Here is a 68193-nt window from a genome sequence, read left to right on the forward strand (position 1 = left end):
CTATATCTATATAATAGATCTATTGTATCATCTAATATTGAATAACAATAAATATTATATCAACCTATATCTATATAATAGATCTATTGTATCATCTAATATTGTATAACAATAAATATTATATCAACCTATATCTATATAATAGATCTATTGTATCATCTAATATTGTATAACAATAAATATTATATCAACCTATATCTATATAATAGACCTATTGTATCATCTAATATTGAATAACAATAAATATTATATCAACCTATATCTATATAATAGATCTATTGTATCATCTAATATTGTATAACAATAAATATTATATCAACCTATATCTATATAATAGATCTATTGTATCATCTAATATTGAATAACAATAAATATTATATCAACCTATATCTATATAATAGATCTATTGTATCATCTAATATTGTATAACAATAAATATTATATCAACCTATATCTATATAATAGATCTATTGTATCATCTAATATTGTATAACAATAAATATTATATCAACCTATATCTATATAATAGATCTATTGTATCATCTAATATTGTATAACAATAAATATTATATCAACCTATATCTATATAATAGACCTATTGTATCATCTAATATTGAATAACAATAAATATTATATCAACCTATATCTATATAATAGATCTATTGTATCATCTAATATTGAATAACAATAAATATTATATCAACCTATATCTATATATAGATCTATTGTATCATCTAATATTGTATAACAATAAATATTATATCAACCTATATCTATATAATAGATCTATTGTATCATCTAATATTGTATAACAATAAATATTATATCAACCTATATCTATATAATAGATCTATTGTATCATCTAATATTGTATAACTATCAATTTTATTACTTTACTTTAACACAGTCCTTTATCTCTGAAAACATACTGATTTTAATAGTTTCTTAAGTTATGTTAAAATATGTTAGATTGACCCCTCCACTAGACTGATATCAGATAGTGTTCATCCAATATATGCCTAACTTTTCTAAATTTTCTGTATGCGTTGTCACTTGAGATCAAGATTTGGTTTGTGAATGAGAAACCATCATTAAAAAGAAACCACTGTTTATAAACTTTCTGACCTTATTCAGTCATGATTGAATGTATCTGTGGTTGATAAAAAAACAACACCAAACATGGAATGTGTTGATGATGATGTTATTAAAAATCAATTTGTGGTTTAAGATATTTAGTCAGCTTCTCTGGATTATATTGATGTAAAAACAAGTTTTTTATAAGGATTATTTAATCTATTATGGTAGGTGTCTGTTTTATAGTCTTCCAAAACACCAGACATCACTTTGATTAGCTTACACTGTAGTCTTGCATTGTTATTTGGTGCTAGATAAATCAGACATCACTTTAATTAGCTTACACTGTAGTCTTGCATTGTTATTTGGTGCTAGATAAATCAGACATCACTTTAATTAGCTTACACTGTAGTCTTGCATTGTTATTTGGTGCTAGATAAATCAGACATCACTTTAATTAGCTTACACTGTAGTCTTGCATTGTTGTTTGGTGCTAGATAAATCAGACATCACTTTAATTAGCTTACACTGTAGTCTTGCATTGTTATTTGGTGCTAGATAAATCAGACATCACTTTATTTAGCTTACACTGTAGTCTTGCATTGTTGTTTGGTGCTAGATAAATCAGACATCACTTTAATTAGCTTACACTGTAGTCTTGCATTGTTATTTGGTGCTAGATAAACCAGGCATCACTTTAATTAGCTTACATTGTAGTCTTGCATTGTTGTTTGGTGCTAGATAAATCAGACATCACTTTAATTAGCTTACACTGTAGTCTTGCATTGTTGTTTGGTGCTAGATAAATCAGACATCACTTTAATTAGCTTACATTGTAGTCTTGCATTGTTGTTTGGTGCTAGATAAATCAGACATCACTTTAATTAGCTTACACTGTAGTCTTGCATTGTTGTTTGGTGCTAGATAAATCAGACATCACTTTAATTAGCTTACATTGCGGTCTTGTATTATTGTTTGGTGCTAGATAAACCAGATATCTTACTTAGCTTACCTTGGCAGCCTAGTACATATAGCTCTTTGTTTCGAGTTGATTAAGGGCAAGGTCAGTTGAGCTCAAATCAAAACTGGTTGTCTACTAGCAAGTTGATGGTTGTATATTTCAACTGGTTTGGTAAATAAAAGGTAGAGTATGAACGACAGCAACTGATTGCAAGCAGAGAATCTCTAATGATTTATCAGATTTATCTAGAGGCTGGCAGTCGTTGAAATCCAGTTACTTTTGCCTTAAGCAAGAACCAACCTTTAATGACAACTATCTTATAATGTGCATTTTTCTATGCTGTTGTGAAATATTGGATCTCTGTTATGAATATGATTTACATTTTACATGTGTGGTGAATACTATTACTTGACCTGTGTTGTGAGATATTTGACATGGGTTGTGAGATATGAATGCTAATTTACCTGCAACTTGTGCATGCTATGTTACCCATGTTGTGAGATTTAACCTGTGTAGCTGTGTAGTGAATGCTATTTTACCCATGTTTTTAATGCTACTTATGTTGTGAATGCTATTTGACCTATGTTGTGAATGCTATTTGACCTATGTTGTGAGATATTTGACCTATGTTGTGAGATATTTAACCTATGTTGTGAATTCTATTTGACCTATGTTGTGAATGCTATTTGACCTATGTTGTGAATGATATTTGACCTATGTTGTGAATGCTATTTAACCTATGTTGTGAATGCTATTTAACCTATGTTGTGAATTCTATTTGACCTATGTTGTGAGATATTTGACCTATGTTGTGAATGCTATTTGACCTATGTTGTGAATGCTATTTAACCTATGTTGTGAATTCTATTTGACCTATGTTGTGAATGCTATTTGACCTATGTTGTGAATGCTATTTGACCTATGTTGTGAATGCTATTTGACCTATGTTGTGAATGCTATTTGACCTATGTTGTGATACATTTGACCTATGTTGTGATACATTTGACCTATGTTGTGAGATATTTGACCTATGTTGTGAGATATTTGACCTATGTTGTGATACATTTGACCTATGTTGTGAATTCTATTTAACCTATGTTGTGAATTCTATTTGACCTATGTTGTGAATGCTATTTGACCTATGTTGTGAATGCTATTTGACCTATGTTGTGAATGCTATTTAACCTATGTTGTGAATGCTATTTGACCTATGTTGTGAATGCTATTTAACCTATGTTGTGAATGCTATTTAACCTATGTTGTGAGATATTTGACCTATGTTGTGATACATTTGACCTATGTTGTGATACATTTGACCTATGTTGTGATACATTTGACCTATGTTGTGAGATATTTAACCTATGTTGTGATACATTTGACCTATGTTGTGAATGCTATTTAACCTATGTTGTGAGATATTTAACCTATGTTGTGATACATTTGACCTATGTTGTGAATGCTATTTAACCTATGTTGTGAGATATTTGACCTATGTTGTGATACATTTGACCTATGTTGTGATACATTTGACCTATGTTGTGATACATTTGACCTATGTTGTGATACATTTGACCTATGTTGTGAATTCTATTTGACCTATGTTGTGAATTCTATTTGACCTATGTTGTGAATTCTATTTGACCTATGTTGTGAATTCTATTTAACCTATGTTGTGAATTCTATTTGACCTATGTTGTGAATTCTATTTGACCTATGTTGTGAATTCTATTTGACCTATGTTGTGAGATATTTGACCTATGTTGTGAATGATATTTGACTTATGTTGTGAATGCTATTTAACCTATGTTGTGAATTCTATTTGACCTATGTTGTGAGATATTTAACCTATGTTGTGAATTCTATTTGACCTATGTTGTGAATGCTATTTGACCTATGTTGTGAATTCTATTTGACCTATGTTGTGAGATATTTGACCTATGTTGTGAATGCTATTTAACCTATGTTGTGAATTCTATTTGACCTATGTTGTGAGATATTTGACCTATGTTGTGAGATATTTGACCTATGTTGTGAATTCTATTTGACCTATGTTGTGAGATATTTGACCTATGTTGTGAGATATTTAACCTATGTTGTGAATTCTATTTGACCTATGTTGTGAGATATTTGACCTATGTTGTGAATGCTATTTTAAGTGATAGATATAGTGTGATATATTAAGAGACAAGGTAATTAAGATAAGACATGATATACCATGATAAGGATATCAGTGGGGGTTATATTGACATTAGACAGAGATGTATCAATATTACTAATATCTACCACACCCTCTTTAAATACTTTCAATTTTATACTGTACACTCACACATTTGTGTAAGCTATAGATATCATTTGGGTATTTGTAAAATATGTATGTATGGGCTTGGTGTTTTCTATTAAAGGTTAAATTTTCAATGTAATGTTAACTACACCTCTTGTGATTTAAGAAGTAACATAAAACACTTAAAAATATTTAAAAAAAAATATCAATACAAATATCAAAGAAAGGATATGGTAAATATGTTCTTATAGCTAAAAATGCAGACCAGATATGTTAAACTTTTTTAGCTGGTTATCCACGTTAACCACTCAAATCAACTATGAACATTACCTAGCAATGTTATATATATACAGCCTTGAAAATATGAAATTGAAACATGTTGGCAGTAAAAATTAACTATCTTTATTGGCGTTATTGATCTCATTTAACTATATTCTACTTTTGTCAGACTTCTTTTTGGATTTTGTGTATATACAGACTTACCGGGTATATATACTTATAAATTTTTAAACTTTAATGTTTTTTTGTCCCATTACACTATATCGCGAGATCTATCGAATCGTGACCCTTGTATCGTGATTAGTATTGTATCATGGCCCTTGAATTGTGATACAAATCGTATCGTGGCATGATGGCAATACTCAGTACTGTACTAATCTCTGCTATCTCTGTAAGTTTTCAGACCTGAGAATCCAACAGAGGAGACTTGTGACATGATGTGAGTATTGAAGCCAAATATATGACTCCTGCGAGGAAACATATTGTCAGTCTGGTAGAAAAGGGATGATTAATTGACATGAGTTGTGATTGAGAATAGAAATAATAATCAATCATAGGATGGTACTCGTTAGTATCTATAGTATATATATATATATTATAGGTTAAAGACAATGTTTATCATAATTAAAATGCCTATTTGTATTCAACTACAGTGAGATTGTTATAAAATATAGAGTTTGATTGTATGCTCTTATTATTCTCATCCACATAGTTGTTCCATAGAAAATCATTTGATGTAAATATTAGAAGGGAACTAGAGGTTTATTATCCAATATCCAGCTTAACTACTCCACTCAAAAGTTATTTATAATAGCTTATCTGTTGTTGAATGCTTGCCTTTAACACTGATGATGGGAGAATCAATAAAAATCAAATCATTATGTGGTTGTATAGGTTATTGTCTGATTTATATTGTCTATTTTATTGGATCAATTTAAAACATCATACACATTTCTACTCAACAAATTTACTCCATCATGCTTAACATGTAGGCTAATTAGCTGTCATGGATGATATTGCTCCATTAAAATGTATTTAAAATAAAAATCTGTACAAGCAAGACAATTCCATTAATCAAAATCTTGTCTAACGTATGGCAAAATCAAGAGTATAAGTTGTATAGAAGTGGATTCCTCCAAAGTACGTGCAATCAAGTGTTTCAAATAGAGTGAGCATGCTCTGCATGGCTTTTGTACTATCAGATATGTATATATATATAGGCTAATTAGCTGTATTACTTCAAATGATATTGCAGTGTTTATTCCTTTAAGCACAATCAGATATCTCAGTTATACTCTGGGTTACAAACTTACATCCATAAGGTGATGAGATGGATTTTCTGTTGACTCGGAAGTCTCGAAGTACATCAAAGTATACTGAAAATGGGTGTGATTAATTGTTAATTGGATTTTAAAACTAAATTGAAACTTGACTTGTATTGGTCTCTTTAAAGGTGCTGGCAGGCAAGTGGTCTTGGTCAGAGATTTTGTCGCTGATTAGACTTGAGTAAAATTTTGCGTATGCTTGTGTTTCCACGACAATATTATCGCATCCCCAACCGGCTCATAATATCAAACAGGTTTGATATTGTCTCTGATTGGTTTATCGTCTGAAAGACAGACTGTCATCATTCAATCAGTTTAATTTTCGTTTCAAGTGCTTGCTCTACACGTGATTATTGACATGGTCGAAAACGACCTAGTGGAGATTTTTGTCTCCTCGTGTGCTCGTTCAAGTCAACGAAATTCCTGACCAGACTAGTCTGCGACAAAAACTTCTGATCAAGACTGCTTATGTACCTGTATCTTTAGCAACCTATCTCACAATGTTATCATATCAGTTGTTTGATTTAGGACAAATATTTTGTTTGAGAGTCATTTTAGTAAGATACTGAGTCGAGTGGGATTTTGTTGACTAAATCGCTGTGTCATTGATCCAAATGAAAAGTGTGGTTCATTATTGTCTTGTACCGTACTTTAAGATTTTGTCTGTTTAAGAGGTATGTGTATTTTGAATGTAAGCTTACAATGTAATATCAGACTTGAGGGAGTTAATGAACTGAATATTCTTCATAAACTATATATAATATATTTTAAGACCAATTAAGTATGTTCTGAAACTTTTTATTCCAGTTTTAAATGATCCTTACTCATACTTCATTTAATGTCAGTATTTCACACATACCTTAAGCTTTCAGCATTTTTTACTTTACATATCATATTTTTTGTTCAATATTCTTCAATTTTTGTAAAAACGTGCTTAAGCATTAGATAAGAATTTCTGTAGAATATTGAATTGAATGAAATGCACAGAAGCAAACTTAATTAGTCCCCTGAAACAAATTAACCAATTCATACTTCTCAATACAATATTAGTCCTAGTTATTATATATTACTCTAGTGACAGCGTCCCATTGTTCTTGGATGATGGAAAAAAATCCAGGGTTAGTTGTAAAACGCCAAAATTTCAGGTCTTACAAATAGCAAGTCAAACTCTCTGTTTGATGAACTGACAGAGCCTTGAAGACACGAGTTACGTTCTTATTTCATTATTATTTATTGTTTATCCAAACAAAAAAAATAGCAAATGAGTCCTTGTTGGTTTATAAGTCAGATAAAACACTTTCCCTCTGGTTTTTATAATATTTTAACTCTTTCTCTTGGAAAAATAACTCATCACAGGCCCCTTGGGATACAGGATTTTATATGTTGTAAAAACCCTCTGCCATGTTTTATCCTGTACATAATTTGAATTCTTCCATCCCTCAAAGTGAAACTGTATCTGAAAAAGATGTTATTGACAGTTGAGAAAAACATAAACAAACTGTAGGAATCATTGTTGATATTGATACTGGATTGTTAGTGTTATATATTATTTATTAGTTATTGTGGTTGACTGGCCTCAATAAATCATCTATAAATAAATATATTATTAATAGTAAGAAAGTATCAGTAACTCCTGCTGTGAGGTAGATATTATAAACTAGACATACAACCTGGAGACAAACAACCTATTCTATTAGTAGGTAATTTTATATTTCATCTCATTTGATTCATTGAAACACCATTAAATATTATTTGTTACAGAGAGATATATTATAGATAATGAAACACATATTTTATAAAGAATACAACTTGGATTTACTAGCTGATCTGTAATGTAGCTCATGACTAACTATTTGTATATATTGAAGCTTACAGCTTATTGATTGATTAGAATTATGAGGGAACAGTTGCCGTATTTCAAGGTGACCAGGCTTTTAAATGAATCTGGTGTTTGGACTTGTTGGATACAATAGTGAAATGGAAATGATCCTAGGGTGTCCATACTCATTAACAACTGTTTGGTTGACAGGAAATATTAAGAAAGATGATTTACTCCAGGTCACCAACAGTGCCTGAGTTTTGTCTTTTTAATCATTTTCAGTAAATCAGCTCCTAGAAACAATTCAGCCACATAGTAGGTATTAAAGAGGTACAGGTGTTTGAGCAGACCCCCCTCATCATAAGCTGAATGTATTTTAGAATTATCCCTCCTGGAAGTTATAATTACATATTCTGATCTATAGCAGGCCATATTACCTCAGAAGGTTAATCTGTGCTTATTTTCACATCACTTTTCACAAGTTTATTTCCATATTCAGAGCTTTGAAGATCTGGAAAATATCACAGTATCATTAACAATTGATTTGATCAATTTATATCTATAGCTCAATATTGCTGTAGTCAATCTATTATACAGAATGTAATGTACTTGGTTAGATTAGCTTGTCCTTGTTTTGATGTGAGCTACATTTTTCATTTCATGTTATTAGATCATCTATCTCTGCTGTAAGTTATCAATTAGTTTATAATGTTAGGTCAGATTATTATATTAGACATAAGAATACAGTCAGTTCGGCAGATATATTAGTAGCAGTAATTTTACATCAGGATAAACTTGCCATTTTCACTTGACATTTGCTGAAAACTGATGGCATCTTTTGATGCAGATTATAACCTTTAGCATGTTTTGATAGAGTGTTCACAGTACCTTTAAATGACCTTATGACTGTCTGTAGCTTTGTGGTTGACTACTGTATATTATATTTATCATAATATGTCTTGTTTGGTTGACCGTTCTGGTGTAATTGAATTTTATAATAGATTAATGATCAAAATACCTTTGATGATCTTGGTTGACCATATTATATTTATCATGTATCTTGTTTGGTTGACCGTTCAGTTGTCTTTTGACATTGGATTTGAACAAATGTTTTTAAGATATAAAGATGGATTTTACAATAGATTAATGATGTAAAAGACAATTATTGTGATAGATGGTCAGTTATAACTTTGACTGCCCTGTGTCCAACCTGTGTAGACTGACCTAGTAAAGGTGATTTATTATAGTTTGACTGGTCAGTGATCTCTCAAGATATCGGCCATCATGGCGTGGATCACAAACAACACGACCCATTACACTTAGATGGAAACCTGATTGAATCATTTTGACTTATACTCAATCTTCTCTAAATTACTAGATTCTGTGATGTTTTATTCAGAGGTAGGACATATATCCATCTTCACAATGTCAATCTATTACAAACTTTGTCTTAAGCCATATTGTTTGCAGAAAAGTAGGACGTAAAACTCCATTCATTTCATTTCAAGCCATATTGTTTAGAGTCATTCTGTCGAGGGTTCTGATTGACTGTTTTTGCTGGTGTACAATCCAATCAAATAAATGCATTCTGTAATGTACAAGAATAGTGGCTATTGCAGTCAAGGTATAAGACAAAGTTTGTTATAGCTTGACATTGTTTAGCTCTGTAAGGTTATTCATAAATGACACTGTAAAGCTGAAAAATAATGAACAGGGGAAATAATTAGACTGCTAACTTCAAAGATCTCCAGACAGTTGGGAAAGATATCTATTTGATGCCTGTTATTTTTAATCTAATAAGTTTTAGAAAAGTTAAAGATAAATCTCTACTTCATTTCATTTCATATGAAAACACTACAATAGTCTCAAGAACAGAGGTTTTATTTGACTTTCTCACGTGAAATTTCTAATTGACATTGATTTTCATAAGACCTTGTTAAAATAGGATGATATATTGATTTTATTGAGATGTATTGACCTATTGATTGTTCTGATTATAATTTCTTTCTTTTACTTATCTTTTTATATATATAAGCATATCTTTAGACGTATTTTCAGAGGTATAATGCTTAAAAGAATCTGAACTTAATGAAATACTGTGATCTGATTGGAATTTGCTTGATGTAGGATGGCTCACAGTGAAGAATCATCTGTTGGTCTGTTTTGAGGCAAAAAACCAATCAATGAGACGGCAGAAAAGTGGTACATAACTTTAACATATTATTAGATTATGTTCTACTTCTCTTAGTTTCCACTTCATGATAGTTTATCTTCACAATGACCACATACATTATAGACTTTACTCTTTTCACAGAGAGAAATCAAAAAAGTGTAGGCAAATGAAATATCGATTTAATTAGATTTTAATACAAACAATCTTTTATTGAACACTGCATTTCTTACATCAAAAACTAATTTTAAAAGGTTTATGAATTTCTTTGCCTAGCAATTGATTTAATGTGTATAAATGTGACATATGTTAGTTTAACACCTAACACAAATTAAAATCAATGAAACTCAACCATTGATCTTGTTAGAATATCAGTTTATCTGGGTGATAATTTAACATATCTCCTTCAGTTAAAATAGGATTAACTCTTAAACTTCAACTTATATTGTTCCTTAATTCTAATATATAGAATGTTATCACACTTGTGTTGTATGTAGATAGTCAGTAGTGTATTTATAATGACGAGAATATCTTTGACTTGATTTTGCACCATACCGGTACTGTTTCCAACTGGGTATGATTAGACACCATCTTTAGGTAACAATTCAATGATTTAAATACACTTCATTTGAAATCCATTGACAATTTTATGACAATAAGGTGACAGTATTCTGTACCATGCTGCATGTGCATGTGCCTGGTTATAATCATGGGTACAGTTGTCTTAATATTTGCTTTGCCAGTTTAGACCAGTGCCTCTCAACAGGAGAGGAATAAGAAGACCACTAGAAGGACTTAGGGTGGGGAATTGTCAGACAGGGGAGGAGATAGAAAACTGTCATCATTCACCCCGTGCATATAAAACTCTTCCAGGGAGAAATGATCTCACTGAATTTTAGAAGCACTGGTTTAGACAATCATCACTTTCAGTTATTATATTTCACAAGCTAAGGACCAATCACCTCCTGGCAATATCTGTATTTGACTATATAATGTTCTTGAAGTGATGACAGTTTTAACTTATTCGGTATCGGTAGACATATGTTTGATTTCACGAGAATATATTTCATATTTTAATTCTGAAAAGGGGTAAGGGTAGTTATAGAGGTTTTGAGATTTACCGACAACCGTGAATTTTGGGTGATGCCATTCTTCACCATTTTAAACCTAAACCATTAGAAGATGTCACGTTATATGTATCAAGTTATTAAATAAATCTAAGTTAGTCTGTTGATATGATTTTGATTGAATTAAGATTGAGTGAGGATTCACCTTCATGAATTAGAAATTTTAGGTAGTAACATGTCTGGTAAGAAATATTATGAAAGCACACGGTGATACACAGCATTTTTTTTTATCCTGTCTGACTGACTGTTCCATTAACTCTTAATAGATGTCAGGTTATTTTGAATGGAATGTGATTTTGATTGGTCTGGTATTGATGGTCCACAGTGGTTACCTAGTTTTATCATGTAGTTTGTATCCTGTACGGTAGATATCTCTAGTTGAAAATAACCTGTCTCTGTCTCCAGTCTGATTGATAGTCTATTAATACTCTACTGATAACCTCCTATCAATATAAATACACTTGTTCTTAAAGCAACATTAACATATTTTAAACAAACTTAGTCAATAGGATTATTGAACAATGAGATGTAAAAAAAATTTTCATTATTTTTTTAGTCAAAGTTATAGATTAGGATGTAAAACTCCAATTTTCTCAGATGTCGAATGATAAAGGGTAGAAAGATAGATGGTATGACTCCATTCTTAAATCAAGTAAGGTTTGTAATAATAGGGTGTAAAACTCCCCTCTTTTATTTGAATGATGTATAACAGTAGGATATTATGAGACTCTAACTTGATGATTATTTTTAACTAAGAAATGCATCTTTAAGATCTTTAGTCATCTACCAGGATGTCATGTGACATCTTGACACAAGACAAGTTATTGGAGAATTTCTTCAAGTCTTTATCAAGATTTAAGTTATTCCTTAGAATTACATCTTCAACTTCTCTGACAATCTTTTCAAGTCACGTTCAGTCCTTAACATTCTGTCTTTGAATTATTATTTTGAGTACTGGTAAGTAAAGAGTTGTTACATTGGGTGTGAAACCTTTTAGAGCCTTAAAGATATCTACTAGACGAGATGTTATGAACTGTGGTAAAACCCTTAAGGCAAGATGACATGACAGCCATTTTCAGATACCTGTTAGAGGTCTTATGGGAATACTGCTTTATTTAAAGTTATATTATGCTAATTAATTATATTGATTTGCAACAAATAATTCTGAGTGGTAATCCCTGAGTATTTTGACCATTTACCTTTTACGATGAGTGTTTTCCTGAATAAGATGATTCTACTTAAATTTTCTAGGAATTCTAATCAGCAGGGTTTTTGTTTGAGCTGGGGTAGTGTTTCATATAGCTATAAAGGTTTTACTGGAAGTATCTAGGTATAGGCGACTACATAAAATAGATCACCTGTATACTGTAATAACTATATTAATTATATCTATAACAGATGGTAAACTCAATATTTAATTATAATTACTATCATTGTTTTTAATTATTAAGCGTATCACTTGATTAATTAATTAATACATCAGAATATGTTTACATTTTAAGCATGCATGGGATATTTATAGGCTTAAATAACTGTTCAAACTTAATGGAAATCGTTTATAGAAATTATACATGATTTACAACTGGACACAATATGAAAGGAATTGTAAAGAGGTTTTGTAAAATTTGTATGTGTATCGGGGACACTGTGAAAGCATCTATTTACACCTTTCCCATTTTTAATAAGACGTCTGTGGTTCCTGCAATTCCACTAAAATGATGTTTTTGATGACGTCAACAATGGCCAAATTTGCTTCATCAAATAAGGTCCTCTGTCTGATTGAAATTTCGAATGGTTAGAAAAACTCTTTACAATCCTTTTAAGGATGATTAATACTTCAAATACTTGATTATCATAATAAGCACAATGAATATGAAACACAATATGATGGACTTGTGATATAATACTAATAACAACAAGCCAGGTATACCATATTATTGAGTTCTGTTATGTAAAGAAATAACTTTGTTGTAAAAGCTAATTTAAGCAGAAAGATTACTATAAGAAGGTGTTTAACCATTCATGCATAAATAATGGGACAAATTTCATGAATAAAAATTACTCTAAAGAATAATTGAACCTTGTAATTGGTACATGACTAATTGAACACAAATTTGTGGATAACTATTACTACTACCTGAATAATACAGTTAGTTCTCTAATTTGATAAAGTTGTTCTGGAAATAGCTTCAGCTTATATACAGTATAAGTGAACACAACTTTATTATAACAAAATACTGTTAAAAGCTTCAAATACAATTTTATAGTATCTATTCTTTTAAAGGGACTCACAGGAGTTTGGTATGTGTATGAGAGATACATGTAGCTTCTATTTGCACCATTCTAATTTCCTGTCTGACATCTATTGACTCCCTCAATTCTACAAAACTTTGTATCATCCATATTCCACATTGAATTCCACAAAGATCATCCAATTACCAGTAAAGTGTTTGACATTAATGATGATACCAAAGATAGTTGTTAGTTATTACATTAATTAGGTCTAATGAACTAACTTCTTTATCTTATAGTCTATGATTGAAAATGAGGTGACACAGGAACTCTGTTAATATATACATACATATGGTGCTCGAGATATATTATTCATTGACTATAAACAATGTCCTAACAATCAAATTATTAATAACTAGATAAGAATCAAATGATTTGAAACAATGAATACATTAAAGTACAGAGCTTACAGCCCCTGTTATAGGGAAATAAAATAAATATTTTGTGATAATCATGGAATAAGAAACTGAACCTGAGGATTAGTTGATGTTTATGTTAGCCAAAGGATTATAAATAACAAAAGGAATATAGTTTGATGTGGATTTAATAAAGTTGATAACCTGATGACTGTGGTGAATTAAGGAGATGATAACTTGAATTAAAGTAAACAGTGGAAATATTTAGGGTTTTGAACAGGAAATCGTTGTCAAACTTTAAAATAAAATGGAGAACTGTAGCAATACTTTTCTGTTTTTATTTCAGTTTGCTGTAAATAAGAAAATGTCCAATGGGTCACATGATCATTTGAAATCTACGGACAGCAACTCAGATTCTGTAAGTAAAATTTTTATTTTAGATTTGAATTAGACAGTACAGAAGGAGAATCTGTTACTATCAGATTATGAAATTATGTAGAGTACAGGGTTGTAGCTACAGTTGTCAACAATAGTCACCATTTGACTTTACCAATCGGCACTGACCTGAACATAACCAAAATTCACAGACCGATTTTAGAATTTATGTAAAATTATTAAATGATGCCAAATATCCAAGATTTAAACAAATTTGACTTCAATTTCAGTCCAATATCATACTTAGATATTTAGTTTGTATTGTAGAAACTTTTGTATATTCATGTATTGGTAGCTTCATTCACTTTGCCATTTTGATCTTCCACTCAATTTTTGTACTGGATAGAGTAGATAGTAGAGTTTTAATAAGTATAGATAGAGTTTAAACCCTGTAATAACTGGTTCTAGTTAGTATATTGATATTATATTGGTTATCAATGACAACTAAAGGAACAATCTGAAAATCTCTAGAAACACTATACAGAATCTATTCTGACTATAATCTGACTTGACTGATAATCCTACCCTCTGTATAAAACTACATAGGAAGGGTGGCGAAGGTTGGTGGAGATGCGTTTTCAAGCAAATTGCTGATGGAAGTATATACATATGGTTGGATTCTCCAAAGAAAATAGATTGATTCCATTTGGCTCTAAGATAATTAGTATGGTAATCTATAAAACCTTAGCAGCTGGTTTAACTGAAAAGAATAATTAATGCATTGATGAAGCTTTTTCAACAATGACTGGTAAAAGTTTAATGAAATGAAGAAACATGTCTCAAAATTGCATTAAAGTTTAAGTGATCTTGGTTTCATAATGCTGTCTCTATACATCCTATTCACATTATTCAATGCCATAGAAAGCAGGACACCAGTAAGACTTAAAGGGGAACAGTTGGCATTTTCAGGGATTGATTTAGGTCTTAATTGTGCTTTAATAGTCTTAAGAAGTACTAAAACGCATGAAAATAAATCGTATAATCCCTTCAAATATACATCAAACTAGTTAGAAATTTCACTGTCTATTCCTATATATGTGTTTTCTATATATGGCATAGTCTCACTAAAATTCGAGTCTAATTTTTAATTTTCAAACATGAATAACTATGGATATAATATAAACAGGGATTTGAAGGCTCAAATTTCAATAATGAGCTGTGAACACTATTACTGATTATGTAAGCTAAAATCATTCCTGTTTCTGAAACTAAGGTATGATTGGATGAACAGATACTGAAGGTACTCTTTTAAGTTAAACTCATCAATTGTTTAATATTTCCTCTAAAGAATTAGTACTAGTTGAAAATCTTCATTGATTCCTGGTATAGAAATTGTGTAAATATATCATGGTACTTTTGGTTAGCTGGCGTGATATGAGACACATTTCTAGTTTAACCTTGTGACAGCCTATTTATGTCATATCACATCATTTTATCATCATTGATAATTCTAGTAGAGAATAGAATTTAAATCAACTTAACCACAAGATATTTTTAGGACCTTAGTTAATTCTATCTTATACCATGATATTTATATACCCACTTGAAAATGACTATAGTTGAAGCTTGAATTTTTTTTTCTCTACCTTTAGACTAATTACAGTACAGTACCAAACATTTTTCATACTTTATTTTACTGCAAATTAATTTCCATTTCTATTGAAGGGCAGACATTTGTTTCTCTTAAGAAATTGTTAGAAGTTAATATTTTGTCTCAAATTTCATATTTCCTATGCAAATTTTCTCCTAATTCAAGATATTTCAAATTATATTCGTAAGATTTTTTAAGAAAACAGTAGTCAGATATGAAAACTTAAGGTTCTGATATACTCTCCCAATTATCAATTTAAAATATAAAGTTAATAAAAAACGATAGGTTTGAATGTACATGTGTTTTGAGGCAACTGTTATGATAAATAAAGATGTGAGATATTCTGTACCTCAAGGATGTACTCTATGATTAAAAATATATCAGGAATAACACTGGAATATTGCTGATTTGTGGCATTGTTATTATTACAGGAAGAAAGTGGTGAAGGGTCAATATCCAGCTCTCATATTGATGGTGCTCCCAGCACAGCCTCTACCACTTCTAAACAGAAACGACACAGAAAGAGTCGTAAAGACCGAATAGAGTGGGATATATTAGAAGGTCTACGAGATGGACAGAAATGTGAAGACAAACCTGATAAACACCAAGGTTTCTTGATGAAACGAAGAAAATGGCCTTTAAAGGGATGGCACAAGGTAAGTGATATTCAAACCTCAGTTATATGATATAAGTAGGCTGTATAAATTTGGAATGATCCTTTAAAGGCATCCATGTCCACCAGTCAATTAGTCCATTTATATCTTTTGTACCTTTATTTACCATTCTGAATTAAGCAGCTTTGGTTTTCAACTGATTTTTCCTTCACTTCAAATTAAAAGTCAAATCTATTGCTGTAAGCTTTTTACAGGCTTTAAAAAGTCTTACCTATATTGTAGATTATCTGGGGCCTTGTCACATGTGTTAATTGTTATGGCAGTTTTCAAACATGATACTATCTTATTTCTATATTTTCAGAGATTTTTTATGTTAGAAAAGGGAATACTGAGCTATGCCAAAAGTCCCAATGATGTAAGTAATGGTTTATTATTTCAAAGCACCTGCAATGTAGAAAACATCTTGTTCTATGTTCAGTTAACCAAATGTTTTCAATTTATACAAAATTACCAAATACCATAGGTATGATTTATGTGGACTGCATAAAGATGATCCTTAAAATTAACCAAATTCTAAATGAATATGTGATAAGTGAATATAAACATAGAGACTTTCAGAATGAAATGAGAAACAGAATTCCAAAAAATGCCTTTTACCTTTCCCTTAATCCGTCTGATACCTCTCCCCTCCCTTTAAAATTATTTCTCCTAGCATGTTATCTTGTCTTACCAGCTACAGTATAAAGTATTCAGTATATTCCTGGAGTGTTTAGCTGTGTGAGTAATTGAAATAGAAATGGCTAAGTAGTTTATTCCCTGACAGTTTTCTCTCAGATTGGCTGTTGTTGACATTTCACGAGAATGAGTAAGAAAATAGAATTATTGAAATCATTTTAAAGATTGAAGTAAAGGAGAGACTGGATGACCTTTCTATAATGAAGTCAATGTGGTTAACTCTGTATCTTCTAGCAAAATACAAATTTGATATTTTATTAGACTAGGCTAGGCTACAAATTTCAATGTTTTATCTCTATATTGTTTGGAAAAGAAACTTTATAAGGTTTATATATGATGAAAGCATATAAACTAGTGTCCAAAAGAAACGATACCACCTGTTTGCAACGACATAAAAGAAAAACTAAACAATGCAGAAGTTTAGGATTGGTGTTATGCTTTTGAGAAATCCTTTCACAACATCTGTACAAAAATTTCATTTCAATAAAATCTGTACAACCAATATGACAAGCCTTTAAAGATGGGTGGGTTCGAAAAAAGAACATTTCGTTAGAGCACTGATCACAGAAACAACGGGAAATGTCACACCACACGTCACAAAGTCAAGTCAGTAGCGGGTATGTCCACCGTGAGCATCAATACATGCCAGAACACGTCTACGGACTGATGCCGTCAAACGTCTGATGACGTTGGGAGTGATGCGTTGCCATTCCTTGAGGAGACATCGTTCCAAGTCTTGGACGTTGACTGGAGGCACACGGCGACGTCGGATTTGCCGATCGAGGTGGTCCCATAAGTGTTCGATGGGATTCATGTCCGGTGAACATGCGGGCCATGGCAAAACCTGTACGTTGGCATTGGCAAGGAAGTTCTGTGTCAATCTTGCTGTGTGTGGACTTGCATTGTCATGTTGGAAAAGGAGTCCACAAGGCTGTTGCTGAATAAATGGCACCACAACAGGCCGTAGAATGTCATCAATATAACGCTGTGCATTCAGGTTTCCACAAATTACAACAAGCCTCGTTTTGACGTCACCACATATGCCACCCCAAACCATTAAACCTCCACCTCCAAACGGCCGGACCTGTTGGATAAAGTTAAGCGCTAAACGTTCACCAAATCGTCGGTATACAAGCTGCCGTCCATCGTTTTTGAAGATGAGGAATCTGCTCTCCTTAGAGAACATAACACGTGCCCAGTCCCGCCGTTGCCAACGTCGAACTCGCCTGGCCCAGATCAGTCTGTTGTTCCGGTGTCGAGGTGTCAGGATACATGTTATATTATATGTTATATTACATGTTATTTAATACATGTTATATTACATGTATATTACATGTTTTAATAAATGTTATTTAATACATGTTATATTATATGTTATAATACATGTTATATTACATGTTACAATACATGTTATAATACATGTTATAATAAATGTTATAATACATGTTATATTACATGTTATAATACATGTTGTAATACATGTTATATTACATGTTATATTACATGTTATAATACATGTTATAATACATGTTATATTACATGTTATAATACATGTTATAATACATCACAATATTTATTACACAGTGCACAGCTTTGTTACATTATACTGTATAAAATGGTATATGAGAAGTAAATGTTAAAATGGACTCATATTAACATAACCATGTTCCTTTACAAAATCACAGGTCCATTATAATAAAACATGACTTGAAATACACACCGATCAGAAGTCTTGCTTGTGTAGATACTTAAAATCTTTTATACTATTATTATGGATATATGTAGAATATTTATTACTTTCAATGTGGTTCTCACACCATTAAATCTAACAGCACTTAGAAATATATAGTTCTAACTTCATGATCTAGGCCGGTGCTTTTTATGGCAATTTTATTCTCATATCACCATTATCAGGAATATAATAATTGTTTGATTTATCTATAACTTGTGATGCTAATATAACATTGAAGGATTGAAGGATGGATTGTAGACATCAAAGTTATATTGATCTAAAGAAGAGAGTTATATTGGCCTGATAGATAGTTTTAGAAGTTATCTATATTTTTAATGTAATTGTCAGTACCAGACACTAGTTTGTGTCTATCACTTGTCTTATTGATTATAATAACAACTTAACATCCTTCCTCCCCCTAGTCTTTATTATATCTCTCTTTATTACTCTTCTTAATCACAAACATTTCTATTCAAATCCCAATACGTATATAAATATTGGTTGTAACTGTAACCAGCAAGGCAGGTTATGCTTTAATTGAAAAAGTATAATTAAAAAGCAGAATTTTTGTTACTTGTGTTATTCTCAGGGCAGGGCCTCTTCTTAATACAAACAGTTCTATTCAAATCCCAGTATGATATTCATTGTGTTGCTAGCAAGACAGGTAATGCATTAATGAGAAGCTGAACTTTCTCAGTTATTGATCACAGAAATGTAAATAGAAAGTGATTTTCTGTTGATGTGACCTTGGCCAGTGCTTCTATAGGAGAGTATCTTCTATAATATCCAATACTAACATAACAAGCTTTTTAAAAGAAATATATTCTGCAGTTCCAGTGTCAAGATGAATCATACTTGATATACAAACTAACAATATTTCCTGAATATTCTAAACAATATTGATAGTATCACTCTACAGGGATTGTATTAGAATTTAAAATGTTTTTTATTGAATTTTTTGCTAGAAATTTGTTTATTTGGCAGACAAATCAGGGAATATTGTGAGAAAACTTATTGATTATTATTATTCTCTTAGACAAGTTTCAAACCAGTCAGGTTATTTTTGTATTAATGTGATCTTATTTTACAAATTTTGTTCTCTTTCATACAAAATAATCTCTTTCAATATAAATTGATTTTTAGAAAACTTTATTTGCACAAAGGACATATTATATTATTAGATTTCAGATGAGATTAAAGGGATATGTTATCTGAGAGAAATTCTTAAACATTTTGTTTTCTTCAGACAACTGATCTATTTCAGCCTGTGTCCCTAATAAAGTTTGACAAATAGTGATCTATTTCAGTCTGTATTCCTATTGGAGTTTGACAAATATTCACACAACTTGACTTAATGACAAACACGAGGCAATTTTATATAATAAGCTGACTTCTAAACTAATTTAACATAGCGTTTGAACACAAATTACACGTGTCTTCATCAGATGAAATAATGAGGTAATAAACATAACAGAATATATAACAACTGCTTTGAACTAGATTTTGATTAACAACGAAGAATACAGAGTTAACCCTTTCAACCCTAGCGGCGAGTTTACCTGCCACACACTAGCGCAATACAATACCCAAGCAGCTGGTATACTGGCTGTTACTAAGTGATGTCACACAATGTTAACGTCATAGGCATTTACTTTTATTACTTGGAGTTCAGGGTATAGGATATTTCATTTACACTCAGAGTTGAAAGTCTTAATACATCAAAAGGTAATAACTGTAACAATGAGAAGTCATGATAAGAGAACAGAAGCTAATTAACGTGTCAGAACAATATTATATTTTGAAATGAAAGATATTTTGGTATTTTATATTTTAGATATTAAAAGGCAAGTTACATGGTGTAATAGATATAGGATTAGCTGTTATAACATATAAACGTAAACGACTTAGACTAGATATAGATGCTGAGGAACAGGTTTATCATATCAAGGTAAAATATCTCTTAACTCTTTCCCCATCTTCATCTTCTTAGGGGCAGAAAAAAGGACATAAAATTCCATTCATCTCATTTAACTCATACAACTAACTTAGTTAGTACCAGGGTGTTTCAGATTGGTAATTACTCATTATCATGGATGATTCTCGAGTGTCAGTCTGGCATAGGTAGAGATAGAACCTTAAGATATTTCCACTTGGTACTCTACTGTCAATCAAACAAGAAATCCCCAACTTTATCAAAATCAAGTATTTCTCAGCCACCAAGTCTCCTGCCTGAATTGATACCTCCTCCATAACATAGACTAATGTTACTGTCATGATTTTAAACTTCACAAACAATCAAGACATCTACTGTAACCTGATATTATTATTTTATAGGTTAAAGATAACAGAGGATTTGATGAATGGCTAGTCAGACTACGACACCATAGACTCTACAGACAACATGAAATAGCATATGGTACTAAAGAGACACCTCGATTGACAGAGATTACCTCCCCTACTGAAGATACAGTCATTAGTCCTCTAGCTTGTAAGTCATTCCTTATTCTGAGAAACTTGTGTGAATATACTATCTTGAGATTAACAGTAATAGTGAAGAGTAAGACCACATATTACATTTCATTTATCTAATAATGAGCACCCAAATTAAGAATTCCACACTTTCCAGTTGTGTACCACAAAGCAAAAATCGTTGAGGTAACACGTAACATAATTGGCCTATTAACCTATCAATATGCTACTATCAGGAATTGGTAAACTGGAAATCTTTAAGGATCTGCTAACAACTGCCAAACTATTTCTTTGAAGTCAAATGTAAATATTTTTATTGTTTTTTTCAGCTGCCAATTTTGCTGAGAAGAGTCGTAGTTTAAGTTTAAAGAAAGAAATAATACGACAATCTAGTTTTAAAACTTCAGTTGGTCAGACTCGTGTAGCAGCCTGGGTTTTAGATACAGCTGGCTTTGAAAAGTGCAATAAAGGTATGGATAGATAGAATAATGTAATACTAAATTAGTTGGTTGGTAATTGTATTGGTTCAATTGGATGATTTGGTAGTTGATAAGTATACCAAATATACAATATAAGACATGTGTCTTTTAAAGGGATATTGAGTCTGCAAACTAAACCTAGTGCAGATTGTATCAGATGTTCCAGAAGAGTAATCAGTCTAGTTCGCTGCAATGCTTGTAAGATACGGAACACAATACTGTACTACTGTACTGTAATACTTGAGTTTTAATGATCACATACAGATTAATACCTATTATAGTAGAGCTCAAATTCAATCAAGTGATTTGGATAGTTGGTATTTTCTTCATACTCACTTTAAGTTCTCAAGTATCCATGTTGGATGTGAGTTGAAATATGTTTGTCAATCACACAGGTGCCGTCTTCTTGTTCCTGGCAATGGAATTGTAAAGCACCTCAGCTATCTTGAGAAAGAATGATACACTAGGGGGGTGACTTCGCCCACATTGACCACCACATCTCCCCTTCCCCAAGTTTATCTTTAAGGTAACTATGTTATTGTTACAGGTTTAGCAGAAGCCCAGTCAACTCTGTATGAACTAAGAGATCTATTAGAAGAACTGCAGAATTTGCCGTTGTCTGGTGACACTAATATAGAGGTAATAATTCTACACTGGATTACTCCCCTTAGCTATAGTTCGGTTGTGTTTTTTTTTAGTTTATCTAACAAGTCATGTTGTCATTCTGCCATCAATCTTATGAACTTTTACAGTTTACATGAATTTCAACCAAAATTTAGATTTATTGTTGAAAAATTACTGGAAGATAATGGCTACAGATGATAGTCAAGATGTTCAAGTGATGTTTGATGGCAGTATGAATCGCGCCTAGTTGTGTGTTGTGTGTTTTCTAGTTTCAAATATTTCCCCATTTATTTTTTCTCTTTATAAATTATAGAGTTTTCATTTTTTTTCTTAGATTTAGGTTTTTTATTTCCCAGTTTTTTCAATACTTATTTAGGTTTTTCAGAATAAAAACCCATTTTTTTTACTCCTGTTTGTCACAAGGTTTAGAAAGTATCCCAATTTTTTTTTTAAATCCTTTAATTAAGTTTAGATTTTTTAAAAGAGGGTCTGAGGTTTTTTGAAACTCTACCAATGTAATCTCCCCATCCCCCCCCCCCCCCCCTCCCCCTACCTCTGCTAGATTGAATATATTTAGTTGTTATATCTCTAATCTTTATTTTAGTATTATGCATGGCATGATGAATTTTCAGTTTAATTATACTTTAATTAAGCATGTTTTAATCTTATCCATGACATGTGTGATTTTTAAAAATTTAGATTAAAGAGAACATGTGTTTTACTATTTAAATAAAATTAAAAAATTTGGAATTAAAAATTTTCAAGATAAAGTAACTTTTGATGGTTTTAAAAGTCAGAGAAATGAACTATGAAATGAATATTTAGCTGTATAAGTGAAGGCTCATTTCAAATAAGAATTAAATTGGGCTGTTTAGAGATTTCTGACCAATTAGCCAAACTAATAACAAAGATCTCCATTGCGTCAATGAGATTTTGTTTGCTTAACATATGGCATAATTAGGCTAATCAGCTGGCTAATTATTAATTAGTTAATTGGCAATTAAGAAAACAAGGCCATTATTTACTTATAATTAACCTTCGACCCCAGAAAGTTCAATTCTCTGACGTTGTTTTGTTAATCTGTTTGTATTATAAATATTGTTAGTCTAGTTTCTATCATTCTTTACTTAGTTCAATTTGACGTTTGTCATAAATCTTTTACTCAAGACTACTGTTTCATTGAAGACTGAAATTCGACATCTTTAACATCTGTTTCATTGAAGACTGAAATTTGACATCTATAATATCTGTTTCATTGAAGACTGAAATTTGAAATTTAAATCTGTAACAACTGTTAAGTGTAGACTGAAATTTGATCATTGTAGACTGAAATTTGACATCTGTAACAACTGTTTTAGTGTAGACTGAAATTTGACATCTGTAACAACTGTTTTAGTGTAGACTGAAATTTGATCATTGTAGACTGAAATTTGACATCTGCAACAACTGTTTAAGTGTAGACTGAAATTTGACATCTGTAACAACTGGTTTGGTGTAGACTGAAATTTGATCATTGTAGACTGAAATTTGACATCTGTAACAACTATTTCATTGTAGACTGAAATTTGACATCTGTAACAACTATTTCATTATAGACTGAAATTTGACATCTGTAACAACTATTTCATTATAGACTGAAATTTGACATCTGTAACAACTATTTCATTATAGACTGAAATTTGACATCTGTAACAACTGTTGCATTGTAGACTGAAATTTGACATCTGTATCAACTGTTTCATTGAAGACTGAAATTTGACATCTGTAACAATTGTTTCATTATAGACTGAAATTTGACATCTGCAACAACTGTTTAAGTGTAGACTGAAATATGATCATTGTAGACTGAAATTTGACATCTGTAACAACTATTTCATTATAGACTGAAATTTGACATCTGTAACAACTGTTGCATTGTAGACTGAAATTTGACATCTGTATCAACTGTTTCATTGAAGACTGAAATTTGACATCTGTAACAATTGTTTCATTGAAGACTGAAATTTGACATCTGTAACAACTGTTTTAGTGTAGACTGAAATTTGATCATTGTAGACTGAAATTTGATATCTGTAACAATTGTTTCATTGAAGACTGAAAATTGACATCTGTAACAACTGTTTCATTGAAGAAATTTGACATCTGTAAGAAATTTGACATGTGTAACAACTATATCATTGTAGATTGAAATTTGACATCTGTAACAACTATTTCATTTTAGAATGAAATTTGACTTGTTTTGTAAATCTATTGCTAAAGACTGATATATCCATTCCATATCATTTGATTTAACTTTTGATCGTAAGAATTATTATAATCTTTAAACCAAGACCAAAACACCTAGTATCACTTAACTTTCAGAGAGTCTACAAAGCTTGTTTCTGTTTAATTGGTTTTTATCCTGACTCAAAGTTTTTTTAATAATATTTTCGTCACAAGAATTTTTTCTATGTAAATCTCTCTATGAATCAATGTTAGAAGCTAGACTAGCAGTTTGTAGTTGAATGCACACAGAAAACAAATTAGCAATGGAGGATACTGAAACATGTACTTTTTGGGGAAATTTTTACATGTTCATTGGCTATTGTTTAGGAAATAACTGCAAGAGTATACAATTCTCAATAGAAATTCTATGCATTGTTTGAACTGCTGAAAACAAATTTTCTTTTATTGCTATTGGCTGATTTACAATTAACAAACATATTTTGATCTTAAAACAGTGTCCAATTATTATTGTATCAGTATATCATGCCTTATGACTAAATTCATGAGAGTTCTTGTAATATATCAGCCAATCAATTTTGTCATATTTTCTTGCTAATTTGACCTGATTTTGCTGATATTTTGTGTGCATTGAGACTCATCATACTGCAGCTTTTATTCTATTCTATATTTTACTTACTAATCTTTCTCTTTTTGTTTGTTTTTTTGCTTCTTTTTACCCTAGTATCCGGACCATCTTATTAACTCATGTGAAAAACGGAAACCTCGCAATCGATTTACAGTTCGAAGCAGCAAACGTAAAGATAAGAAAATTGATAGTCCCACACATAACCGCGACACAAATATAGTGAGTTAGCCATTGTACATCATGGGCATGGTTGGGGCTTGAGATTCTTTGGTTCTTACATTCTGTCCACAGGAACTTCTCAAGAATCTTTATCACAGTACTGAGGACAAATTTATAGAGAGTTTAAAATGTAACCCTTTTCTGATCTATACCTAAAAGTTAATCCCTTGGCACTTGATTTAAAGTCTAATTCTATTTTACAAGTCATCCTGTTAGGTGCAAAATAGTAGTGTAAAACTCCTCATTTCTGTATTTGCTTTCCAGTTTCCTACATGCCAAGACATCTTCTTAAAGTCCTTAGTCAACAGGAATCGGTGAATTTTACATTGAATTTTTTTATGCAATTTTGCTGGTCAGAAATCTGCTGGTTAGTTGGTTGCTGACAAGTTAACTTCTGCTTCTAGCTAACTGATATTGTTGACTGCTAATCAAAAGTTTCTATTGAATAAAGTATTTGAAAACTAAGAATATAATAAGTTACAGCACCATAGAATTAGACTTGATATCATATTGTATCTTGACCACATCTCAAGCCCTAATTTCATTCTATTGTAATCTCACTATCTATATAACCTATCATCCAGACTGAAAATGATACCCCAGACACACCTAGTCTTTATATGAACTCTTCCTACTATAGTTATAGTAGGTCAACCATATTAATGCACATGCAGAAAATCACCCCTGATATTCTCTTTGAACTATTCTATATATATTTTAAGTGGTTCAATGATAGCCATGCACATGCAATTGGTACATTTATTTTCACTGCTTTATATGTAGATTTATTAACAAAAAGTTAAAAAATACTTGTAAACCTTTCCAGATGTTTTCATTGAATTACACTTCATGTTCAAATATATTTTGGATGTGCATACCTAATGAACTATATAGGTATATACTATGAGGAAGAGGTGTGTCTTCAAGGTATTTATTTTCAGCCATTATTTAAATCATTATAGTTTATAATCACTGAGCTTATATCACTGTTTAATCTCATAGAGGAATATTAGATCTTTAACCTCACTGCTTTAATATAATATAGAACAACCTCCTAATATATATATATATACTGTATTTTCTTTAGCAGTTTTCTTTTTGGTAAGGATTTTAGGGTTTATAGGTGTTTACAGGTAGCTACAGTAGCTTAGAAAGGCACTAGCTTTACTTACTACTAGTAAACGAACTAGCTTAATTTACTTTATGATCATTGTTCATGATGTTTAACAACAATGTATGATCAGATGCATGTCAGGTGTCTTTCATGAAATTTATCAGAACCAACATAATATCATAATCAGAGGACACAAGTCTCTAAGATCACAAATACATTGTTTACCATAATTTTAGCAATTGTAATGATTTTTTCGGTTGGTCTTGATATCAAAAACTTTCATGCTTATCTTAAGCTTGAAGGTAGAAAAAGAACTCTTTGTAGGCAGTAATGATGACACTATTTGTGTTATAATGTCACATCATCTTAATTTTGAGATAGCTTGTTCTATATCTCAATACTCCTGCCAATCATTTGACAACATTCTACTCTGAATTCTACTCTTATTCCTTCTTAAGACTTTAAAAAAAAAAGATATTCTGTGTAATATGACATTCTGTTTATTACAAATACAACACTAATCAGAGGTTCCTGTATGATCTGACATCCAGTCATCTTATCCACTTACCGCCAATAAGATAATCACAGTTGTTTTGTTTTTTAATGACCGTGATATTAATTTTCAGAATAATGCCACGCCCACGTTAAATTTAATAGTACCAGAACGGATGCAGACCAGTACCTCCAACCCTAATCTCTTGTCTTCAAATAATGAACGTCTTCGACCTGTCAGTATGCCAGAAACTAATCTTCTCCCTTCACATCAACTCAGAATACAAGAAATTAAATTACGCGAAACTTTTATCAACAAGGCTGATAGAGGTTGGTATTTTTTGGATGATACCCAATAATGTGCAGTGAGTGAATGTTTGCCAGGACATCTGCCTTACCATACTCTTTTTCAATTTCTAACTGTTGATGAATCTTGGAGTGCACAGCCCAAGCACACAATGCCTTGGTTTATTGTCCTATCCAACTACAAGACATTGACCGAGTTATATCAGTGACATGGGAAAACCATTTTTAAAACTGTGATGGTATCATCATCATTATTATGCTGCCCTGACTTGGGTTACCCAGCAAGCCTCAAAATCATTGATACACACATATGAATAAGTATAACATGTTTTCTTTCAGTTCATGGTAATTTAAAAAATTTAATACATCTGATGGGAACAGAAAGAGAGAGATTAAAGAGCACTATAGAAGCAGATGCTGGTAATTCTTCAATGACAGCTAATACACCTGGTAACTCCAACCAAACAGCTGCTATGTTACGTCAACGACTAGCTGAGGTAATTTCCTATACAATGTTCTATTTCTTTGAGGTAAGGTTATATTGGTTGACAAAATGATGAACAAATCCTCAAGTTATTAAACTTAAGTAAAGTCAACTTAGAATTACTTACTCAGCTCCTTATCCTTATAGTCAGAAGTTTTAAGAGTAATATAAAAGGAGTATATTATTCATCGCTGCTCTGCCAGCAACATTTCTTTCATTTCACATGGCATGTGATCATTTGCCAAACAATAGGAATAAAAAGCAATTCTGTCAATAAAAAATCAAGAGTAAAAGTTGTATAGTAGTGGACAACCAGATCAATTTATGCCTGACCAAACAACAGCTGCATTTGATTTCATATGTCATATATTTTTGGTAGACTAATTTTTATGAACATATTTGTAGAGTAATCAACAGAATGCTGAATTACGAGCTAGACTGATTCGTATTGGTGCTGAATGTAATATAAATAATATTATTGGACCACCACCTCTCTCACCACTGCCTTCACCACCAGTTGTTCATGTAAGTTTCTTTCTGAACTTGATACTGTACTGTGCTTTATCATCAGTCATTATCATTGCTTATTCTTGTAATGTCATCACCATCAATTTAGTCACCATCATTTATTCATCATGGGTCATCACCATCATTTATTCATCATGGGTCATCACCATCATTTATTCATCATGGGTCATCACCATCATTTATTCATCATGGGTCATCACCATCATTTATTCATCATGGGTCATCACCATCATTTATTCATCATGGGTCATCACCATCATTTATTCATCATGGGTCATCACCATCATTTATTCATCATGGGTCATCCCCATCATTTTATTACAGCATCACTTTGCCATAAATGTTAGCATCATTACAATCACTAATATAAGTGTCCTGTTATTCATGTATCATCACCATAAGTTATTTATATAAACTTGTCTTTATCAGTCATTCATCTAAGTTTCTTCATTATAAATAATTCATGCAAGTGTGTTGCCTTGCATTAAAATCAATTGTATAAATGGTGATTTGAATTGTCTTTAGGATCGAAATCAACTTGCACAGTCTATGTCGGCTGAGAGTTTCTCTATGTCAGAATATTATGATGCAGAAGAAAATGTAGAAGCTATGAGTGAGAGTTCGTCTGAAGCATCTGATGAAGAAGATATTTCCAGTGAAGTGTCAGAAGAAGGCAATGATACAGGCATTACTAGTGGTACGTCTTTCAAAAAATGTCTTAAACTGATGTTCATGGTATAGACAGGAGAGAGTTTCAATAAGCTGGGGGTTTTAATGGCAGGTCCAACTGTAGCGGAAGTAATTAGTTATTGATTAGTAATTAGAGGGATTTGAACCCACCATATTCAATCATCCAATTCAAAACCTCTTATAAAGGGGGATTTGCTTAAGGAGTGTTGTTAGGGTCTTGTCCAGAAGTTTTCTGCTTGTGTCCAATGCCAGTGGGTATCTCCTTCAACACCTAATACAAATTTTGCTGCCAAGTGTCTGTCAATTTCACTTGATCAATTTTGCCATTTTTTGTATACCAGTTATGTCAGAAGATGTGATGTTAAGTTCAACGTTTCCTACTGGTAGAAGATCCAAGTTACCAGTACCCAAACCTGATTCTGGTGATATCAGTCTATGGAATTTATTATATAAAAATATTGGTAAAGACCTGACGAAAATATCTATGCCAGTTACATTAAATGAACCACTGAGCTCCCTACAGGTAAGCTGACATCACACAATTTTGAAATTTTTTAATTGGCCCAATAAGGATTCAAATATTGGTAAACATGGAACCAATTTACTTGTTCTTTAGAAAATCTTATGAACAATCTTTGTTGGTATTGAATTTTCCTTTTTGCCGATTTTTTTCTTTCAGTACAGAATGACTGATTAAATTTATCTCACGCCATTGCGATTACCAGTTGCATATGGTTGGGAATAATGAGAGTGGCCATGAGTACCGAACACTTATGACTGCTAATCTTATTCAAAACCATATGCAAGTGGTAAAGGCTATGGTGTGAGTGCCACTAGAAGTAATATCCTATAATACTAGTAACCTCTTTATATTGTTTTATTATAGAGACTATGTGAAGAATTAGAGTATAGTGATTTATTAGATAAAGCTTCAGAATATGATGATCCTTATGAGAGAATGGTGAGTTGATTTACAATGGTATAGTAATGGAACACATGTATATAGAACTCGGTGCCCATTTTTATTGGTTGTTGTTTGGCAGTGTATATACATACGCTCATTTTTACATTACCTTAGACAATGCTTATTATGAATCTTTACTTAACAGTATAGTTTTATACAAGAACAACAATGTTCCAATGATTATGGTTTTATTATTTATAGATATACGTAGCTGCGTTTGCAGTGAGTTCTTATGCAAGTTCTTTTTATCGTGCTGGTCACAAACCTTTCAACCCCCTACTGGGTGAAACGTATGAGTGTATCAGAGAAGATAAAGGCTGGAGATTTATAGCTGAACAGGTAATGTTTGGTTTATTTACTGAATTGGTTCTAAGATCTTAAACTCAAAGTTTTCATGAGAGTGACACAAATCTGACCAAATTCATACATGTATAACTTGTAACTTATGTTATGTACCAGTAAATATATTTTGTTCATTACACACTGCCTTCAATAGTTCAAGAGCTTCAGATAGATTTCATCTGGTTAAGAACTGGTGTGGTTTCTGTCTATAGTTTTCACATTCATGACTGAAATGTATCTATTAAAATGCCTTTGAAAGGAGTAAAAAAGCAGATTTTAATGGCTTCTGGAGAGCCCCTAGAAGCAGAACACTAGAACTTTATATATCATTTTATTTTAGGTCAGTCATCATCCACCTATATCAGCTTGCTATGCAGATTCCAGAAATTTTATCTTGAGCCAAGGTGAGTCCTAATCCCTGACCTCAAAGGAAAGTTAAACCTCATATTGTATGTGTTTTAAGAAGATAGAACTCCTGTTCCAATGATGAAGAAATGGTTTAAAGGATGTATTCATTAATAATTGTATATGCAGATAGTCACAGTTATGTTATATTTTCATACAATAGACATTGAAAAGAAGCTAAGCATTCAAATATTTCTGAATATAAAAATTGAATTTTGTTTTCATATTTATCTTTATAGATATGAGAGTAAAAACAAAGTTTTGGGGAAAATCTATGGAAATACAACCACTGGGAACAGTTAGTCTAATCTTGCCTAAGTAAGTTTTTACTCTTCTTCTTTCTGGGTTATATTTGTATTTCCCAGTTACTCTTTGCCTGGGAGTGTATTTAAGGAACAATATAAGGATGGCCTACTACTATGTGCATTTTTCAGTTGATTTTCTCAGATTAATGATAAAGAATTATTTTTTTCTAGATATAATGATTATTATCAGTGGAATAAAGTGACAACCTGTGTACATAATTTATTGGGTGGTCAACGATGGGTAGACCAATATGGTGAAATGAAAATTACTAATGGTGATGTAGTTTGTAAATTAACTTTTACCAAGGTAATTAAGTTATCTTTGAATTACACAAATTTAAGATCTATATCATTTAAAAGAAAGTATCAATAATCAACACTAATTTTTCTATTCATTGAGTTGTTTTAGCTTTGACAATTCTTTGGATTTGTAACTCTCCCTTGTGTCTACATCATAACCAGGTCAGTGCTTTCATGGAGACAATTCAATATTGACTTGATATTTTATTTCGAATATGTTTTATATTAAGTTTGGGTTTGTATAATTTTATAGGCTAGTCATTGGTCATCTAAGAAACATGAAGTATTTGGTACAATCAGTACAGGAGATGGTAAAGTGGTTCACAATATATTTGGTAAATGGAATGAAGGATTATTTTGTGGTCATGGATCTTCTGCTACATGTATCTGGAGACCAGGTATGCTCTTTTCCCTTTCTAAATATTTATTATGTTCACCTAAATATCTGAGTGATACTTTGCCATCTATTCAATCAATGGTCCCCTGCTCAAGAACAACCCTATCAGCAATACTACTTAAATGACTTAGAAGAGGAGATGCATAGTTCAGTTTGTGGCAAGTGGAGTCGCAGTGGAGTTAAACTGGATTGAGTGTCACTTAACTCAAATAAATGCCATGTTTCCTCCTTTTTAGGTTGTATGCCCGAAGATTATGAGTTATATTATGGTTTTTCAAGATTTGCTATTGAACTAAATGAAATAGATCCAGATCAATCCAGATTTTTACCTCCAACAGATTCCAGATTTAGACCAGATCAGAGGTAACTTTTAATCTTTGTGATTCCCAAATATACATAAGTTTTCTATTTGTTGAAATGTGTGTTGACTATTTTAGCAAGTTAGGTCAAGGTTAAGGTTAAGGTTGGGGCATCCATGCATTCATCTTTTCCTACCCAACAAGTATTAGTGTCTTGTAAAACTGTTAACAATAAGCAGTGCAAGGGACATAACTCTTGTTAAGAAGTAACTATATCAGACTACAGTATGACAGTATGAATTATCTATGAATAAGTTTCTCTCTGTTTGATAATGAGTTTATTTGTGTAATTATAGAATGTTAGAAGAGGGAAGAATACAGGAATCTGAGAGTGAGAAGTCTAGAATAGAACAGTCACAGAGAGAAAGAAGAAAACGTGATGAAAAAGAACATTTACCATTGTGGTTTAGGTGATTAACTCTTTTCTTTTATTTTTAATTTGAATATTGAGGACGTTGTTGGGACTGTTTTACCTTTACTACCTGATGGATATTCATTTGAACTTTGACTTATGTATGGCAATTTGGATAGCTTGTTTTTTCATCTTGTCCTAGTGATAACCATCATGTATGAGTCATGAGAAGGGAAAATAAAGCTTCTATTTTGCTAGGACAATGTAAATTGGAAATGTATGTCAAGCAATCAAAGGGACAATATTTCTAACCAATGGTGTCAAAAAAACAATTATTCAAAATCTATTCTAACATCTAGTCCCTTTTTTTAACAAAAATAATTGACTATCAATTTACATCTATATTTCAGAAAACGTGGTAATGGTGATAATTTTGAGTTTAACAGAAAATACTGGGAAACAAGGAAAGATCCTGGATTTAAAAATATGTCATTTGTGAAACTATGGTGATGGATAATATTCATTAGGATTCCTCTATAGGTCATGTGATAACCTGTGATTTTGTACCAATAGTTATCGTCCTGGGTTGACTCATCCATTCATGCTTATTTCATATTTGTGGTGATTTTTATCATAATTGTTCTATAGGTGTATCTGATACTGATTCAATGAATTTCAACAGTAAATAGCTCCTGGAAAAAAAATGAATGAAATTACACCCTCTACTTTCTGATGGGATATTACTATAAGGAGATAAGCAACACTATGCTGTGTACATTGCAATACTGTGAAATGAGATAAATTTAGCCAAAATAGCAGCGGTTGGATGAATAAACTTAGAAAAATAGTTTAAAATAAATTCTTGCCTGTTGCTTGTAATTGTTAGTGATGACAATTTATGATCCAATACAGTTAATGAAGGTGTGAGCTTATTCACACTTGTCAAATCAATCTGAATCTGAAGCTGGTGAACCTGGTCTGCTGGTAGTACTCGGCTGATGATCACTGTGTAACTAATGAAGGGTTTATATTTAACCTTGAAGTTAAACACTGTGTATGTGAGATGGCTGATATCTTTTTATCAGATTATGTCAAAGACATATGTATTCATTTCTTATACTGGTAAACTTAGTCACCAACTGACTTCCCTTTGATTACAGATTTTTTGATAAACAGTTAAAGTTCGTTAGATTTCTGTGCAACCTGACATTTCTTAAGATATAATAAGTGGTATTGCACTCCTGATTTGCTTGAATACCTTTGTCCAATATTATACTTAATATATTTTACAGCATCTAATATGAGCTTACACCATGTACAACCACAATTTAATATCTACATGTATATTATGGCATAATTTAGAGTTTCTACTTTGAAATTTAACCACCTGCAAGTTTCTGTACCACCTTGTTTTTTGAAATTTTTTATATTTGACATTTAAATTGAAGGAATAATCTCTATTCAGTATAATAACCTATAATATTTATATCAATATCATTCAGGAAACTTACTAATATAATGATATTTTCATGACAATAGACATCAATGATTGCATCAAGACCTGTTGATCTGATTTTATTTGCCATGCATGTCCGATTGAAACTTCAAGATGTACCAATTAAATAGTGAAATTAGCCATTTTTTGGAGAATCTTCATTATTTGCTGATATTCTACTACTTGTCTGGCAAAAAATATTAAAGTCAACATCCCTGCATACTCACCATGACAATTTCATTAGAATATAATAACTAGATCTGATATTTATACACTTTTGAAGTATTTCTAGGTCATCGCTAGGTAATATGCATGTGCAAAGTCTAAAGTGTCCTAGATTTCAGTTATGAAGATGGAAATATAAATTAATATGTTTTGTATATAATTGTTAAGTTTGAAATACATATCATCATTTTATACATTCTCTTATAAAAAAGCATTTTAACTGATTCACTTACTGCAATATGCTAAATAACTAGGAAATGTCTCTCTAGTCTGTCCTTTCCCTGAATGAAATCTCAACATATCTAGCTTGCCTTAAATAGTCAAACAAGAATATCTGCTTTCCATTATCCACAAATATAAGCTAATCTGGTTTTCTTGGAATTACCATGTATTATATTTCAAGTTGTTCATTGTTTCAGCAAAATTCAACTGACTAGACATTCAACAGCCCTGTTTTACATTGAGAGGTCTATTCCATTAATACTGATTATTCTAACATTATTTTAACATGTATTTATTCAGCTCTTCATTATTCCTCAAAATGATCTGCAATTATGAGTTACAATTATTAGGTTGATGGCATCTATTTTGTTTTCATCTACTTTCATTTAAAAACTGGGTGTGAAAATATTAAAGTCTTATAATCTGTTTCACATGCAGATTGTCTACAAATAAAATCTGATGCATAAGATTTTGAGTGTCACTGTTCACAATCACACCAAAGAAACTTTATTGAATGATATAAGCTAAAGTTCAATTCATAAATAAAGGTTTGAATTGAACCAGTACCAGTTGGAAATATCATAATGCATTAATAAACTTCACTCTAATTGAAATTGTTTCTTTAAAATATATGTATTCTATGTAACTTTAAAAGTATTTATTTATATGGAGAATAGCATTGCTTGGGCATCATTTTAAATTATTATTATTATTATTATTATGCATGAGAAACTATGTTCTAGATCTAATGTTATAAATGCATTAAATATATTTAAATAATTAAAATTGAGTTTGTAGTATATTATCAATGCTTTTGTTCAAGTGAAGAGTCAAATTTCAGCTATGCTATCATCAATGTCATCAATTCTGCAGCATCCTATTCTGTAGTATCCAAAAGTTGATTACAGAGTCTAAACTCAAGGTCCCAAATGGCATGAAAAATTGATAAAAGATAAAACACTGTGTCTCTGTATATATAAACAGTGTTCAGTTATCCCTTTACGAGGGAGTTGTCTTTTTAAAGTGATCCAGTGAGTAAAATAAAGCAGAGAGGACTGTTAGTTTATAATGTCTCTTTAGTAAAGAGTCTTTTGTATACTACACGTAAACTACTATAGCCATTGGCACTCAGTTCAATGATTAGACCACATACATTTTTTTTTAGAATCAAGACTCAAAGGGAGGGACACATTCAAATGATATCATTGAGATCAGGCAATTGTCTATAAAAATGATGAAAGCCACACAAATTCATAAGTTTCACAAACAAGCATTCATACACATTTCAAAATTCAAACAAAACTTTAACTGCGTTTGAAAGAAAATCAGATCAACCCCTGTGTAAGAGCGTACAGTGTAGTGCAGTACCGTATGTTAATGGTAGAGCCTTCAGTTTGGCTCCTGTATAGACCTTTTTAACTAGCATCATCGTCAAAGATTCGCCCTTTTACAGTTGTCTATACCTTGAGTTTATGAAAATGTCGATGGTCATAAAAAATAAAGCAAGTTCATTCTGGAAGGTAGGTTATCTAAACTTATACTGTTTAAAGTCAAAGAATAAAAACAAGAAGTTGATGGCAGCATTGGCAGATTCCAAACACAATAGGCCTAATCAAAAAATTATATTGTTATTATGATTAGGATGCCATTATCATAGCCATAATTGAATGACCTGAAAATATTATACAACACAAAATCAAAATAATAAATATAATATCACTGAAATAACAGTCAATAACGAATAGCACTTAAAGCGAGATTCAGACAGACTGTGACAGTGGCACTAAGAGAGAAACAAAAAAACTGATCTTTGTCATGTCATGTCAAATGCCAAAAGTGATCAATCTCATCATTATCATCGACATCAAATGATCAATGATCAAGCAAGTGTGGCAAATGCCTCCTTGTTATCACAATTATAACAACAATTTTGACGCATCATAATGGTGTCTCTAACATCAATATAGATGTAGAGAGATCGAAATATAGCCGAGACAATCGACATTGTTTGTGCAGACATCTCACCATTTAACTTTCCTCATCATGTCATGACATCAGAAACATCAACAAATCCATGACGACCTTGACCTCATAACAACATCACATGGTCGTTTTTTAATTAAATAAAATTATTTTTTGATAAATATTGCCACGAGTTGTATTTAATTGTAAAATGAAATGCTGGTATGGCTTTTGATTTAAATTCATTTACGATTTAGGAAATATTTCCGAAAATTTTACGTCAGAGCCCGGATGTAAAATGGCGTCAAACAAGTCTAATGCAGACAAGTGAAGTCCCTTGAAAAGCCGAATATCCCTGTTATATGCTTCCTTTGCATAGCGTGACCACTATATTTTATAAGCATTAATGGTAATGCATGCAAGGAAACAACCAAGGCTCAATGATGGGTAAAGATCTCTTCAAATTATCATCAAACGTCCAGGCTGTCAATTGAAGTTTGCACTCCGCCATCTTTGTTGTCAAAATTTTGAGTTTACTCTCAAAGTATTTTCGACTAATTCGACTATTTTCATATAATACGATGGATGAGATATAAAATAATAATGTTTTTCTTTTTATTTCAGGTATGCTGACAGAAAAGATGTCTCCCATCTGCATCAGGTAATTATCAGTGATATGAAGGGCTTTGACAAAATCTGAAAGGGAGGGGCATTTGTTTCTATAAATTCTCATATTTTCTGAAAGAAATGCCCTGATTTTCGATATCACTAAGACTAAAATATCAAAATCACATTATTTGACATGAGCTGAAGTTGTACCTGATATGAACTCAAATTGATTTGCAGTAGTCTGCACGCTCGTCACTCATAGAATTATTTTGCTAAGTCGGTGCTTTTTACATACCAGATTAAGAGTGTACAAGACTACAAGAGGTTTAGGGGTTTGTGTGTTGTCTTAGGAAAGATAGGCATGACTAACTTTTTTGGTATTTTTGAAACTTGTTCCATGAAGTCTTTTTGACAAAGGCATGAGTAGCATGCTCTCAACAGTTCATTGTTTATTGAGTATGGAAAGATTAGTTTTGCATGTAATAGTGCTGATATGTGACATGCATTCTTATAGAAATAGGTGAAGGAAAGGAACAAGATTTGTGTAGCCATATATTCGTATAAGCCTTACTTGCTTCTTTAGTAGTCTAGGGTATATTCCTGTCAAAGATCAGTAGAGTTCATATATTAAAATTGTCAAATTCCTCTTGTCGAAGTTTTGACTTTAGGAAAGAGACCTAGATTCATGAGTTGAAGTCAGTTCAAAATTCATCAAGATCAATGACTTCTGACAGGTTGCTTAGAGCTTTAGAATTTGACGTCATTGCTTTGATTAGTTTGAATGGTAGTTGTGGGTTCAAATCTTGGTTGGCATGTCATCTTTTCTCATTTTCTAGTCGATCCAGCTGTTAATAGGTAGGCTACAGATAATTTCGGAAATATCAATGCCAAGATGTTGCTGGGGTGGTAGTTTTCTTTACATAAGTAATGTGTAAGAGAAGGACAACAATTAAACTCAATTTCAGATGTTAAAAATTAGAACCTGTCTGGTGTTAAGGTGATTTTCAATTAACAAGCTTTAACCTAAAGAAAACTGGATGCAGTTTAACCCATTGGTTTGAAATGAGTTGAAATTTTGATTAATTAATAATTGTCATTCTCTAATATCTTGATGATGCAAGGAAGTTGTTGAATCAAGTCAGCCCTCTAGTTATTTGGCTGTTGGGAGTTAATAGTGTTTATAGACTGTTGTTGGTGAATGAGTTTGATGGTCACAAATGTGTATGTATTCTAATCAATTCAATGAATAGTTGTTGGATTTTGAGACTTTTGTGTTTTTTGGACTTGATGGATGCCAAATGACATTAAAGTTTCTGATAGTCAAATTACTAAAGCAAGTAATTGGAAGTAATGAAAAATATATATTTTTTCAGAACATGCAGTACCAATCGAAAGGATACAGTCGATCATCAACGTATGACCGATATGAGGAGGATACCTCAGACAGACTACGACCAGCAGACGACGGTAGCCCTGATAGCAGGCGTAGTAGTCCCAGATATTACAACAAGTCCTCTTATAATGATAGATATAAAGAGAAGAGAAAAAGTGAGATTTTTAATAGCTTTTATTGATGGCGCTGAGACACTTTTGGTTCATTTCTAAGCTTTCATCATTGATTTGATCAATATTTATTCTTATGAAAGGATTATTTCTTAGAGTCTTTATTCATTGTTAGTTAAATCTTCTAAGCCTTTATTATTGTTTTTGTTGATGTATTCTTAAACTTAAATGATATTGTGGATTTCATTCATATCTAGGATAATGTATCTTATTTAGTTGTTATTCAATTTAAATAACTGTTTGAAAGCACTTGTAATAAAAAACCCAAGTACTAACAATCAGAAAATGTTACGTAATGACAGTAGTAATATGTCACAATATGAGTGTCTGTACTTATTGTGATCATTTATTTTTCCAGCACCTTATGAGAAAAAGGGAAATTCGCTTATGTCAGTTGCTGCCAGTATACGAAGTGGAAACGGATCTTATCACACCCGCGATAGACTGCAACCCTCAAAATATGTCTCATCATCTAGTACCTACAGGGACACGCGGGAAACAAGTCGTGAACCCAATAGAGAGTACAATCGTGATAGAGAGAGGGATACCAGTCGTGAATATAATCGTGATTCCAGAGAACCTGTTCGTGATACCAATAGAGAATCAAGACAATCAGAACCCAAAGAAAAAGATCATAAAACAGAGGTATACATTATAAATTATTTGTTCTGTATATCCCTCTCACACCCAGAAAATTATCTGATGCCATTATCAGTGAATGTCTAGTGTCATTTCTTTACTGCCATGGAACTGATTTATTTAAATCATCATTAATGTTGTCCAAATAATATAGAATCCTGATCTATCATATCAATATCTGATTTTTAAAATTGTTCAAACGTTCACTTATTAGGAAGAATATATTTATTTATAAGAGAGTATGCTATCTATTACATTGTCATGATTAAATAGTTTCAATGTGAGAAATATAATATTCATTTCTATATCTGTAATATGATAACTGCCTTGTAGTACTGATATAATGACCTTCAAGAAGGTGACAGTGAACAGGGCAACATTCTTATTTATTAAATTTGTAAGCTTACTCTGTTTAAAATATATTTCTCAGGTTCAGAAAACAGCAATACGAGTATGTGGAGATTGGTCAGAACATATTAGTTCTTCAGGAAAACGTTACTTCTACCATTGCAAAACAGAAGTATCACAGTGGGAGAGACCAAAGGAATGGATTGATAGGTATGTAGAGCTTCAAACTTGTATAATATCAACCTCACACAGCTGTGTTTTAACTCTGAAGCAAATAATGTGCTCTTCCTACATGATCTATCTTTTATCATTTAGATATTTAGATACTATAGGACAGAGGTATTGATAGAGAATTATATTTGAATCTAGTTCATGAAACTTGACTTTCTTATTTGTTATTAATGCATTGAAAAATTTGGTTAAACTGAACTGTGTTAGCTAATAAAGACGAAATCCATGTCCATAATAAAAATTCTGATTACACACGACTGTTTTGTCTAATCTATTAAGTTAATGTATTATTTATGAATTTCTTTCCAGTCCAAAAACTCCTGAAAGTACAAGATCAAAGGATGGTCGTGGTCCTGTCAAGTCATACCCTTCATCGGCAAGATGTAAGTTTAGTCTTCTATTTCTTTAATGCAATACATAAATAATGTCACTCGACACTCACTCAGTGTGGAAAGCAAGGAGCTAAATTGAAATAGCAGGGCAAAACCAGTTAGGATGAAATGACTATCTGAATGAATTCAAGGTCTTTGATATTAATGTGTTCTATCAGCTGTTAATTAGTCAATTTAAGAAAGGATGTTTGTCAAGCGTATGTTGAATGAACTATGTTATATTTTCAGCTGTTGATGACAGATCGAAACATTCCGGTGAAACAAGATACGACAAGACAAGATCATCAAGTAGTGGTAACACAGACTCATATAAAACAACCCCTGACGTTATTTTTGTTGATAAATATAAGGATAATACAAACACTGTGCCACATACTTATCACAGGAGTAATTCCTCATCTTCAGACCATTATTATAAAGATTCTTATTCTGACTCCACCAGAAAAAATAGTTCCCACCCGTACGCCATGGTCGATCCTGCACGCGTAAGGAATCGTCATGACAGTGATAGTAGACTTACTCCATTAAGTCACGGACACAAAAATAACCGTAAGTATATATATAGTCAATGGAAGTAGTAATTGTAGTGTTATCAATTCTGTTTAATCCGATTCTCTGTGTTTAATAAGGCTTATTATTATCCATACCAGGTAAGACCAAATTTATCATGTGTTAAAACTTACCTTTTCAGGACATTTTTACTTTCAAAAGATTTCAGATTTTTCTCTGTGGAACATACTGGGGTATAGATTAAATTGAATCTCCAATTTTACACAGTAATGTGCTTCAGTATGTTGTAAACTCGATTGGCAATATGGTCTTTCCACGTCTTTGGTTAAAGATTACATTAACATACTATACATTTACACTCCAACACACCAGACATGTCTTTTTACAACACTACTTTCCAGTACATGCCCATTGACTGTAAAAACGACAATTTGATATTGAGAATCCTGAAAATAAGTTCTACATGTCCCACTTCAGTAGGGATGCAGGCTGAAAATAGGTCAGTTGTCTGAAGATCTAATTGCATGAAACTCAGAGTAGCAACATGTTTTTTTTTTAGGCCCTAATTTAATATTTCGCTCTACAATTGAATTATTGAGCACTATTGTAACACTGGTATTTCTATATAGCTCTACAATTGATGTATTGAGCACTATTTTAACACTGGTATTTCTATATTGCTCTACAGTTGATGTATTGAGCACTATTGTAACACTGGTATTTCTATATAGCTCTACAATTGATGTATTGAGCACTATTTTAACACTGGTATTTCTATATAGCTCTACAATTGATGTATTGAGCACTATTTTAACACTGGTATTTCTATATCACTCTACAACTGATGTATTGAGCACTATAATAACAGTGGTATTTCTATATCGCTCTACAATTGATGTATTGAGAACTATTTTAACAGTGGTATTTCTATATCGCTCTACAATTGATGTATTGAGCACTATTTTAACAGTGGTATTTCTATATCACTCTGCAACTGATGTATTGAGCACTATTTTAACAGTGGTATTTCTATATCACTCTGCAACTGATGTATTGAGCACTATAATAACAGTGAAAATGTTTCATTATTGTTATGATTGATAATATTTGCTGAAGGTATGTATAGATCCATGATTACAAATTGGGCCACTGAATCACTGGGATCTGCTGGAAAACGACAGTATCTGATATTTCTAATCAGCTGTCAAGAGATTTGGGACCTATCTTGTAGAAACTATTTTTGGAATGGTGCTGTTGATGGCCTTCCTGGACGTTATTTACCTTCAAGGCTCTGTCTGCCATGCTTGAATTTCACAGTTGGCCCTTTTTTTTTGCAAGGACTTGACGACTGGCCTTTAGCCAGTTTTTTTATTTCTGGTGATTCAGTAGATAGGTTTACAAGATGGCCCGGCCTTGTACTAGAACAATAATGACACTACAGTTATGTCTATTATTCAGAACATGTTAGTGGCAAACGTTTGTTTTAATCCAATTGAAATATCCCATTTAGCACTTAGAACTTTTCAGTCAACACTAGTAGCTAAATAGAAGATTTACTTTTAATGTGGATGAAACTTGATGTGCTTACACATTGGTTGAGATATCTTTAGATAAGTACAAATAGGGCTGGGCATTGTTTATTCAAAAGGATAAATGAAGTACTGAGCTTATATGACAATAAGGGTAAATATTGCAGTTGGTTTTTGAAACAAATGTCATGAAGGGTTTTAAAGATATTGCCTTTGAATCAGTGAAAAATCAGCTGGATTTTTCATCTGGTTTAGTGTGTTATTGAGATCTTGGAAATGTTCACAATTTGAAGATTAAAGGCTATTGAGTTATTGCTATTGGATGAGATTTAGTTGAAATTGTTTCAATGAACAGCATCAGCTTGTGATCTTGACTTGTTATAAGAAGTTCCTAAAAATTGCTATATATATAAAGTTTAAAATAGAACAAAAAATTTATCCAAGGCAGGCCTTATTTCATTAGTTTATCTTTAGTTAAAACCCATGTGTCTAGAACAACTGGTTGAATTAGACTGCTAGATGTCATTCTCAACTTTTTAGTTAATTCTCTTACTTCTTAGCTTTCTTTTTGATAAAAGTTGTTAAAATGGACACATTATTCTCTTTTAAAACAGTCCTGGGACCAAGTCAAGAGCACACTGTCAACCTCATACATTTTACACTTGACAGATTCTCAAACTAAAAACAAATTGAATGATGTATTATATGTGGAATAATGTACATGCCTGAATTCTCCTTTATGCCATGTATTCAGACTCGAGACTGTTATTTAGGGCTGGGTATCGAGTACCATATTAATATTGATTATCAACATGCTATCGATCAATAAACGATTAATAATCAAAATATTTTAAGTGAAAAATCTTCTAAATACTTAATGAGAATCATGTCTAAATTTTTAATTCCATGGGTTATTGTTGTGTTATAGAAGTTTATTCTTGGTTTGATCAGTTATTATCGTTTACAGGTACAGTGGAGAAAATATAACATTCACATTTAATTGATTCATTATAGTGACGATAATCGATTATTACAATTATTTTACCTAGCCCTACTGCTATCTCTTGCAATTCAATTTAAAAGACAAGGAATTGATATATATTTCTTACTTCAGCTATTACCATTAATTTAGTAAATGTAAAGTTAATTTACTAATTGCTCCGACTGAGAGATGACATTTGTAATTCATTTACTATTTTACCAGACAAATCTATGTGCATTAATCGCGTTTTCATCCTTGGTTATTTGACAGTAAACTTCAAAGACTGCACCCACGCCTCGCTTCCACACGGGCTGGAATTTCCTCTTCAGTTTTGTTTTTGGCTCTCTACTTTATGTCAAGATAATTGTTACCAGTATCTAATATCATAAGTACCGGGTATTAGATTTCTGTGAAATTATGCTATCTTACCATGATACAGGGCATCATCTCTTTGACATAAGTTCAAAAATAGTACATACCTGGTGGTTCTTTTGTATTGCATTGTGGTCAGATGTATTTTTTATTGTATTGTGTTTGTATTAATATTCGAATGATACTCATATCCTATGTTATGTGAATTATTGATTATTATTAATGCTATTAAGATAACATCTACAATGAGAGTTATTTCCCTAGACTTAAAACAATTTAAGTTTCATTGTCCTGGAACAATCTGATAAAAATGGATGGCTGGTCATCATTATCACCACAACAAAACAAAGCGTCCAGATCTGCATTTTAAATCAGATTAATCTAATGAAACACTAACTAGGGAAATGCCCAAATATATATCTTATTTAGAAAATCTTATTTAATCATTAATTAGTGCTTGTAGATTTGGTTTCTGTTTAAGTCTCAAGATTTGTAATATTGATATGTTTTAGATTCGAGTCATGAAGATATGGAAATATCTCCTGGTAATACGCCAACGGTAACGAAAACGCCAACGTCAAGTAGTGGGTACTATCCTACTACGTCACGTCTAGCACCGTTAACTGGTGGAATACAGTCAAACAATATTATACCTCACACTACCAATACAACCAGCCTTTCTATGTCTACAACTCAACCTAAACAAGACAACATCAAAGAAATAGGTACATTATCAATATAATCTGTATGGTCTAATTTATTTCTGGACTGTCATTGTTTCTCCACATTTTTCTGGGGTTTTCTAGTTTTATGATTATTATATGGCTTATAATTGAATACCGGTAATTCAAATTTTCTATCAGATGTCTGTGGTTTTATAGAAATGCTTTAACCATATGTAATTACTTGCTAAAAAGAAGCTTTTAATATTTACCCATCAATAGAAATTCTCTTTACATGGTGACAAAGTATTTCATCTCTGTGGTAAATAGTATGAAATGGATGCAATTAATTAATGTATTTAATTTATATGATAATTAATCTGTTTTATGTTTCAGCTTTACAAACTTTACAAAAGTTACAAGCTGCTCTCAATTTACAAATAGAATGGACACAAAACAGTAAGTTTGTATTTTGATTTATATATCGCGCTTTCTGAATTGTCTTGACCTGTTATTGCATGATGTTATTGCACTGTACTAGCCTAATAGAATTACCAACTATATGTTGCTATTTGAGGCACATTTGAGATTTCAGCCAGCAGGCTTCAGGCCTTATCAACTTCTGACATGAGTGTACCATTTTTCAATGTAAAATCCCAAACAAATTTCCATTGTAAGTCTTTTCGAAACCTAGGCCAGATGTCGATTTTGAGTTTGTAGTGTTTATGTATATATGTGCATTTAAAAAATTTGAAATGTTTTTTTTTCTACAGTGACTCAGAATGGTCCAAGTCAAAAAGATGAATTGAGAGTGAGTCCAAACACACACCCTGATCTATCTCAACAACAGTTATTACAGTTAGCATCTTTACAGTCTTCTACTAGTGGTGCTGGTACTCCCCTTCCTCTCACCATCACTACAACACCTAGTATCAGTACACCACTAGTTAATACTGATCATCAGAATGGTGCTGGTGGTGCCAGTCCAATGTCTGAACTCTCAGAACATGGTTCCTGGTAAGTATTGTTCACAGGATGTGATTGAAAGTTCAAATTGTTCAATGTCTGATGTTCTGGATGAAGTCATGATTTCTATAAAGGTCTAGAAGTTGTCTGGGTTAATAGATGTTATTAATATGAATGTTTGAATGTTGACTAGTGATGTGATATTGATGATATCTGCTTGTAAGATTGTTAATAACAGCCTTAATGTGAGGACTATCTTAATTTCAAAATTGCTGAATTTGCATTGAAAATTAGAATATGATTCTGAACTATGTATTGCTGAAATTTTAATTATTGCATGTGTCTGAAATTAAAGTCATTCAGCTGGTAACGTAAACTTAAATGATGCATAATTGCTAAGGTACTCAATGGGCTATCTTTGTAGTCTTGGAATTTTTGACTTATTCTTCAGAAAACTGTTAACAAACTTTTTAAATTTCAGTCACAGCCCTGCCAATAGTACGACTAGTTCTCAGAACGCCCCTGTCAACACCAGCGCCTTATCGGGGGCTGGGTTCAGTAAAAAGGATCAGTCAGCTGAACTCCAATCAACATTTAGTAATTATTATAATGAAAAATTAATTGGTCATGTGATGGGTTGGCAAGCTGATCTAGCTGAGAGAGAGGTAAGTGGCCAGTTTGAAGATCAATTCCTTGTATTGTTGACAGTGTAAATCTATTGTTGAAAGGATGGTAAACTGCAGTATAGTTGAATGAATAATATCAGTATGGGGACTATCTGAAGAAGATTCAGAGGTGACAATTCATTCGTGAAGTTTTGTCCAGTTTTCTGAAAGATAAAAAACATATCGTCCCTCTTTTCATCAAATAAATATTTTACAGGCAAAGAGATACTGGCAAGAAGCTCTAACTGTTGGAAGTCACCATTGTAGTCAGATATCAGTAGAATTGACCAAGGCCAGATCTTTAGTTAGAGTGGCTGAGATAGAATCTACTTTACATGAACAAAGGTAGGCATTTTAATAAGTAAAATGATCTTTTAAACATACTTGTGTCTAATCTAAAGCAAAGTTAAACACTACACCAATGTTAAAACAGTCTCAGCACAGCTCATTGTCTCAGATTGTGATTGAATTATCAGATTTATCAGAGATTCTTGAGAGTTAAAACATAAAAAAAAATTGTACGAATTCTTCAAGACTCCTCCAAGAGAAGTACCATCAGGTGTTTTTAAAAGAGTCATGATATACAATCAATAAGCTTACAATTTAATTTCAGTTGAAAACTTAGATATATATCATTTGATTGTGTGTGTAATGATACACTTGTAAATTACCAGACAAGCACCAAAAACAAACATGATTTACTGGAAATATTTTCTTAATATTTTGCAAAAGTTCACATGCTCAAATAGAACTATTTTAGATATCAATTGACATAACATAGCATATTTTATTGTGAATTTATTGCCATTTAATAGCAGAATATTTAATATTTGATATTTATATTTATTTCAGAATATTGTTTCTAGATAAACAGATAGCTGAGATAGAGAATTTAAAACCTCCGTCATCTTTATTACCATCCTGACACCATAACTCTCTTTCTTATTATATATACATATTTTTATATCTTTATTTATCATTTTATTCTTTCATTTCTTCATTTCTTCTCTCTATCTCTTGGCTATGGCATTACACAGTTGCTTCCCTTGACGTCAATAATGGCCGACAATGTAACCCTTATCATTTGTATTGCAATATTATGAATGAAGTTTGTAGCTTTGTAAATTGTGGTATGCTAAATTTTGAAAATGACTGTCAGGTTATTTGTATCTTTATGAAATAAATCACCGTATATACGTGAATTAGTCACTGCTACTGATTTCATATCATCAACATTAGTCTAATCAGATATCAACAATTATATTCATGTTGGAAAACGTATGGTAATTAAACAAGTTTGTGTTTGTGGTACAATGAATGTATTTTGAGTATCAGTTATTGTTTCTGGTGATACTGATTACCTTAATACAACAGATCATCTATAGATCAAACCTTTAGAATTATCAGATTACATATTAACTACCTTGGTATATTCAAATTCCTATGTGTATTAAATAATACATGGATCAATATTTTTTAAATCAAATTCAAAGCTAAAATAAAATTTCACCTTGTACAGATCATGAAGTATTCATTGAGGTTCACTGTGATCAATTGCTTGTCCATATTTCTATTCTTATTAAAAGTATGGCTGGTTTTTTTTTTAGACCAAATGATAATGCAGTCTAATTAAAATTAAACCAAACTTTGTTCTGGTTTTTTTTTTTGTTAGCTTTTATTTTTAATATACTCACTTCAGTTAGGGTCTAACGACAGCCTTCATTGACTTTTTGTTTGAAATACCCTAACTGAAGTGGCTATAATAAAAATAAATGGTAATAAAAGATGGAAGGAAAGTTTAATTTAATTTAGATTAGACTGATAATAATGAAGCCTTGTTTAAAGTGTATCAAGTTTGTATCATTGAGAGTGTGACTGACATTTATCAGACTTTTATCAAATAATATGAAAGAATAAATTTAGTGATTAGTATTACATTGAATACTTTAAATTATCTATTTTCAAGAGTTTTTCCTTGGAAGTAGATTTGTAAGAACATCCATTTTATGAAGTACCAGTAAAAGTGCTAAAGTTGATATACAGGAACATGAAAGGGTCCAAAAGCTTTATACGGCTGTATACTTATTGTATGTTTATTTTTGAAATCCCATTTTCAATAAGACAAGAAGATTTATTACTATATAGGGCTATATATTTAGATAATAACAATAAAAATTCTCACTGTTGAAATAGTGTTCAATACATCAATTGTAGAGCAATATAAAAATATTAAGACAGAAACATCTAAAAAAATTGTTAAGTTTTTTTTAAGGTGATACTACGTCTGAGAATGAACACAAAATTTAAGTTCTTAAGAATGGTCAATATGAGTATAAATATTCATCAGTGAACTTACCTGGTGTCATTAATTTACAACAGAATCCCAGGAAAATCTAGAAAATTCATAAAACTAAGTAATTATTGAAAAATGCTTAATCTTAAAATTAATAAAGTTATTATTAGTTAATTGCATGTTTATGGATAATTACTTATTTTTTGGAATTTATCTGATTATATAAGGATTCTGTTGAATGATGAACTGATGAATATAATATGTTCTTATTGACCAAGTTTAAAATTCTTAAATTTCATGTTCATTCTAAGACATTGTATTCCTTTAAGTTAGCACCCAGTAAAACTCGTCCCTTGAATTATTTTTTTTTGAAATTTTTCATTAAGACTTTGTCTTGCTAAAAATAACTAATAACTGTTTCAGTGAAGCTTAATTTACTGTCTTGATGTCAGCTCAGAGCTTATTTACCAAGTTTCCTTAACTTGAAAACTTGACTTTAGATGATTTTAATGTTCTAGTCATCTCATTGGTCAATCACTTAAATTGATTTTGAATTTATTTCTATTATCCAATCAGATCATTGTATCATTGCATCAAATTTTTCGAGAATGTCCCAGATCTTTTTCTTTTGAATCAAAGATGGATACTTAATTAGCTTTTTTCCATCCTGAATATATGAATAAATCCAAAATATTGATTCTATCTGCACAAATATTCTTACTGGAGTTGTTAGAGAACATGACTGGCAAATAAAATCAAATCATCAGACCTGATATGAAAAAACTGAATTCAACCATACAGTGGCAATTAATATAAATGGCTTCAGTATGAAATTCATACTATGAATAGACCGAAACATCTACCTCTTTTCCAGCCTCAGATAGATATTTAGGCAGTTGTCACTATCTGAGGCTGGAATGGAGACAGATGATTCGGACTACAGTGTGAATGAATGATAGCCAGAAAAAGATATTTATGCAAATCTGAAAAGGCATAGAAACATAAACAAGAACTAGCAATCTATTTTCTTTTGGGTAGAATATATGGTCATGGAAACTTTACAAGCCATAGTACTGTCATCAGAAACTTCTCAAACTAGTGTTGCTATTCGCCGATCTTTGGCAGTTTCCGTAAAACAGAATCTGTTACAGAGTGCCAGTAGAACTTTCTGGTAGACTGTTTAAAGATAATACATGACGAGAACTAGCTGATCTTTTAGAATCTCTTCCAGGCAATCAGATATCTTGATATGAGAACCTCAGATCTACTACAGATCCAAAACCTGTATATCTATAACCTTTCAGATCACCTCAATATAAATTAGACATGAACATGTTTATGATTTGAATCCTTGATAGATGTGTATGAATATCTCTGTTTGACTCTGTAGCTGTGGTTTCCTATTATACTATAAATAGATTATTATAAATGTTTTGAAGAATTGTTATGTATAAAGTGTGTAAATATCAAGTTTGGGGAAAATGAAAGTAGATTTAGTGATCAGAAACATTTCACAAAGCAACATGCTAAACCATTTGAATCAATTGACATTTTCAATGAAAATAAAATTGGTGCTTTGTTAAATGTATCTTAAAAATGTGGACATGCATATTAAAACTGGCTTTGAAATTGTGATCCAAACTTGCTATTCAAGATTATTTTGAAATGTTACCATTTATTTGGTCATAAGATCAAAATGCAAGTTATTATGTTATTATTGTTACATTTTGAACTAAAATTGATTTTAAAGGGCCTGTTATTATTGATTATTGTAAATTATTAATGATAGGCCAAATCTAAAATATTGAGAAAACACTGCAAAAAGTAACTGTCTGAGTAAATAACCGCTCATAATGGATTGTTTTCAGAGCAAAGTTTGTATGCATGTCCACATTATCAATGAATGTTTTGTGAATGATGTATGTTATAGAAGAGTAGTATGTGCCAGTACAAATGAGAAAGTAAGGCTGTAACATTGTTAATTGTTCTGGTACTATATTTGTAATATCATACAGGCTGTATAGATTCTCCTGTTTTTATTGACATAGGTCTAACATGTTTATAGTTGGAATTTAGAAATGTAATCAAAATAATCAAACATAACAATATTACCTATTTGAACTCTTCTTAAAGGGGTTTTATGTTTATGATTATTAAAATAACATAATAAGCCGCCGATTTGGAGATACCAATGTACCCCAATTTTGGAGACTGCTATAACAAGCTATAACAAGATGCACATTTTTCAGACTGGATAGAAGTATTTCTTGATGTTTGAATGTTATGGAGATTTATGTTAGCATTGTGGAAGTATTACTATAGTGCCAGTATAGTTTATCAGCCTATTTTTCTATTCATCTTAAGATTGTAAAATATCATTTATGAAATAATGGACAAAATAAACATTGTCGTTACATTAACTTCAAATCTAATGTAGTGGTTCACTTGGCTAAATAAAATTGTATAAAGACCTTAAACTATGCCTTTATTTCTTAGCTTTTAATTTAGATGCCCTTTGCCATGTGTTGACTGAATTTCACATTTGATGTGGATGAATAAATGCATTGTCAGCAGCATAGTTTCAGCTTTATGAGGTTAAAAAAAAAACATGCCAGCTTAAGTGACCATCAGAATATAATATATGAAAGTGAGATGTTTAAAATATTTTATTTAAACCGTCTGCCACAAGGGTATTCCCAATCTATTACTCCCTTTCCTAGCTCTAAAAAGTAGAATTCGACCTGGCATTTGATTTTACCGCTCTAAAATATAGCATTAGACTTTACATTTCATTTTATTGCACTCAAAATGCTACATTCCACTTCCATTGGACATTCCCTCAATTCAAGCTCTACAAATTTAGCATTAGACTTTACATTCCCTATTTTCTATAGCTATAAAGATAAAGCATTCCACTTGACATTCCCTTTATATAGCTCTAAAAATGTAGCATTCCACTTGACATTCCCTTTCCTGGGTTTAAAAATGTAGCATTCCACTTGATATTCCCGTTCCCGGGTTTAAAAATGTAGCATTCCGCTTGACATTCCCTTTCCTAGCTCTCAAAAAGTAGCATTCTCCTTGACATTCCCTTTCCTAGCTCTAAAAATGTAGCATTCCACTTGACATTCCTTTTCCCAGCTTTGAAAATGTAGCATTCCACTTGACATCCCTTTCCCAGCTTTAAAACCGTAGCATTCCACTTGACATTCCCTTTCCTACCTCTAAAACTGTAGCATTCACCTTGATATTCCCTTTCCTAGCTCTAAAATGTAGCATTCCACTTGACATTTCCCTTTTTTCTTCTCTAAAAATGTAGCATTCCACTTGACATTCCCTTTCCTTCTCTAAAAATGTAGCATTCCACTTGACATTCCCTTTCCTAGCTCTCAAAATGTAGCATTCCACTTAACATTCCCTTTTCTTCTCTAAAAATATAGCATTCCACTTGACATTCCCTTTCCTTCTCTAAAAATATAGCATTCCACTTGACATTCCCTTTCCTAGCTCTCAACATGTAGCATTCTCCTTGACATTACCTTTCCTAGCTCCCAAACGTAGCATTCCACTTAACATTCCCTTTTCTTCTCTAAAATATAGCATTTCACTTGACATTCCCTTTCCTAGCTCTCAAAATGTAGCATTCTCCTTGACATTACCTTTCCTAGCTCTCAAAATGTAGCATTCCACTTGACATTCCCTTTCCTTCCCTAAAAATATAGCATTCCATTGACATTCCCTTTTCTTTTCTAAAAATATAGCATTAAACATGACATTCTATTTTCTTCTCTAAAAATGTAGCATTCCAACCCTTTCTCAGCTCTAAAAATGTAGAATTCCACTTGACATTCCCCTAGCTTTAAAAATGCAGCATTGAATTTGAGATTCCCTTTCCTTCTCTGAAAATGCAGAATTCCATTGACATTCCCTTTTCCTTGCTGTAGCATTAGTCTTGACATCCACTTTCACTGATAAAAATGTAGCATTCAACTTAGCATTCTCTTCCATTGGCTCAAAATGTAGCATTTAGCAGGACACACCATATCCGTGCTAAGCATTAAACTTGGCATACCCATTCTATTCCTTTCCCTTTCTCTAAAATGTAGCATTCGATAAAGCAATAGACTTTACCTTCGGTTTAGAACCAACACGGTTTGTAATTCACGAAGTCTGATGGAATAATTGCCATAGGAAAATGAGGAATAAAGATTTGTGAATTTGTTTAATGAGTGACATAGACATGGTAATAGATCTTCCAATAAACTTATAGATTTCTTCATTATAGTTCCCGCTACAATTTATCATCTTATTCTACTCATTTATTATTCTATTTCCCTCTCGATTAACTCACGTCTATAGTTGTAAGGGAGAGAGTAGGAGATTTACTTTGACAATAGTAAGCTGTTTGTTCTGTGGATCTCGTGTAAGTAAGGCGTTGAGAGTTTCGAGTTGTTCAATGAAATAGGCGTTCGCTAGTTAATCTGGATGTCCATTAGATTATCTTTTTGTCCCGTTTCAAATAGAAAGCCAATGACCACAAAAGCTGCAACTACATCCCTGAGATATCTAGCACATAGTTTGAAACGTTATGAGTTCAGAGATTCTATTCTGGTTGAAGGTTGAAATATTTGGTCGTAAGTTATGAGCTTTCAACAGACTTTACTTTAATTAAATAGTTCGGATTAAAACAACACGAGAGAGATACCGAGTAACAGTAATCTAAAACGACCAGTCAAGCACCATCAATCACCGGATTATTGAGAACTAAATGACAATCTTCTCAACTCTTAACACAGTTCATGAATAACTTGGCCATTCTCTCAACTTACAGACATTTGTAGACCAAGCTATTCACATGACTGACCTTAGTTCGTATCGGAAGTTACTAAGAACTAAATTATAGTTGTACGCCTTTCTTTTAAGCATCTTTTTGCGCTAATGAAGACCAACTAATCGAGAATTTCTTTAGCAAGGCTTTGGAAATGGCCTTGATGATAATCCAACTAGAACATTAACGTTTTTTTTTCAAATTAAAAAGGTTCCTGGGGAACTGAAGGACAACTGATAAATGGCAACGGTTTCACGAGAAATTGTCCCACATTGTCAGCTACGGTAGGCATATGGCTAGTAATCCCGTCTGTTAGATATAGGATGCAACAAAGCATTATAAATACTGTCGTATATTACATTCTAATCCGCTTCATTGTGCTCTACAGCGACACACCATATTGAGTTATTCTGAAAAGTAAGATAACCACGGCCAGTTCAGTCTTAATAAGGTCGTCAGTTCCACCTGGTCATGTTTTGATTAATTTCTCTATTTGTGCTTTCTGATCAAATTCCTGGCCATTTCAAGCCTCATTAAATTCATCTCGCTCGTTTTCTGTTTTTATAGCATGAATTCCACTGGCCATGATTCTTTGTCAACCAATTAAGCCTATTTCTGTAGGCTGAAAGAAAAGCGAAACGGATTCCAGAGTAATCTTACTCCGTTTGAGGCGGAAAACTGCTTCTGTGAAGTATAGGTAGGTCCACCCATATTTTAATTTCTGCTGCAATGGTATGAATTTTCTAAACAATAGAATTTAAGGCCCCAACGCTGTATTAAACGGAGTGGTATCAGTTCTCCCAGAACCTTCCATAGTCAGAGGGCGCGTCACCCGACCGAGCTCCGACCTCTCACTAACATCCCAGGCAATGACGAATTTTTATACGCCCATATGGAAATGTGGACGTGTAATGCCGTCGCCCCTGTCCGCCCGTCCACATTTGTTGTATGCACGATAGAGGCTACAGTTTTTATCTGATCTTGATGAAACTTGGTTTGCATGTATATATTGATAAGATCTCGGACAAGTTCGAATTTGGTAATAGTTGGATGAACGGTTTCAGAGTTATTGCCCTTGACTTAGTAAAAACGCGTTAAATTTGGCTTGTACGCATGATAAAGACTGCAAGTTTCATCCGATCTTAATGAAGCTTAGTATGCATGTATATATCGATGAGATTTCGGTAAAGTTCAAAATTGGTAAAAATCGGATAATCGGTCTCAGAGTTATTGCTCTTGACATAGTAAAATCGCGTTAAAATTGCCTTGTATGCCCAATGAACGCTACCATTTTGATACCATCTTGATAAAACTTAGTATGCATGTATATATTGATTAGATCTCAGTCAAGTTTGAAGTTGGTAATAATTGGATGAACGATTTCAGGGTTATTGACTTAGTAAATTTTGGGTTTTAGGCAGGCTATAGACTACAGTTTTTATCCGATATTGATGAAACTTAGTATGCATGTATATATTGATGAGATATCGGTCAAGTTTGAATTTTGTCATAATCAGATGAATGGTTTTGGAGTTATTTCCCTTGATTTTGTAAAAACCCTACAAATTTGGCTTGCAGTCATAATACAGGGTGCAGTTTTTATCTGATCTCGATGAAACTTGTTTTGCATGTATATATGGACAAGATCGCAGTCAAGATGAAATTGGTAACAATCGGGTGAACGGTTTTGGAGTTATTGCCCTTGAATTAATTCAATGCGTCTAATTTGGCTTGTACTCCTGATAGAGACTACATTTTTTATACGATCTTGATGAAACTTGGTATGAGATCTCTGTAAAGCTTGAAATTAGTAAAAATAGAATGATTGGTTTCAGATATTAAACCACTACAGACTTTGTTACTTTGTTATGATTTCTGACAGCTGGTAGTGGGCGTATGTTACCTTGCCTAGATGCTATCTTTCTAAAAAAGAAAAAGATAAAAAATTAAAAGCCCCCAGAAGTTCAGAACGTTTCATTATCTGAATAATGCGAAATGGTACCAGGCCTCGAGAAACTTTCCAGTTGCAGGGGGCGTCACTCGACTATTTTAACGCTAACCTCCGAGCTCTCACTTATATCACAGGCCAACAATAAACAGTATTATTTGTATGCCACAATTTCGATCCCCTCTCTTTTCTCTGATTTACACCAACTAAAATTACCTAGTTTGACATTTAATGGACGGTTGAGATTTAAAGCCATCGGTTTGACCAATTCATTTAATTTTATGGGTTGCAGGGTTTGCTAATCAGTGGTGCGTCTCAAATAGAAGGGACTGCAGTCCATACCTATGTAAAATGTAGCATTTACCACCAACAAAATTCCATTTTAGATAGTCAAACGACATTGATTTTCCGACAATAAGAAAGACGAGTTGTTATTCCGTAACCCCTCACTCAGTGTAATGAGCTATTCCAAGAAAATAGCCAGGAGAAGTTCCATTGATTACCGGAATAGGTCGCCTGCTAGTTGAAGAGAAAGCGCGCGTCTTTTCTATAGTCAGACGACAAGAAGATGGCCTAATAATGGATGATTTGTGAAAGAAAGCGTATAAGAAGAATCGAGTCGTAGTGAAAGTTGCTTGGTGAGTAGAGATTTGTGTATTCATTAATATCAGAAATATCTGTCTTCTGGAAACCAGTTGCATAGTGACAAAATTTGGCGCCAAATTTAGAGCAGTGGTGTAAAATTTAGGCGGGAACGTGACCACATTAATTCATATTAATGTCAGATATGATTCTAGATTAATAGTCGATTGAATGATAGAATTAGTCACCTAGTTTCTATAGAATGTTTTGGTTGTCTTATTGAATTTGTCAGACTTCTTACGGTCATTGACTATTCAAATATGGGTTATTTATTGCATTATCAATCCCCATTTTGTTCAACCCAAATAATTAAAATATAGAAAAGTATAGTGTTTGAAGCAATTGCTACCAGAGTAGATGAGGAAGATGTCAAATATATAGGCTATATCAATATCAATAAATATATACATGTATAAACCATGTATAAACATGTATAAACCATATTGTAAGCTTGGTGGATACTGAGAGCGGCACTGCAACTTCAGAAACTGTCATCACAATACTTTTCATAATGGATATCTTTGAACTTAAAGCTAATGGGCCAAGGAAGACATGGTTTGGCAATGCTGAGGTCTTTGTTTTTAGATTATTGAAGCAGAAAACCTCAATGGCATCAGTGATTTGGAATAGTCAGCATCTTCAACCTTCCTTGGACTACATCTCAAGAAGCTTACAACTAATAGGCTGTAGATGACACAGTTTTCCAATTTACTGCCGCTGCCCTGAGGCCTGTCTGTTTAGATCATTATATCAAAACAGATTTTTGGTATCAAAATCAATACTGGCTTATGGCTTATAGAGAGTGTCTGTACTTCAGTAGTGACCCAATTTTAAGTACTGGTATGACCCATTATATACACTGGTCCAATAACTATATCGAAATATAGCATATTTCCTCATAGACAAGTAAGCTGGTCCACAATGCCATCTAAAGCGTTGACCATTGTCACATTGGCTTTGATTGGCGAAATCAAAGTCATGCACTATAGTAATATCATTGGGGCTACCAGTTGTCAACGCTACATAGACTCAGTCTTGCTCAATACAGAATTCTAACTGTGATATACAGTACCTGTTGTTAGTGTAGTGATAAGCAAACACAACAGGGGTCCAGTTTAATAGATGAGGACATGTGCAATAATCAGTTTCCCCTAGGCAATCCAAATTCTGATAATGAAGATTCCAGATGATTAATTTAAAACATGTTTTCATCGTTACTCTTGTAGCAAACCTGCCCTCACTTGGTTTATGGATTCCCTCCTTTAATGAATAATATATGAGTATGGGCAAACACTCTAGTCTGAGGAAACTGGTTACTGGAAACTGTCTATAAATTGATAAAGGCATTACCCAAGTGTTTTGTTGAGGTAACTCTTCAGAAGTTTTCGACAACTCCAATGAGGTCATCTAGCACCATGTGACAATGTCATACCTATTACAATAAACAATTTATATCAGAACTGTATATAACCGAGAGTACATGTATACAGTAATAATTAGAAATCACTAGAGAGATGTCTTTGGTATGATTACAAGTATCTGGTGATTCCATTTGTTCTAACTAAAACAATGTTTCTCCATTAACCATTATAATGGCAGACTCTTATTCTAACCAGAACTATTACTGGAGGAATTAATGACATAAAACAGATGCTTGAACTAAAACAGTTAGTAATAGAGAAGATGTTTGCCATCATAAAAAAGCATGGACCATCATTTAGTTTGTAATCCAAAAGACTCTCATCTGAATTGCAACACACATTGAAGATGTTGTCTGGATCAAGACTAGCCTGTAACACAGGTTTAGGAACACAGTGGATCATCCTGTGGAAAGAAAAGTTAGATGATGTTTGGTATTTCTATAAACAGAAAATAATACTTGTAAACCACCCTCTGGAATATAACCCAGAGTAATTTGCTTTTTGGTGTCAAGAACAAACTTCTTGAAAAGAAAAAAAAGTTGAAAATAGTAAGATCAGTTGTTTCCCAGCAATATGCATAAAAAAGAAAATTTTCATTGAATCATTTTATCTATTAGTACCCAAATAAATGTGTGAGCCGCCGAAAATCTGCAACTAAGCCGCCAGCAATTACTATGTAGTATTAGTAACACTTAGTGCAAAAGGTATTTTTTGCTCAAAGCTGTGGCTAGCCAGCTGGTGTTATGTCAAACCAACCCTAGCCATCACAGGTTTTGGCTAAGCTGTAGCCAGCTGAAAATAGGCAAGCGGTCGATACCCAAAAGAATTGACCATGTTAAGGTGGAGTGATGTTTTGGAATAGGACTTATCCAGCATTGTTTTCCTATAATATATTATGAAACATTGTATCTTCCTATTGGCCTGCAGTGTTAGATAAGCTTGGTCAGATTTTGTCTGACTTGGAAAGATTCAGATTAAACACCCTAGTTTAAAAAGTTAAAATATGACTCCCTGGGTATTGATAGGGACATTAATATTACCTAATGAACAAGGGTCTTGACAGCTCAAAGGGCATCATGGGAAATCTGCAAATTGCCGATAATACATTAGATCCTCTCAGCTATTATTCATGTAGTGCTTGTTGTTAAAAAATTGATTATCCTTTATAACAAGTGACGATTTTGTTTTAACACTTATAATCTGATGTTATTTTCTGCATTAAATTTGGTTGGGGGTGATTTTATCTTGAATATATGTAAATAATCTTCTGAAGTAATAGAAATGTATGAGAATCCAAAATTACTTCAAACTATGAATTTTACTCACTATTTCTATATATGTCTTTTCTATATCAAAAAGTATATTAAAATAATGAGTCATCATTTTAACATTCAATCGCGGATAATTCTGGACATGGATTTGTAGGATCAAATTTTGATGGTGAGCTGTGAACACTATTACTGATTACTCAGCTTAAAAAATTGGTTGATATTAGTCTTGAATATATGTGAATAATCTTTAGAAGTACTTGAAATGTTAGAAAATCCCCAAATTCCTTTAAAAAACACTTGAAACTAGAAATTTTACTCACTGTATGTCTTTTCTACGTATCACAGAGCATCTTAAAATGATGAGTCATCATTTTAACATTCAAACACGAATAATTCTAGACATACATGGATTTGAAGGCTCCAATTTCAATGGCGAGCTTTCAACACTATATCTGATGAGCTTAGCTAAAAAAAATTCCTGTTTCTGAGACTGAAGTATAATTGGTAAAAAAAATTGCACATCTGTCCCTTTAAATTTGTTTTACTGAGTTATAGGTTTCAGTAAGCTGTTATAGCAAATGTTTAGAAGATTCTCTTTAAAGCTTTAAAAACTTCTAGATAGGTCCAGGGTTCATTACAGACATTATAAGATAGGCCTTCATCCCTGTTTCCCCTGTAGTGTAAGTGGTGTAGGTCCAGGGGATGAATATTGAAGTGAGAGTTTACTGGGTATATTCGTTAAAATTTTGTATAATAGTCTAAAAGAAGAATTGAAAGAATTGATTTAAAACGGTTTAAAAATTATATTGTTTTTGTAAAAGTTTTATCAGTTCATGAAACACGGATTACTCCCTCTAATAAAATTAATAGTAAAACCGTTCTGAACTTCACAATAGATATTGACTTATTATTTGTCATCGGGAGACTAGACTTAATAAAATCAATGTTATTTTTTTAAGCTGGCACTCACTCTCCATTTTAAGAAATTAAAATCATTATTGTGCAGCTGGGTAACATAATTGATATGTTATCTGATTCATGATTGATGAATTGTCAATTTATATGTAAAAACTAGGGTCAAAACAAGGCTTTTTTTTCATTGAGGCAAAAATCTTTGAAATCAGACGTGTCTTTCATCATAATTCTTATGGTAGACTCCAAACAGTTACCACTTGTACATCAGTTACAACCTTTACCATAGATATCAGTTATACCATCGACATCAGTTACCACCTTTACCATAGACATCAGTTACACCATAGACATCAGTTACAACCTTTACCATAGACATCAGTTACCACCTTTACAATAGATATCAGTTACACCATAGACATCAGTTACAACCTTTACCATAGACATCAGTTACACCATAGACATCAGTTACAACCTTTACCATAGACATCAGTTACAACCTTTACTTTACCATAGACATCAGTTACACCATAGACATCAGTTACAACCTTTACCATAGACATCAGTTACACCATAGACATCAGTTACAACCTTTACCATAGACATCAGTTACAACCTTTACCATAGACATCAGTTACAACCTTTACCATAGACATCAGTTACAACCTTTACCATAGACATCAGTTACCACCTTTACCATAGACATCAGTTATACCATAGACATCAGTTACCACCTTTACCATAGACATCAGTTACACCATAGACATCAGTTACCACCTTTACCATAGACATCAGTTACCACCTTTACCATAGACATCAGTTACCATCTTTACCATAGACATCAGTTACACCATAGACATCTATAGGTCATCTGATTCGTTCATCAATTGCGGTTCAAAGATTCATAATGTGATATGAAATGAATTATTCATGAGATCAAAGCCATCATCAGTTTGATGTCCTATGGGAGTATAATAAGAAATATAATTAAGGAGCTTTTGTTGTATATCTCAGAAGGTGGCTTGTTGTAAAGTAGTCTGCGGTCAGATAGGTACAGATAATCTGAAAAATTACTGCTAATAGGATCAGTAGCAGTAGCAGCTGGCAGACAGGATATGTGGCAACAATGAAATCTCGTGAGTTATTTTGGGGAAAACAGTCTTCACATTTTATTGCTCTGGTTAAAATTATGATTTTAGAGTATGATGTTGATGATGGAGTAAGCTTATACTTCATTTTGGCACTCTGAAATAATTTTAAAAAGTCCATTTTATTAAGCATATGTCTACAGAAATGTTTCTTAACACAGAAGCAGTGCCATACTACAATCAACTTTCTACCATTGATTAAGTACCAAAATACAGAAAATATAGAAAAAAAGATTCCCTAGCCATGTCAATAGGATACATTAACTAAAACAATGTTCAATCTATTTATACCCAGACAATGCTGACATCAGTAAAATACTTTTTATTCCTGATAATTTTGTATTTTGAGTTATTTTTGTTTGTTAGAGACAGAAATAGTGTCATTGTTCTATTTTACAACAACTGCTGTGAGCCTTACTCATTATCTCATTACTTGAGGATAGATCATTGTATTTTTTCTTTTTTTGTACTGAAAAAGATACTTAAGATTTGATGTAAAAATATCACGAACAAAATTAGAGAAATGCTGTAAGCTGAAGCATATACAATGAAATTGTGTTTTAAGTCTAACTGATGTGCATCTGAATAGGCTAACAGAAAACAGAGTACAGGGGGGTAGGGGGTGGTTGACCTTGGTTGAGAAAAACCCTAACAATATACCCCAGATTGAACCTTTGACCTTCAGGTTAGTGAGCTTGATTGTGTCCCAACTTACTGAAAATTAGGAACACAAATCTTAAGGTCAGAAAAATTCCTATTGTTTCAGCTGAAAAGCAGATTATGATAAAGTCTTCCTTAAGTTTTAAGATATACAGGGGATCAAATGATTTCATATAAGCTTCATGATTTATAGGGGACTTCATATAAGCTTCATGATCTATAGGGGACTTCATATAAGCTTCATGATTTATAGGGGACTTCACATAAGCTTCATGATTTATAGAGGACTTCACATAAGCTTCATGATTTATAGAGGACTTGATATAAGCTTCATGATTTATAGGGGACTTGATATAAGCTTCATGATCTATAGGGGACTTGATATAAACTTCATGATTTATAGAGGACTTCACATAAGCTTCATGATTTATAGGGGAGTTCATATAAGCTTCATGATTTATAGTGGACTTCACATAAGCTTCATGATTTATAGGGGAGTTCATATAAGCTTCATGATTTATAGGGGACTTCACATAAGCTTCATGATCTATAGGGGACTTGATATAAGCTTCATGATCTATAGGGGACTTGATATAAGCTTCATGATTTATAGGGGACTTGATATAAGCTTCATGATCTATAGGGGACTTGATATAAGCTTCATGATCTATAGGGGACTTGATATAAGCTTCATGATCTATAGGGGACTTGATATAAGCTTCATGATCTATAGGGGACTTGATATAAGCTTCATGATCTATAGGGGACTTGATATAAGCTTCATGATATATAGGGGACTTCATATAAGCTTCATGATCTATAGGGGACTTCATATAAGCTTCATGATTTATAGGGGACTTCATATAAGCTTCATGATTTATAGAGGACTTCACATAAGCTTCATGATTTATAGAGGACTTCACATAAGCTTCATGATTTATAGAGGACTTCATATAAGCTTCATGATTTATAGAGGACTTCATATAAGCTTCATGATTTATAGAGGACTTCATATAAGATTATTTGTTAAGTGGAATTATTGGTATATGATGCTATATTCCCTGCCAGTCAGTGTTGAAGTGTTGAAAGAGTTAATGAAATAAGAAATGATAAATGTGTTGAATCTATGTAAATGATAACAAGTTCAGTATGTTTTCTCCCATCTTATATTTTCATGTCGGTTACTCTTTCATCATTGTCAAAATGTCAGAATATAGATTTTTTTTATATCAAAATTACCAATTTCATTGAAACAAGCCATCAAACATGTCTGGTTGTGCTGACCTCAGGCCAGAGCATAGTAATTCTCTAGTTTTACAAATAGACCTAAATCTAATGCTTTAATGGTTTTTAAAATCTGACAATTGATCACCTCAATAAAAGGAGCATTATAATTTATTTCATAGGTCAAAAAATGTTTTTTGCTCAAATTTATGAAAACTATACACTAACATCTATCTCTAGATTTTAGTTATTGTGTCTCTAAACTTATCTGAAAGTTTTAACCTTAATTTTTAACGGAAAACGATGTAAAAGGCTTACGTTAACCTTTTTAAGTTCATTATGCTTGTTGGAAGATGTAGGAAAACTATTTAAGCAAACTGAACACCTAATTGTAGAGGAATGTGTCTCCTAGGTATTCTAAAAGTTTCAACTTGAAATATCGAGTCTTTTTTTCATTACAATATATTTGAACTCTGCTTAGAGTGAAGTGTATAATGTTATTGCTACTAGGTAACAGTGTCCAGGCATATATCACATATTAGTCTTGTAGCTGTTAAAACACATGGTAGTGATGAAAGGGTTAAAAATAATATTAGGATGTTTGTCAAGTTTTTAGGTGAGGTATGGGGGAGAAATGGTAAAACATTCAGTAAAGTATTATGATTGTGTTTGGTTGAATATAAATAATAGTAAATTAATTAGCATCTCGTATCAATTCTACTACTCATAATGTTACTGTCAAGTTTAGGAAGAAACATGACCGATATGATAATATGTAATTAAGAGCATTATGTACTTCATCTAAAATACTGAAAAACAGTTATTCTGTAGCATCTCAGTCAGAACTCTCATTTAATATAGAAATGAAACAAAATCATTCATATGAATAGATGAAGAACACCACAACTTTGTGTTATGAGTGAAATTTCTTTGCCTAAAGATATGACAAATAACATTTTGTTACTCATTTGATGTTGTTATTCTATAGATCTATTCATACTGATATACAATAGAAACATGATGTGTTATAATAAGTAAATTACTTTGCCTAAAGATGTGACAAATAACACTGTGTAACTCATTTGATGTTGTTATTCTATAGATCTATTCATACTGATATACAATCACCAACACGTCTATGATGTGACTGGTATCTCCATCTGTGTATTATATTATTAAATGATAGTGATGTCTGACCCACTGTAATTTACCCAGTGTCCCTTGTGTACGACCTAATTACTCACTGCATTGATTCCATCATTTGCTTATTGATTTTATTCTCAATCTCTGGGAAAATTGCTGAGTGAAGTTACGAATCATGTCGAAACTGATTATCAGATTTGACTAGATGGAGCTGAGTGTTTTAACGTAGATTATATACTGATGGTTCTGTGGTCTTGTTAGAGCTGCTTGTCACAACTCGACTTGTATTTATGGTGATTAATAGATACACGTTGATATCCTCCTCAATTAAATGACCATTATGGCTGTATATATAATTCACGCATCATGTTACTACCTACTTTCATTTCTTCATCTGACATTTTGACTCTGATTCTATTACTGAATCTATTGATATAGATCAATGACCTTATATAAGATGTTGACTTTCCGTTGAAAATGTCAAAACCTTCTATCAAACTTTTTTGCTGTGTCAAGTTATTTGATAAAAGCTATTAAACTTTGACTAGAAATAAATCAGCTATAGGAAATATTGTTTCCTATGTGTGGATCTGTAAATAAACCTTTGTCTATAGCCCAGAACAATCAGGCTCTGGATCATCTCAGATGATGTGCCACTATATTTTTAACGTGTTTTTTAATGTTTTTATAATAATTGATAATTTTTGTGTCAATGAACAAGGTTTGAACTATTATAGTTCACAGATTTAAATTATATTTTTTATGAAGAGAACTTCTTTAATTAAGGAACTGTGTTGATTTAAGCCCTGTTTAGATTAGAATGCTACCAAGTTCGAGGTCTAGACCTGGACGCGATAGACACTGTTGACACTATTACAATTTCGAGCGTTCCTAGAACAGATATATAACAATAGTGTGAATGATCTACTCTTCTCAGATGCATTTTATTGGAACTCTTCACTAAAGAGTTAACTATAGACGTTCTATTAACAAAGGCAAATTAGTCTGCTCACAGAAACTGTAGAACATGTCAAGGGGTCAAGACCCATGCGTAAGAACTCTTCTCGAAATTCTTGACCGTTTACACTACTAAATTTTAACTGTTCTGTTCTTTTCTGAGAACTGTTCCGAAACCACCTCACTTAGGTAGTCTAGGTTGGACTTGTTCTCAGAACGCTCAACCGTTTACACTAGTAATTTTTTATCTGTTGCGTACTTGGAACTGTTCACATAACAGATAATTTCAGTAATGTAAACAGGGTTTTAGTAAGATACAATGTTCTCTACATTGGATCAGAAATAATAATCACCAACATCCCTGTAGTTGAATGACTAGAGTATTAAACTTAAGACAGAAGAAAGAAAGGAATAATTAAGAGTAAAAGTGAAGATAAATCTTAGAATGTGATCTACTAGAGAAAAACAATGAGATAGGATCAATAGTTAATCTTCCTACTCTTGTTACGATCTTGTTACTTACTGAAGAAAGAAAATGGTAGGGTGGCTGATTAGAAATGAAATGAGTTTTACGTCCTACTTTTCTGTTTCTGATTAAGCTTATGAAGACAGACAACACCATGAAATGTTCATTGAAAGAGATTTTGCCTTTTTTATTTTCAACTGCCTTGGGATCCTCCCAACCCTGTTATCATCAGTGCTTAAAAAACAAATTTAGAATTCAAAATTAACTTCAGATAAGGAGAAAAAAAGCCTTAGATTTAGAAGTGTGTAGAAAATTCGTAATTTAAAGATTTTAAGACGGGAGTATTTTATTTGGTTTTATATTAAGTTGTATGACAATTGATTGAGCAACCTCTATGAATGTGCTAACCAATTTCTATTCAATACAACATGCAGTAGCTGATAAACATTGATCAGCATGGATGATTTTTTAAACGACGTGAAGAATTCAACGAGACTAATTCTCTCATCTAATTCATGTTTGTCAATCATTATAACAGAATGACTCACTTTAAAGGGGGGTTACCACTTAGAACTGGGACAGCTAAAATGAGAATCCTTTAGCAGGCAAATTTTTTCACTTTTAATGATTTAATGATTAGAAATGGAAATGAAATGAATGGAGTTTTACATCCTACTTTTCTGCACCATGTGGGCTAATGAAGATGGGCAACGCCATGCAGAGTGTAATGAGGGAAATTTTGCCAGGACAGGTGCATTAGCCTGCTCTTTTTCGATTTCCAACTGTCGAGCGATCTTTAACATGCACAGCCTTTAGCACACGGGGTCTCGGTTTATTGTCCCATCCGAACGACAAGATGCTTTTTCCATGTCAGCCCTTCTCACCTGCATCACTGACAAGGGGAAACCGGGTCGAAAAATCTGAACGTCGACCTATGCCGGGATTGAACCCTAGACCTTCAGGTTAGCGAGCAAGCATCTAACTCACTGAGCCACCGCGGCTCCCTTTAATGATAAGAAAAAAAAAAAATTATAACCTAAGACTTTATTGTTTCTATAAACAGATAATAGTCCAACAGTGGACCACACTCTAGAATATAACCTAGAGTTAGGTAATAGCTGGTGATTCTATAAACAGATAATAGTCCAACAGTGGACCACACTCTAGAATATAACCTAGAGTTAGGTGATAGCTGGTGATTCTATAAACAGATAATAGTCCAACAGTGGACCACACTCTAGAATATAACCTAGAGTTAGGTGATAGTTGGTGATTCTATAAACAGATAATAGTTCAACAGTGGACCACACTCTAGAATATAACCTAGAGTTAGGTGATAGCTGGTGATTCTATAAACAGATAATAGTCCAACAGTGGACCACACTCTAGAATATAACCTAGAGTTAGGTGATAGCTGGTGATTCTATAAACAGATAATAGTTCAACAGTGGACCACACTCTAGAATATAACCTAGAGTTAGGTGATAGCTGGTGATTCTATAAACAGATAATAGTCCAACAGTGGACCACACTCTAGAATATAACCTAGAGTTAGGTGATAGCTGGTGATTCTATAAACAGATAATAGTCCAACAGTGGACCACACTCTAGAATATAACCTAGAGTTAGGTGATAGCTGGTGATTCTATAAACAGATAATAGTTCAACAGTGGACCACACTCTAGAATATAACCTAGAGTTAGGTGATAGCTGGTGATTCTATAAACAGAAAATATTACAACAATGGATCACTTTCTTGATGCCTGTTGGTTCTGTAAACAGACAATAGTAAATACAGCAATGGATCACTCTCTGTCACACACAAGATTCACACAAGCACAATCATATATTGTACCAGGAAAAACGAAATGTTGATGAAAAACATACCTCTGATAGGTTAATCTGCTACATGATCTCTACCATCACAAGATTACAGCTGATCTCAGCTACTGTCAACGTAAGATTGTAATAAATCAGGAGCAATAATTTGTACGTGTTTTTTTTTTAAATGTGAAGAATATTGAATATTGAGCTTGTTATTTCAATATTTCGCTTCACTAAGCTCAACAGTGGATCACAATGAATCTAGAGAAAGTTCTTAGAGAAGGTTTTTGTCTTGTCTATCTGATACTCATTGCAATATGTAATTTCAATATTTCAACAATCCTAGTAAGGTTGGAAACTGTCATCTTGGCAACATAGTTAGTACAGTTAAATGTTTGTCAAAAACTCTATTTTCAAAATTATTTGATGTATTTAATATGATACCAAGCATGTTAGTTTTATATTCCATTCATTTGCAGTTGCAAAAGATATCAGAATTGTATATAATGATTCTATATGACTTTATGCTGAGAAGAGTTTAACATACCTTTAAGAGATTTCTTGACATTTTATGTGTATCGAAGACACTGATGGCAACAATTTCCACCATTTGAATTATTGCAAAGGTCCTTGGATATTATTAGCGATAGTCAGGTTATAAAACACATTCTTCAGTGGAACTGCTAGACTAAAAATTGGAATGGTGCAAATTGCTGCTTTCTGTGTCCATGATACATATAAAGATAGCTTGCCAGGCAAGGTAATATACGCCCACTGATAGCTTTGTTTGAAATTGAATATTTGTTAGAAAATAGCAAACATAGACACCAGGAAATATTCAACTTATACCCAAATCCATCACAATCTGTGCCATCACAAGTTAAAAATCAAACACATTTGTAAGAATAATGGCAATAACTTGTATTTTATATTTCAAAAGGTTTAGTTTTGATTGTGATCAATTTCATCAAGTTGTCAAATTTGTTTTAGACTTCTGCTTTGTAGAATAAAAATTACGTGTTTTACAAGATTTTTGATCAGATTTATCCTTGGGTGATTTCAAGTCTGTCATGAATTGTGTATTTGCAGATTATATTCAAGCAAATTAGGTTGAAATATTTTTTTTAAAGTTTTATGTATCGAGTTTATGACAGGTGGGAGTTGCTAATATTTACCACCTTTTTTCTCCTGTTGAATTTAATCTTTTTATATCCTTACATTTTTTTTCTCGAAGATTTGATTAGTTTGCATGAAATGCAATGGATTTGTAAGTATACTTGATTGCAGCTGTCTTGGCTAATAAGGACAAGAAAAGAATTGAATTTTACTATTATGACAGTTTATCCATTAGAAATAATTCTATAAGTAATTACTGCTCAATGTGCCACAGGAATATGAAAAAATGTGATAAATTAACAAAGTTTTAATTCAAATAATAAAATAAACTAAAATAAATACAAAGCACTGTGTAAAAACAACAGTTATAAAAATAATAATATGTACTCTAACACAAATCTATGAAATATACTTATGATCATGCGACTACTTAGGACTGGGCAAAAATAATCAATATATAATTTTGATTATCGAATTTGTAAATGATAAAAGTCAGT

The 68193-nt window shown here is 32.2% G+C and overlaps 4 protein-coding genes across 4 annotated transcripts; 2 read left to right on the top strand and 2 right to left on the bottom strand.

Annotated features, from left to right (window-relative positions):
* Window positions 1-2996: 2996 nt before the first annotated feature.
* LOTGIDRAFT_86040 (hypothetical protein) lies at window positions 2997-3616 on the bottom strand (the record flags this gene model as incomplete). Its single annotated transcript, XM_009049412.1, has 3 exons — window positions 2997-3105; window positions 3290-3415; window positions 3504-3616. Coding segments are annotated over 3 exons (348 nt in total), but the record flags the coding sequence as incomplete, so codon positions are not given.
* Window positions 3617-16240: 12624 nt separating this feature from the next.
* On the top strand, window positions 16241-32981 carry LOTGIDRAFT_139282 (hypothetical protein; the record flags this gene model as incomplete). Its single annotated transcript, XM_009049413.1, has 20 exons — window positions 16241-16366; window positions 16686-16739; window positions 20626-20739; window positions 21126-21279; window positions 21590-21730; window positions 22287-22378; window positions 27174-27369; window positions 27685-27842; window positions 28235-28399; window positions 28904-29072; window positions 29389-29570; window positions 29934-30008; window positions 30213-30350; window positions 30694-30757; window positions 30998-31076; window positions 31235-31370; window positions 31617-31761; window positions 31997-32123; window positions 32416-32529; window positions 32882-32981. Coding segments are annotated over 20 exons (2529 nt in total), but the record flags the coding sequence as incomplete, so codon positions are not given.
* A 12105-nt stretch (window positions 32982-45086) lies between these two features.
* Window positions 45087-48089, top strand: LOTGIDRAFT_225233 (hypothetical protein). The gene is made up of 4 exons (XM_009049414.1): window positions 45087-45229; window positions 45660-45843; window positions 46061-46188; window positions 46696-48089. Exons 1-4 carry the CDS (start codon window positions 45201-45203, stop codon window positions 46766-46768), a joined length of 414 nt encoding a protein of 137 aa, XP_009047662.1. The 5' UTR covers window positions 45087-45200; the 3' UTR covers window positions 46769-48089.
* Window positions 48090-60383: 12294 nt separating this feature from the next.
* Window positions 60384-61979, bottom strand: LOTGIDRAFT_172528 (hypothetical protein; the record flags this gene model as incomplete). Its single annotated transcript, XM_009049415.1, has 2 exons — window positions 60384-60403; window positions 61022-61979. The coding sequence occupies 2 exons, from the start codon at window positions 61977-61979 to the stop codon at window positions 60384-60386; spliced, it is 978 nt and encodes a 325-aa protein (XP_009047663.1).
* Window positions 61980-68193: the final 6214 nt, after the last annotated feature.

Source organism: Lottia gigantea, assembly GCF_000327385.1.
Source record: "Lottia gigantea unplaced genomic scaffold LOTGIsca_135, whole genome shotgun sequence".
Classification (NCBI taxonomy): domain Eukaryota; kingdom Metazoa; phylum Mollusca; class Gastropoda; family Lottiidae; genus Lottia; species Lottia gigantea.

Bases quoted from the DNA above. Each gene is read 5' to 3' on its own strand.
- LOTGIDRAFT_225233 (XM_009049414.1), top strand. From the start codon at position 45,201: ATGTCTGAACTCTCAGAACATGGTTCCTG. The intron at 45,230-45,659 runs GTAAGTATTGTT...TTTAAATTTCAG, and splicing joins CTCTCAGAACATGGTTCCTG to TCACAGCCCTGCCAATAGTA. The intron at 45,844-46,060 runs GTAAGTGGCCAG...AATATTTTACAG, and splicing joins CTGATCTAGCTGAGAGAGAG to GCAAAGAGATACTGGCAAGA.